The following is a 72,089-nucleotide window of genomic DNA, read 5'->3' on the forward strand; positions in this document are numbered from 1 at the left end:
TCCTTAGGAGGTTCTGCCACACTAACCACACTAACAGATAGATGGTATTTTTGCGATCCTAACAAACTTAGTTTCACTATTTTTGGACAACCATGCAATTTACTATGATTTATCAAAGTTGGATTCATAACAAAAAATAAATAAGCATTTCTATTTCCAGTAAATAAGGAAAACCGAATTCTCCTTCATCGGCCCACCACGTGCGGCTCGGCCCAACGCGCTCTCCCTGCCCACGTGCGACCGCAGGCCACCACGCGGCCCACGTGGAGGCACGGCCCAGACGGCCAACGGCCCACGACGGTGAAGGCCTGCGCGCATCGGCAAAAATGCACGGGCACCCCTGACGTACTCAGTATTTGCTACAAACCCTACGGTACTGTTTCGCTAGTCTATAGTTTTACATCTGCACCCTCCCACTTCTATGTCTTCACCACGACTACGTCCCTAGCCCCTAGGGCGTGCACCGACACGATGGCGCGGGCACTGGGCAACCACGTCGGCCTCACCCGAACCTCTACTGCCTACCTAAGGGGTCGATAGGTACCTTGACAACACGTGGAAGCTACTGGAGGTGACACGGCGAGTAGAGACACAGTCACGAACTCCCTCCCCGGCGGTGGCTCCTGACCTACAAAGGCGGGCGCGTTCCCGTGAGCAACAGCAAAGGCAAGGCTAGCGCAAGAGCTAGCGAGCACTAGGGAGTACTCACCGATACCTTCGCATTGACGGTTTGGTCGGAGGTGGTCTGAGTAGAGCCGACCACATGCGCACCGACGAGGTGACAGTGCCCGGCGATGGCACGACCGCGGCGGTGGTGGCTGGCTTGCTGCGAAGCTAAGGCTGAGGTGCGCGGGGTGCTCAGGGAGGCACGGCGAAGCTGTGGGTGCACTAAATTGCTACCAGGTGCTCAAAGTGGCTGGCTTGCTGTCTAGGAGCGTCTGGCCGGTCTTAAGGACCTGGTGGCACGGGAATTCAAAATTGAAGCATAGCAAGGTGAGAACGGCAGCGCAGTGGGGTAGGTTGGACGACCGGCTGCCTAACAGAGCTACAGGCCAAGCCAATCGAAACATGGTGTAGCCACTACGGCAAATTAGAATGATGGCCCCGCCGGTCATGGCTATAGTGAGGACAGGGCACTAGCGCAGCTTGGCTCGGCTGCGGACGTCAACGCAAGGCAACGGCGTGTCCAACTATGGGGAGCATTAGGACAGGCCGCAGGCAGCTAATTTTATGGCCAAAACCGCATGTCGATGAATCCAGGTATGGCGTCTCAACGTGCGGCGTCAGACAAGAAAACACAGGTGGACGCGACGCCGAGGTGACAGTGAATCAGACTGTCATCCTACGCGCGAGCAGCTGAGGCGGTCAATGGGAACAGTACGACGGACGACGTGTAGCGCAGACCCAATGCACTCCTAGCTAAGACCTGGCAGAGCAAGGCATGGCGCTGGTCGAGCTCGGCCGACGCCTAGGGCGCAGCGCGTCAGCTAGCGAGGCGACCAGTGCGGTAGTGCGGGCAGCGAGCAGTCAAGACCACAGTGCAAGACGTGCACGAGTCGCATCACGACGACAAGGAGACATGGCTTGCATAGGGCGAGCCAACCGCGGAGGTAGGCGAGCAGCAGCGGTGCCATGCCCAGCAGCAGTGGTGCCGTGGCCAGCAGCAGCGGGGCCATGGCCAGCAGCAGCGGGGCCGTGGCCCTAGCACGTAGGGCGTGCGTGCACCGGCATGGCCGTGGGCGAGCCATCGGCGTGGCAGCGGGTGTGGCCCATGCGGCAGGGCGCGTTGGCAAGCACGCAGGGGTGGTGACTGTGCCCAGTGTTTAGCCAGGTGTCGTGCATGATTATTAAAGTAGCTAGGAAACGTGTACGCCATGCCCCAAACACTAAACTAATTGCTCAACACGCAAGGGGTACGTCAAGCCATCAGCCACAGTCATGACATCGTGCTACTCCTTAGGCCAATCGTTCCATGAATACTGCCAAAAGTGGCTTTGTCGACCTTTTATAAAACTTACGCGAACGACGCCGATTCGAATGGTTTCACATCGAACCCCAAATCTAGCCTACTCGATATTCTAACCTGCTATCCTGGTCACATTTCACCGTCGTTAGCCAAACATTCTATAGCACTTTGATTTCGACAACCATTCTATCAGAATACTACATAGTATAATATGAAACGTAACCATGGACTCATGTTTCGTATGAACGTTTTACGACCGAACATCAATTTACAAATCATGTTATACACATATGCACATAATTATGATGCTCATGAAATGTTTTAGTAAAACATTACAAATGTAACACCGGGTGTTACACCGGTCCACCCCCACTGTGACTCTAGTATAGGCTAGTTATCGACTCTTGTCTAATTCAAGTATGGCCTGTGTGATTCTGCCTCACACCCCACTGCTTGAATTAGATCAAGGTCAAGTTATCTGCTCTACCTTAGCATGGCAGTCTCTGGTAGATTCATTAAGTTACCGATATTGCTTATTGCTTTCATTGTTTATCTAATTACAGCAATATCACTCTGCCTGATTGAGATTGATCTGGATCGGCCTTACATCTTGTTTAACTCATCATTTGCTAATCTAAAACTGATCTAATCTACATCTTAAACGATGAGTTATGTTTTTATCGGCTGTTTTGCATCAATCTTGATCATGCATAGCGTGCGGTTAAGGCATGTCTGATCTTGAGTAGTAATATTAGTTAATGAGAAATGTTCCATGGCCCGTCATCATGGCCTATGGGATTCTGCCTCTCACCCACTGTTGGCACCGTGGAGTGGGAATCGTTAGTTGGTAGATCTGTTCCTGAGAAGGCATGACCTTAACTATGCGCTATGCCTGAATCGGCTGTTTAGCCGATATCGAATGCTTTCACGAACAGTTCGTATTACGAGATCGTTGAAGTAGAGATAAGTTGAAACAAATGTTAGCCCCATGATCTTGTTATTGTATTATGGCCTACATGATTCTGCCTAATGCCCCACTGATATTAGTAATGAGTTAGGGTCGTCGAGTCTATTGTTGTTTCTACGGCCTGTATGATTATGCCTCATGCCCCACTAGTCATGGCGATAGATGAGATCTAACATGTTCATTAGATTTATCTTTATTAAATGGTTAAGTGATGTTGAATTATTTCTTTATATAAAAAGGAGTTCGGTTACTTATAATCATTGGCTCAGTACAAACTATTCATCGTTGATATCTTATTGCCATTGATTAATATCTACTTAAATAACATTTATCCTGAATGATAACCGATTCTTCTTATACAGCCCCATGAGCTTTAACCGATTCATTCTTGCGAATATGCTAGGATCGACTATTTAGTCGATCTCCTCTCATATCGGCTCTAAGAGCCGCACATTCGGGACTGTCTGGCAACACCGGCACGTTCTACCCTTAATTACTGATGAGCTTTCTCTCCTTGTCAATTGCAGGGTCAAATTGACTGACACGTCTCGATAGGATTGCGCAGGATCGACCACCCTTGCACTGAAGCTAGTCGGATCTGCTCCATCGAGCGGACCCTTCCGGCTTGCTGCGTGTGTTCTCGGCATAGAGACAAAAATTTTGTGTCGACACACGTTTCTGGCACGCCCAGTGGGACCCCATAATCATCATGGTGGTTCACAACAACGACAACATCCTTATGGTACATTATGAAGACCTACCTGATGAAGATAAGGATACCATCAATAAAGATACAGAAGAATTTTAGAAGAAGTGTTTGTTGTCCTACACCAAAACACGTGACAGCACAATTATTTGGAAATTTCCACTACCAAGAGTTCTACTACATGGACAGATAGATACAGTCAAAGCTGAAGAAAGGTGTTTCTTTACGGAAGCCATAGACAAGTCTATTCGTGATGCTCTATCAAGCCGCAATGAAGCTTTCGTTGACGTATTTCACAACGCCATGAAAGAGGCGATTTATGGAATTCCAGTTGGTCAGGTTGGATCGACTTGTTATAATATTCTAGATCCATCGACCCAAGGGACTAATCAAGTCGGTACTAGCCATCAAGAAGCAGCACCAGCTGGTAATGGTGATGTCCAGACACTTCAAGGTTCATCTGCACAAACTCCGGGTACTGCTACAAATCAAATACAGTACAATCCTAGACCGTCAGTACAGCATGTGCAGCAGCCAGCGGGGCAAAGTCAAAACCAGATGATCAATTTTGGCACATCAGGCCACATACCATCGTCAGCTCAGAAGATAGCACCATCCGTTCAGAGGATCCGTAGAGATATAGATCCTTATGTCTACAATCAGAGACTTCAAGCAGCAAGCCAGCAAAGGACCCAACAGATTGAGATTCCACAAGGCTATCATTATGGCACGGATTATAACACTCTCCACATGATACCAAATCTAGGATATCAAGGCACATGGGATTTCAATCCACAGATGGGTCAGCAAGCACCGAGAAATCCAAATCCGTAAGCTGACGAGTTGCTGCTCAAGGTGACCGAGATGATGAAGAATTAGTTTGGTCTGAAGCCAAAAGGAATGACTTTTTTATACAAATGCCCATATCCAGAATGGTATGATTTGGTCGCTCTTCCTACAAATTACAGGCTCCCAGAATTCGCCAAGTTCACTAGTCAAGATGGTACAAGCACAATAGAACATGTCAGTCGGTATCTTATACAATTGGGCGAAGCATCAGTTGAGGATGCCCATCGAGTTTATTTCTTCTCCTTGTCCCTATCAGGGCCAGCCTTCACTTGGTTCTCGTCACTACCAGTCAACTCCATTGCCAATTGGGCTGACCTGGAGAAGAAATTTCATACATATTTTTACACTAAGACTGGAGAGAAGAAAATAACCAATTTGACAACCATGAGACAGAGGACTAATGAATCGGGCACTGAGTTTCTTCAGAGATTCTGAGAGACTAAGAATCTATGTTTCTCATTGAGCTTGGCCGATGATCAGCTAGCTGCTTTAGCCATCCAAAGAATGCTGCCAATATGGAAAGAAAAGCTGCTAGGACAAGAGTTTGACAACTTGGGACAATTGGCTCAATGGGTAGCAGCGCTCAATAGCCAATTCCAGAGTATGCGCAGAGATACCTGATTCTAGAAGAGCACCACAGTAGCCGAAGCTTATGATCCATACTCAATTGAAGATGGCTATGAAGATGAAGAGGAGGAGGTTGTTGCAGCTGAATGGAATTGGGGCAAGAAGACAGTAATGGTGCCAAATCCTTGGGGAGGAGGAGTTAAGAAGATCTATGACTTTGATGTCACAAAATCGGACAAGCTCCTTGACTTCTTACTTGAGAAGGGCCATATCAAATTGTCAAATAATCATGTTATGTTGCCCCCTGAACAATTGAAGAATAAGAAGTTCTGCAAGTTCCATAATGCTACTTCTCATTCCACTAATGAGTGTAGAATTTTTCGACAGCATATACAAAGGGCTATTCAGCAAGGGAGGCTCAAGTTCGATACGGTGCCCTAGAGGATTGACAAGAAGCCAAAAAAGAAGGGTGCAGCGCCTAAGGAATAAAGAGATGGAACAGGCTTAGCCATCCGGTAAAACTCAAGTGTGGCGTACCAAGCAAACAGCCGATAGAAAGCAACCATCGGCTAATGTCCAAATGACTTTTCTGCTACCATCAGAGTTCAGAGCTCCGGCAGATCAGGAAGTTTATTTAGACTTCGATGAATCAGAGTATGAAGAGATAGTTGCCAAGTTAACGGTTGTGCAGCAGGCAATATTTAATAAGCCAGTCAAGCATCGGCACTCAAAGGCTTTATATATGAAAGGTTTTGTTGATAGGAAGCTGATGAACAAGATGTTGGTGGACGGAGGTGCTTCTATCAATCTTATGCCTTACGCTACTTTCTGTAAGCTTGGCAAGGGACCAGGAGATTTACTTGAAACCGATATGATGCTTAAAGACTTCAGAGGCAATACATCTAAGACTCGGGGGGCAATAAACGTCAAACTAATGATCGGGAGTAAGACTCTGCTCACCACGTTCTTCATCATTGATGGAAAAGGGTCATACAGTTTGCTCCTCGGTCATGACTGGATTCACGCAAACTGTTGTGTGCCATCGACCATGCATCAGTGTGTGATTCAATGGCATGGAGATGATGTCGAGGTGGTTCACGTTGATGAGTCTATGAGTATTGCGACAGCCGATCCAGTGTTTTGAGAGCTAGGAGACTTCGAATGCCTTTCTGGCAAAACATGGGAAGGAGGCTTCATCAGGATTAATAATAAAGGCCAACCGCCGGTTCAAGCAATCGGCTCTAAGAGTTTATTTTGATCAATAGTCGTGGCATTGCATCGGTCATTGAGTTAAGGAAAATAAGCATTGAGTCTTGGAGATGGGTTTAGACCGACGCACATGAATGCTGAGTTAAAGTGTAAGTGCGATTCAGAGTTAATGGATTTCTTAAGAGAAGTTCTGTTTCGCTTAATAGAATGCTTGACTTGGATTGATCGATTGTTTGATCTTTGGAATGAAAAATGCATGAAGAAATGTTATCCTAACATCTGGATCTGATAGCCGATTCGTTCTCGGCTCCAATGGCTGATACTAGGAATATCGCCTCTAGTTCAAAAAGTAAAAATCTTCAAAGACAGCAAAAGTCGATACGATATGTATCGCCTATAGAGCAAAAACAAAAAGAAACATTCATAGTCATACACTAGGACATTGCACTGAGGCACATTCATGAAGGAGAAGTCTTTGTTCATTAGTTCCTCTAAGTACAAACTAATCAAAGACCTTGTTCACCACATCCTGAGCGGATGTGATGTCCACTATGGCCTCTGCTGCCATGGTAAATTCTTCAAGGAGGTCTTCGTGCTCCTTAGGGCTGTCGCCTATTGGGAAACTGGTCTCCATGCCGTGGAGCTCATGCCTTGTCCGAACCTACGCCACGGTCAGCACCACTGATGCGCCATGGCGAACACCGTGGAGGGCGATTTCCTGAATATGGGCCAGGATGTCTTGAAGACGAGCATCGACAGAGGAATCCTGAGCATTGACAGCGTCCACGACCACGTTTGCCGCCAGTTGGAGAGACTCCAACTGCGTTGTTAGGGCTGGTAATCACAAAAGAGGAAGAGCTATCAAGATAAAAATAGCCGAGATCAGAATGAAGACGTTCCTGAGGCTCATCGTACCTACCACCGCGGCATCCAATTCAGTCAGTCGTGCTCGAGCAACATTAGCCTCTTCCTCGGTCGCATGAAGAGCGGCCTGAGAAACCCCGAGGCAGACCTCTAGTTGGCCGGTCTCCCAGGTCACCTCGGAGTAACAGTTCTAGGCCATCCTCCACTCATGAAGGTAGCGTCGGGCGTCGTCGCCGTTGTAGGAATCGAAGGAGTCCAACGACGAGGCCAGCATAGAAGATGCGGTGTCAGAAGGCCTACCGGCCCTAGGAAGGGGACGGAGACTGTCATTCACAACAAATCTGTAGGCGAGTCAGAACTCTTCATCATCATAAATAAGAAATGTCAATCTCACCTCATGCACCGGAGACGCTGGTTCATCGGCATATTCTCTTCCGGGATTTCCTCCGCCGCATGTTTGCCTTGTGGTCTTCGCCGGCCATGAAGAGTGATTGGATCTATGAAAGGGAGAAGAAAGAACCGCTACAGGGTTTTCAGCGGGCGGAGAAGAGTAAAGGAATAGTTGCGGATGGAGATGTGTTCGAGGTAGAAGCCATCGGCTGGTATTTGAAGACATGAAGCGAAGGGACGGATGCCTCGAAACACGCAAAAGGCAACCGCAATTAATAGGAGGCAAAGCGCCACTTCATCAATGTCGAAGAGAATACAGCATCAGATGACCGAGGATAGCAGATTGAAGGGCTCTCTTAAATGAAAGTCGTGTCTCCAGACTTAATTAAATTAAGATCAGGAGTCTAGGATCGGCTGTATCGAATCGGCTCTTTGGCCGAAACAAAAATCCAATTGAACAACAAGGAATACGATTGATTCTACACAAGCTAATGATCTCGAGACTGATTCAGATAGCTCAACCTGTTCTGACCTTAACCAGCAGTTCCCGTTTCTCTTGTTGGAAGACATTAGGTATCTTAGCCAGACTGGACTTGTGACAATCAATGGCAATAAGATTCTGGAAAAGACCTGGCATGGACTACTTTCGAGAGCCAAGAGTAGAGGAGCCGAACGATTTACCAACCGAAGACCACAAGAATTTTGTAATGGACAACTTAGAAGATTTGAGTTGCTTTTGGTTGTGTGCTCTCAAAAAACTTTGAAGACGATAAACTAAGGATTGAGGGTCAAAATTAAGCAATTTTCTGAAGGAAACTTAGTCTAGAAAATGAAATCGTCGATCGAGTTAGGGGGCAGCAGATTCGGTGAAAAGCCACCCAACTAGGAAGGACCTTATCAGATCAGATGTTATGTGCCTGGTAATACTTGTATTCTGAAGATACTGAGAAGGGAAAGAAAATTTGGCAGAGCGATCAAATGGGAAATATTTGAAGGAATATTACCCTAGCATTTGGATTGACACTTAACAACTGATTTGCTCGGCCGTCAGTTTTAATTGGCCGATACCGAAGGGGTATCGTAGCTAGCAAGAGAGTAAACCTGAAGGGGTGAACGCCGGTACGATGTGTATCGGTTATGTCAACAGAGTGATACGTACAGAATGAAGCACGAAATAAATGGAAATCACTCAAAGCAAGAAAGTTGTTTGCTAAGCGCCACCTATTACAAGCTACGAGCTGGAAAATACTTTGCCTACTATATCATCGGCCAGGGTATTAAAAGCTACAGAGTTGGCGGCGCTCATAAAATCCTTAACCAAGCGCTCGTGCTCCCCAGGGTACGTTGTGTCTAGAAAACCATGGGGAAGAAGCCAAAGATTATGACTTGAACAGGCTTGTGCAGCAGCCAACGCCATGGCGGCTCCATGGCGAACTCCATGAAGGGCGACCTCCCTAACATGATTCGAGATATCGTGCAAGCGAACCACCGGAACGGTGCCCCTAGCATTGACGAATCCCGCTGCATTATCCGTGGCTGATCGAAGACTCTCCAACTGAGCGGTTAAATCTAAAACATTCAAGAAAAGAGTGATCAGAAGTCTTGAGGACAAAATCAATAAAAAAGAACAGAGGAATAATGGCAGACATCTCACCCATGGTTCTAGCTTCAGCCCTGGCCAACCTTTCTCTCATAAGGCTGATCTTGGGGGGTGATCAGTCTTCAATCATGGCCAGAGCCGATTCCGCTAGGGAAAGGCAGTTGGCTAGATGCTGGTCGGTCCGATCAATGGAGGCCAGCAGATCGTCGTTACTGATTTGTCGCCTTGAATGATGAGGAAGCTGGCGGCGGATTGATGCTAAAGATGACCCCGAGGGCTAGGAGGCGCTCGCCCTTTGATCCGCAATGGGAGCGCCCCGAGATGCGTCCTCTTGACAACGAGGGCGTTGACGTGATGATGTAGATCTGTTGAGGGCTTCTTCAGCAGACCTCTTGTTGTTCTCCATGACCTCGAACCCAGGGAAAGGTAGGAAATGTGCTAAAGACGAAGAAGGTTTGAGACGAAGAGGGTTGTTTTTTGACTCACAGCCATAGCCCGTATATATAGCCCGGGGGAGCGAGAAGATAGATTTCAATGGAGATGTGAAATTGGAATCAGAAACAAAAACGGATCAACACTCTGGGAATTCAGGGGACGGATAACGAAGAGATAACAGACTCAAATTTATTACTTCTCCAGATTACAAAATATCATGGGGTGGATACACTAACCAGAGATTAACTCACCAGAACTTCTTTGGATTGAAGGGAGTCTGAATTTCCACAAGGCCAAAACTCATTGTGAACCAAGTCGCATCGACCCATCAATAAAGTTATATCCGAGAGAAAGAATTTTGTCCCTCGCCTGACATATGCTCAACAGATTTCTCAATAAATTGAGAAATTATGGGAAAGAAGCCTGAGGCTTTCTCGGTGAGTATTTGGAAGAGTAACAAGGGGAAGGTGATCACACATTTTAGCCCTCGCAAACACTAAGAACAGCTTTGCGAGCATGAAGAGAAGACTCAGGTGGTATCATAAGAATTCTTCTAACCACAATGACTGGTCTTCTTGCTCAACGAGGCGCTAGGATAAGTAACACAATCACCCTATGCACAAGAACTCTTCTAGCCACTCAAAGATCTTCGTAACGAAAGGGCAGACCATGGAGGGTCTGGCGGAGCTAGATGCACTCGAGAAAGTAGATGGAAATAAAGCAAGGCTGAATTGTTGAGTTGCTCTCGCTAGGGTCGGATTGACATTTTATAGCTAGCCCGAGAAGATGAATCCAAGTGCCCGTGAAATAGTGATTCTCTTGTAAGAAGTTTTGAGGCATGGGCTCGTGAATGGACGCAAGCGGCGACAAACAGTGGGCCCCGGATCAAGGTTCTCTACCCGTGACTGTGGACCAATCAGGGATGCAGACATGATAATTTTAGAATAAAATTACTTTTATCCCAAAATTAGGGGGCATGTGTTTACACCAGAATTTAGAAGAAGGATCTCAGAAGATCGGGAGCTCCCAAGATCACGACAGCAAGGGATCAGTTGCGTGCAGATCAAAACCAGCTGATTCAGATGCAACGCTAGAATCGGCTTTCTTCAGATAGCGCCAGCAGATAACGACAGATGCTATGATCGGCGTTGGGACGAGACATGCTGGACTCTACAAAAAGGGAAAGATTAGAGTCCAAATTATCTTAAATTAGAAATGTTTTCATTATGCCAAAGATTGTATTGAGTCGTACTCGAGTAGGGTTCGTTTTTAGACTCCGGGTATAAATACTAAACCCCGGCTATTGTAAAGATAATCAACCAATCAAATACAAAGTCAATTACTTTTTTCGGCTTCGGCCACCCCTTAGGAGTAGGAGTAGAGTAGATCTCGGCGAGTTCTTCAGCAAGTACGGCTGCATCGATCTGGTCGACCTCCACTGCTTATCTGTAAGTACCGTCATGGTTTATACCTCTGTTCGTATGGCTACATCGATCCGGTCGACCCCCACTGTGACTCTGGTATAGGCTAGTTATCGACTCTTGTCTAATTCAAGTATGGCCTATGTGATTCTGCCTCACACCCCACTGCTTGAATTAGATCAAGGTCAAGTTATCGGCTCTACCTTAGCTTGGCAGTCTCTGGTAGATTCATTAAGTTATCGATATTGCTTATTGCTTTTATTGTTTATCTAATCACAACAATATCACTCTGCCCAATTAAGATTGATCTGGATCGGTCTTATATCTTGTTGAACTCATCGTTTGCTAATCTAAAACTGATCTAATCTACATCTTAAGCGATGAGTTATGTTTTTATCGGCTGTTTTGCATCAATCTTGATCATACATAGCGTGCGGTTAAGGCATGTCCGATCTTGAGTAGATCTATTAGTTAATGAGAACCGTTCCATGGCCCATCATCATGGCCCGTGGGATTCTGCCTCTCACCCCACTGTTGGCACCGTGGAGTGGGGATCGTTAGTTGGTAGACATATTCCTGAGAAGGTATGACATTAACTGTGCGCTATGCCTGAATCGGCTGTTTAGCCGATATCGAGTGCTTTCACGAACAGATCGCATTATGAGATCGTTGAAGTAGAGATAAGTTGAAAGATATGTTATCCCCATGATCTTGTTATTATATTACGGTCTGCATGATTCTGCCTCATGCCCCACTGATATTAGTAATGAGTTAGGGTCGTCGAGTCTATTGTTGTTTCTACGGCCTGCATGATTCTGCCTCATGTCCCACTGGTCATGGCGATAGATAAGATCTAACATGTTCATTAGATTTATCTTTATTAAATGGTTAAGTGATGTTGAATTATTTCTTTATAAAAAAAGGAGTTCGGTTACTTATAATCCTTGGCTCAGTACAAAACGATCATCGTTGATATCTTATTGCCATTGATTAATATCTGCTTAAATAACATTTATCCTGAATGATAACCGATTTTTCTTATACAACCCCATGAGCTTTAACCGATTCATTCTTGTGAATATGCTGGGATCGACTATTTAGTCGATCTCCTCTCATATCGGCTCTCAGAGCCGCACATTCAGGACTGTCTGGCAACATCGGCATGTTTCGCCCTTAATTACTGATGAGTTTTCTCTCCTTGTCAATTGCAGGGTTAAATTGACTGGTATGTCTCGGGAGGATTGCGCAGGATCGACCACCCTTGCGCTGAAGCTAGGCGGATCTGCTCCATCGAGCGGACCCTTCCGACTCGATGCGTGTGTCCTCGGCACAGAGACGAAAATTTTGTGTCGACATTAGTTCAATATGTTTCATCAATTATCCAAAACCAAACTAGGGTTTTAAATCTCCTCTTTTTTTGTAATTGATGACAACCTTTCACAAAATATATGAATTAAAATTATTTTTGGATTCATGTTGCTTGCCTAAGCATTTTTCATTATGTGTAAAGGATTTGAACAAGTTTTATAAACTCAAATTGGTAGCATTAGTTCCCCTTATGTGCTAAGAGTTTGATTGAAAAGCTCGAGAAATAGAGTCATTACGAGTGATGGGAAGCGTTATCTATCTAGCCAAAGGGTACACCATAGTTGAAAGGAACAAGTACCAGTAGGGCGAGAGTGACGTCTTAATAAAATGCATCTGTTAAGAAGAGTGACTCATAGCTGTGATATCCATAAAATCAGGTGTAGCAGTCATTGTTTTATTATTTTTTTCCAATAAAAAGCGCTTTCGGTCGATGTTGTTGGCCCATCGCTCTCTCATAGGCATGAGTTGGAAAAGCTGTTGATTTTTTCTACTGCCTTCACAAACTGTTATAAATAAGTATCATTAGAGGAGAAGACATTGTGTGTTTTGTAAAAAAGACGTCCGCACAGTGACGGTGACGGTGACGGTGACGGGTATCCTTACCGTCAGCCGCTGGATTCCAAGCCAAGCGACTGCCGTAGCGGGAAGCAAAATCAAGGTAGCCTTACCGCCTACCGAAACCTTCGGCCCCCGCACAGCATTGCCCATCGCGAGGCTCGAGGCCCGCACGCGCTCCCCTCGTCCTCCCTCCGCTTCCTAACCCTAGAATCTTCGAGAAGCATCGTGCAAGTAGCGCGCCACCGCGGCGGCGCTTCCGGAAGCTTCTGGAAGGAAGGAGGAGAGAGAAAAGAGGGGACGGCCCCGCGGCGGCGGCTGAGCCGGAGATGGGGGCGTCAGATCTGGACCGGCAGATCGAGCAGCTGAAGCGGTGCGAGCCTCTCACGGAGGCGGAGGTCAAGGCGCTCTGCCTCAAGGCCATGGAGATCCTCGTCGAGGAGAGCAACGTGCAGCGCGTCGACGCCCCCGTCACCGTACGTGCCGCCACGCACCGCCCTCGCTCCCTGCCCCCTTATTGCATCTCCGTCTGGATTCGGTCGCCGTGTCGATTTGGTGCTGATGTTGTTTTGAGCTCGGCAGCTGGTTTGGAGCTGGTTTTGGGAAGCAATTGCTATGTTTCTCTGTTGTACAAGGAAAATGATATGATGTGTATGCTTGAACCCCTCATTTTATAGAGCTTGTTGCCCTGTTGATTTTTCTGTTGGTGCTGGTTTGTTTATTTCCATAAAAGAAAAGGATTATGTTTATATTGTTGCAACTATTATGTATCTCCATAAAAGAAAAGGATTGTGTGCATATTGCTGCAGGCAATGTCACAATGGCATGATTTTCGGCAGGTACTGAGAATGCATGTAAATCTGTTGAATCTGTTGGTTGTGCTTCAGTAAGTAATAGTGATAATTGTTGAAGGGTGTTAATTCATTTTACTGTTCATTTTTGCTTGCAGGGAGACCTGGGTCTAATTTTGGTGCTATAGTTTACTCCCAGTGTGCATGTATTCAAAGTTTTGGTTTATTCTAATTGATCCTAGCATCAATGACTAGCATAGTTGCTTGGATTATATTGACACTTGGCAAACACAGTGTTTTCTTCTACTTTGATTTGTTCTAGAGCAGCATTTACGTTCCCACAATAAAACTGTCTGACGGCCACTCCTTTCTTCCTCCGGGAGAAAAGAGGGGGGGGGGGGGGGGACCTAATAAATAAGTTTAACAATTTGGTGTTCTTTATTCCAGTGTGAAATTGTAGTTTTGTCTGATAAATATGTTGCTACCATACATCAAACCTTAACCACCATTTATGCACTTGCGGCGGTTAGTTGTATTGCATGGAGAATTTTTTTTCTGGAATGATAAAATGGTTCATGATCTTAAACAAACTTGGAAAGCCAGAACGACTTGATATTGTGGGAGGTTATGTGATGTTCCTAATATTAATGATGTTGCCCCGATTATACTAAATCTTGTTAGGGTGTCCTAATGTCATGTTAACAATTTAGCATTAGATTCATTGTGGGTGCTGCTCAATAACAAAATCTTGAAGCTTATTCCCAATTGGAGAAACCTCTATGATATATAGAGTACTTGCCATGGGGCTTCAAATTGTTGATTGCACTCCATATGTATTTTTTTTCATTGCATATTTTCATTGATTTCTAGAGAACCAGAAGTCACTAGGTCAAATCTGTGTTGTAAGATACCTATTTATTACTGTGTTGATATTCCTACATTTCTTCAATCTGATTGCAAACACTTTACTTTTACACCCAGATTTGTGGAGACATCCATGGACAGTTCTATGACATGAAGGAGCTGTTCAAAGTTGGAGGTGACTGCCCAAAGACAAACTATCTGTTCCTTGGGGATTTTGTTGACCGAGGATTCTATTCTGTTGAAACATTTTTGCTTCTTTTGGCTTTAAAGGTAAATTCCTTCTCTACCTTAAACTTTTGTTAGGTGTGTTGTTTGTTTGCCTTCTATAGTTATGCTTCATTTGGTACTGGGATTGGGGTGTCTTTTGGAAAGCATATATTCAGAGTTAGCTTGTTTTGGAATTTCTGTAGAAGCAGCTTTGGTCGTGCTGCCTGGAGAAGCCAAACTAGCCTGTTTGGCGATCAAGCACTTTTTTATGCTTAACTTCCAGCCATTGTGGGTACATGTGTGTCGATTTCATGAAACTATACGACATAGACTACAGAAACTGATTTGTTTGGATGGTATTTGTATAACATTGAAACTTTAAGTGATAAAATGTGAGTATATGTGATCTATGTTACCCAGATACATATATCGGTATCCAATATGATATGTATTCGACGTGTGGGCATGCCATTATCAAAGAAACACTGACACGGGGATACGGCTAGTATATTGTAATACTAATAATTATATATAAAATAACTAAGTAACTGCATGTTCAATGAGTTCGACAAATGGAAATTTAGGGTTTAACTTAAGTTACATAACAACCTAATTCAGAAATTAACTAAAAGATGCGAAATAAGGAACACATAAGCTTACAAGGAAATTATTCAAACTCAATCTTCATCAGCCTTGCTGCCTCGGCAAATTTCATTTTGAGGCTGCTGAAGAATTTGGTGCTGTACATTTGGGCATACTTTGACTCCAGCATTAGATATTCGAAGCAGATGTGCTTTAACTCGGATCGGTGGAATTCTGAGTCACAATATTTGCATCTGAACCACATGTTTCTTCCAACAACCACAATGTCTCATTTGTGTATTGATTAGCAAACTGTATCTGCCCATTACAGTCTACCGTGAATTCATGTCCATTAGCCATGCCACTGGCTATGGAAAAAGCTACCAGTTATTCTGCCGAATAGTAGTGGGATTGAAAAAACTATTGTTTTATAGTGAAGAACCTTATTACTTGGCGCACCTCAAATTGCACTCCTTGTTTATGCCTTTATGGCCATACAAAAATACTGAGTGTCATGCAAGAGGGTCTGTAACTACCAACCCCATTATGAACATAGATGGTTTTAAGCAATAGTATTGAGCTTCCCACAGTACTTATTCTCTACAATTTATCAGAACAATTGCACCACATTACCTTACAGCTTGCATTTGTTTAGATGGGGACTCTTAAGTTCTGCCATGTGATCACCCTCTTTTGTTATAGGCTAAAAAACGTTTGATTTTTCTAAGTAAGGTGTGTATGTGTGGATTTCTTATCCCAATGTACTTTCTTCTTAAAGAAATGATGCGCAGGTCTCCTGTTTGCTCGGGGAAAAAAACTTGCATTTGTCAGCTTAACACAACACCTTAGTGGATATGAGAAATAATTATCAATTCGATGTAGTAGAAGTGTAGAAAATCAGGTTAAGATACACTTGTTTTGTGTTGAGGAATTATGCTCCTATCAAATTATTTTTCCATTTGTTTCTGGCTCTGCTCGCTTCTGATTTTTGCGGCTGCGGCTGCGGCTGCAGCTTGTACTGTAGCTGTGAGATGCAGCTGCTGCAGCCGCAGCCGTAGGAATCACAGCCGAGCACACCCTCAATCTGTTGCTTGCATCCAAATTTCTGAAAACTAGCTTTAGTGCCAAGTATCTATTTTTTTCTTCTTTAAGACAAGAATAAAACTTTGCCCCAATTAATTTCTACTCGTGTTTGATCAAAATATCTTCAGGTTAGGTATCCAGACCGTATAACTCTAATACGAGGAAACCATGAGAGCAGGCAGATCACACAGGTATGGGTCACTTTTAGTGCTTGTTCTATGGTTCTGTCCTGTAAGAGGATCCCTTTTTGTGGTTCCTTCTGTTCTCATTCATTTGCTGCAGGTTTATGGATTTTATGATGAGTGCCTTCGCAAATATGGCTCCGTCAATGTCTGGAGATATTGCACGGATATATTCGACTATTTAAGGCAAGTATCTTTTGATACTTATTTTAATCCAAGCAAGTCCATCTTTCATGGAATCAGATATTTGAGATCTGATTGCAGCTCAATCCGTTCTTTTCAGTTTGTCTGCACTCATTGAGAACAAAATCTTTAGTGTCCATGGAGGCCTTTCTCCTGCTATCACGACACTGGATCAGGCAAACTATTATCTTAGTGTTGTTTTTAGTCTATATATATTTCATTTCTATTAATGTTTTAACCTATACTAACAGATACGAGTAATAGACCGCAAGCAAGAAGTGCCTCATGATGGTGCCATGTGTGACCTTCTATGGTCTGATCCAGAGGATGCTGTGGATGGTTGGGGATTAAGTCCTCGAGGTGCAGGATTCCTCTTTGGTGGAAATGTAGTTTCATCATTTAACCACTCAAACAACATAGATTATATTTGTCGTGCGCATCAACTTGTCATGGAAGGGTATAAATGGATGTTCAATAACAAGATTGTAACTGTATGGTCTGCTCCTAATTACTGCTACAGGTACTTTAAGTTCATGGTCAAATAATTTCCTTTTGAAGTTGACGATGGATCTTTAAATTTAGCTGTTAAGAATCTGATGGCCTGATGCTTTTTATTTTTTTTGAAAGTAATGGCAGGAGCTTTGCTTTTCAATTAAGAAGAATAGAATTGGCCTAGTTTATAAGGGAAACTAGGCCTGAAAACCTTACAGAGGCACAAATTAAAACACAAAAAATACCCACCACCAGAACATGATAGCCCTGACGACTAACACACAGAGGTAACACACCAAACCAAACGACGCCCACTACATGTCCTCATTGCCGAGCTGATGGCCTGATGCTTTATTCCTATACTTTATTATTTTTACTAGTTATTATGAAAGTTCTGTTAGAAAATAGATTGGCACTGGACTATGTAGGATCTGGTGGGACTTTGAGGAGATGTACTACTGTCTGTGCTGTTGGTGTCTTGTTTTACATTTAATGGAAGCTCATGGTCTCTGAACTTTATATCTTGAGGGAAGTAGTTGAAAATTGTATTTGATCTAGTTATGGAAGATGCTTTAGGTACCTGTAATACTCTGCAGAACTGTACTAGTTCTGTGTTTCTTTTAGTAGCCCAAATGGCCACTATTCAAAGGTAGAGTTAGGACTTTGGAGGCCGCTTGGTCCTGGACAACTGTTTGAACTGGGGGACTTGAATCCATTTACTTCAAACTTGAATCCATTTACTTTCTTTGTTCACAGCATGTAATGATTGTCAACCTCACAGATTTCTTATGTTTGCTGTTGGATATCTTCATGTCTTTCTTCTCAGCGTTAACTATTATTTTTATTGACCTCACAGATTTCTTACCCTAGAAAAAACTGTGTACATGTAGGTGTGGCAATGTTGCTGCAATCCTGGAGCTGGATGAGAACCTAAATAAGCAGTTCCGCGTATTTGAAGCTGCTCCACATGTTAGTGTTCTCCACCTTTGTAATATGTCAGGCTTATGTTAAATATCTGGTCCTTAAGCATATAATTTGTCCATTTATGCCTTTAGGAATCAAGGGGTGTTCCTGCTAAAAGGCCAGCACCAGATTACTTTCTATGAGGCTGCACATTGAGTACTAGAGCTTGCTACCTAATCTCTGCTTTGGAGCATTGGCAGTGGAAAGCAAGTTATGCGGATGATGCCCCATGTTGTAAGAAGAGCTCAGGCCATACAAGAGTACTGCCAGGAGGTGCTTTCAGGATGCCTAAATTAAGTGTTTATCTTCTCCTTTCAGGTCTATGATTTGTAAGAGAGTTGATGTTGGCACCCATTTTTTCACAGAACAGCTCCCATTTGAGCTCTAGAAATACGCAATTATGAAGGGATTTCATGGGGTGTGCTATCAGTACATGATGTAAAAGTTTGTTGCGGTCGTGTCAAGTGATTTGCTAATGTTGTGCCTGAATATGTGGCGCTGCTCTGGAAAGTGCAGGAAATTTTGTAGCTGATAAATTTTTCGTACTATTAGGTGTAAATTAAATCATGTGGTCAGGGCTGACTTGCCTCGAGTTCTGCATGTAATGGTTGTAATGTAACTTTGTTCTGCCAGCTTCTCTGATTCAAACGTGCTAGCTTTAAGTTTGCTAACAATCATGTTGACCTTTTCTGCTGTTCGTGGGCAATTTTTCAGTTTATTGCATTTTCTGAGTTGCACATATAAATTGGATGAATGATGCTCATGCTAGTACCTAGTAGAGACCACGGAATCTGGTGATTTGTTTGGACTTCCATAAGAAATGTTGTAGTTCCATAGGAACCAGTTCACGGAAGTCTTTTGTCTGAAAGATGAAACAGCCCTTTACTTGGGTTGCAGAGCATCTAGTTTTTGACGAGGAGACCCAAAGCGTGCACTCAGTAGGCATGGTAGATCTTTGAGATTATTTGATGTAAGCGGTGGCCTCGGCCGTGCGCGACACCCGACGGCTCCTCCTCCATGACCGGTAGCCGCGGCTGCGCGCAAGTGACCCCTGACGACTCCTCCGTGACCGGTAGCCTCGGCCATGCGTGGCCTTGATGGCTCTTCCACGACTAGTAGCCACAGCTACGCCTATGTCCATCTTCCCAGCAGCGACTCCTCCGTGCGACCCCAACCGCGACCGCATCTACATGGTGTGACGTGCGCACGCGTATGGATCACGCGTGAGCAAACTTGTAGCCCGATCTTCTCCAAGGATCTAACTTGATAACTATCGCTACGTGACCTGGTGAAGAGGCAGTGCACCGTGAGTCTGCACATGTGACGAACTACCGAGACAATCACCATTCCACGTACCGACGAAGCTAGCCCACACAATCACGCCGTGTAGACGTGAAGGCAACAACTAGGTGAACCGCAGTTCGATGTTCTACAACTCCCTCAGGAATCGAAGGAACAAGTTTGCAAGCCTCTCAAGACCCACGTGCGAACAAGAACTCAAGAGTTGGTATTTCTGAATTGGCAGCCAAAAAGTCCCTCTCGTCATCTATTACATGGATATATATAACACTAGTGGAGTCTTCAGTTCAGATTAAAAAATAAATGAGAACATGCAGTAGTAAGTCGAAGCACTCTTTGTATTAATAGCCTGGCCTAATGGAGATCTTTGGATGGTTGGTATTCATATGCATGCTTGTACGTGTGTGACAGCAACCTGGCTGCTAACTGCCTTGCTAACTCACGAATTTATTTGCTTTGCACATCCACAACTGATCTGCTTGGTAGCTGAATGGTCCATCTTCTCTATGCACGTCCAGGCTCCATATTCCAAAGATTTGGAGGGCAGAAACCATCATCATCCCATACACGTTCATGCACTCCATTATTCCTAAGAACATTAAAACAAGTACTCAAATGCATAGGATGATCCAAAATAATCTAATTATTTAAAACAAGGTTAGCGTTCACCTGTGAATGCATTTCCTTCTCCAGTTGTTTGGCTTTGCTCCTTGTAATTGGTCCCACTGTATCAGATGCACTTTTATTAGGAGGTGAAGAGTGGATGCTAGGGATGTCCTCATTACGGTGGCAGTCTTCTTTGCGCGCGCACGCCTACACGGTGGCAAATCCGCCATGGGCTCACAGATTTGAGGAAGGAGCGAATGGAAGCTAAAATTTTCAGCTCCGTCTTCCACCCTTACCTTCTCTGAGCGGGTTTCGCTGGACTTCTCTCACGGAGCTGTTTCTGATGTGCCGTTTGGTTGACGAGACTGAAACACCTCTTGTAGCGGCCAGGGAGCGGTACCAAAACGCCCCTTAGTCCTTATTTAGATGTATGTGTATTCACTTCAATCCACATGTGATAGAGTGGAATTGAATGAAATTTAGTTTAATTCTACTCCAATTCACTTCAACACATATGGATTGAGATGAATTCATGCGCATCCGAACAAGACCTTAATGATCGGTGGCACCTGTTTAGTTTTGAACGAAAAAAATGACCATAAGCAAGTTCAGGCCCACCTGTCGGTAACAATTTTTTTTTATATAAACCTGTCAGGAACAAGTTATATTCCGTATGTCTCCATTAAAAAAGAGCTTATATTCGTTTGCGTTGTTCCCCTTCCCTCGCCCCCTCTCCCCTCTCCTCGCCACTCTCACTCCGCCACGCCGGAGCACGCCGCCGCGGCGCGCCTGCGCCCGCCACACACGAGGGGCCTATGGACACGGTGGCTCCCCGTCTGAGCCGCTCCTCGACGCGATACGGGCCCATCAGCAGCAGCGCTGCCTCCTTCAGCGGGCCCGTCCGGAAGTGGCGCAAGGCCTGGGTGCCCCTCACCGGCGCCGGCACCGCCGGGTCCGGGGGAGGGAGCTCACGAGGTGACAACAAGGTGGTTCTGTTTAGGTGGACACCTGTGAATGGCGGCTCAGGAGGAGGGGTAGGGGCCGACGGGGGCATGGAGCCCGCTGCAGCGGGGGCCTCCACCTCCAGGCGGCGCTACGTCCCGGTGAGGCTTCCGGGCTTCGGAAAATTTAGTTGATTTGGGTTGTATGATTGATTTTTTGTGCTCGGTGGGTTGAATTTGGTGCAGAGATTGGAGAACTTGGATGTTGTTGGTTGGATTCGGGATGCGATTGTGCGCACAAACTCGTAGGATTATGGATAATGTGAATTCTTCTGGGATGGGTTCGAGGTTTAATCTATAAAGTACCATTTGGTGGATGGTGATTTGTACATTATGGTTGGACCAATTAGAGTTTGGACCTTATTAAGTTAAAAGGGTTGGGTTAAGGGGTTAGGGTTTAACGAGTTCATTTGTGGTGTGGGCTAGATTAGGGGTCCATGCAGTTCTACGGTACACGAGTTGTGCAGTTGAAAATGTCTCTACAGAAATGTAGTCAAATGGGTTCAAATCTGGTCAGGGTGGTTCATGGATATGTGCTTATATCAGTCTCACCATCTTAGACTCATAGCTTTTGTTGATTTCTAGTGGGGATTGTACCTATTGCTTGGGGGCAACTTGATTTCACACATTGAGTTGAAGCCAGGTTGTGTCAAGGGGTTAGGGTTTAATGAATTCATTTGTGGTGTGTGCTAGCTTTAGCCTCCGGTTAGGCCATGTAATTGTAGGATTGGAAGTGTCTGTACAGAAATTTAGTTAAATGGGCTCAACTCGAGTCAGGGTGGTTCATTGTACTTATATTAGTCTCACCATTCTACTGTGGGTGTGTAGTTTCTCCTGCATAGTTTTCGTTGATTTCTACTATTTTTAATCAGTTGTTAGTAATGTTAACAATCAAGTTTGTTCCAGATCAAACTGGTATCAACGATGCTGAAAAATAGGAATAAGGCATTTCAGTTGCTTATGTATCTTTTTGTGGATTCTGCAGGATGAGTGCCCTGATAAGAGTTTTAAATGGATATTAACTGATTCAGTTGCAAAAATCAATTAGCAAATGGCAACTTGAAGCCTTGTTTAGGGAACAAAAACTTGATTGACAATCAAATAGGGGGCAAAAAGGAATAAACAAAACAGAGATATGTCTTAATCAGTTTTGCCATTTATATACATTATAGGCATGCTCCACTGGTCTCCATATTGTCATTTTTCTCGCTTAATTGGGATGTGAAGCCAAACACTTTGTCTTCAGCATATGACTGAACAATTGTAACATTTAGTTGGTTGGCTGATGAGGCCATGAATTATTTTTCCTGTTTGAGATGTGAATGTTTGTTCACTAAAAGTCTCCAATTGATTTTATCCGTAAAGCTCTGCATTGTGCCATACTGTTTGGATCTCTCCTAATAACCTCTTTTCCACCTTGGCAAAGTAAATAGTAGGGTGGTAAAAGGATGCAACTGATTCTTGTTTCAATAAGTTTTTACAGTCTTATTGATAAGTTTCATCTTATATAAACAACTTTTTTCTTGAACTGCCACAAAACTCATATGTTCCTATCGTATTTCAGGCGGCAGGGGAGGCACAAAGCACTAGCAAAAAGGGCACCAGCAGCGAGCTCAACTTGAACCTCGAGCTGGAAGAGCCTGATGACGACACTGACGCCGATATGAGCACGGACGAGCCACGCGACGTAGAAGATAACAACGCCCGTCCAGAAAGCCGGTTGAAGCGGAAAGCATTTTAGCCGCTGGTCACCTAGAGATGTGGATCGGAGCATCAGCGTCATTTCCCACTTGAATCGTCCGCCTCGGAGGCGGACTTTGTGTACCATAATGTAGCATTTAACTTGTATCAGCCAGCCCGTCGTCCTTTGTCTACTCCATTCCAGTCTAGAACAGTGGTCGTCGTCAATGATTGTCCAAGGCCAAGTGCTCATGTTATAATTCATAGATGAGGTGAGCTGTTGGTTATGACTCGTCACTCTGTCGTGTAAGAAAGAAAGATTGTCGCAAACTTTGTGCTAGTGTGTAATGGTACGTGGCAACATGTTAATGTATGCGGTCGATGTTACACGCTCTTGGCTCCCTCCATTTTCTGAGAGATTTTGATTCCGTGTTTCTGAAGAATGCGACCCCTATTGCGCCGATTGATACACAGCAGCCAGAGCCTAGAGGCAGAGCAGGATGGGAGCCCTACCGGTCCATCTGTGGGGGGGTCAGCTCCTCCGCCCTGGCGCCGCTGGCCAGCGCGACGTGCCGCGGGGCCCACGGATGCGGCAGCTCCATCTCCTTCGCGTGTCCCACTTTTGGCAAACAGGCAAAGCTGCCTGCCGTGAGCGCGGTTCCCAGGCCAGCTGCTAGTAGAGACCCTACCGCGTCACGGCGGGACAGTGAGCGGCGACGCGGGCTCAGCCGATAGCGCGAACTTCCCCGACGATTTGATAACCATAAAAACGTTCACGAAAGCGATGCCGAACCCCAAGATTTAAGCCATAAAAAGCGCTCGTGACGCACATGGCACGTAGGGGTCAAAGGAGGGCCCATCATCCAGCGACTAAGACTACCCACAGTGTGCTCGATGCCAAAAAGATTAATGCGCCATGCCGTCAACACCGATGCTCAAAGCTCTTCCTACTGCACAACGTTCAGCATCGAGGACATGCAGGTGCATGAGCATGTGGGCCAAACCTGTTAGAGGAGCATCAATGTACGTGAGCCGGCTGAGAAATTGATTTTTATTTGGCAAGCGTCGGGTCACCTTCTTGCCTCAGGCCTTGAATTTCGAACTCAGCATGGTCGCTGCAACGTGATGATTCGACAATTTCATACGTTGTGGCCAGTCTAAGCCGATCGACCGGCTCTTGCTACCACTGTCCCGTCCCCTTTCTCCCTAGGCTCTGACATTCACACCGTCCATGACCACCACCCGTGCGGCCGTGCCCCCCATAGACCATGGCCTCAGCCCTCATGGTCAACGGTCGTGCTAGCAGGCAAAACGTGTTCTAAGGGTTTGCTCCAAATCCCAGAAATGGATTTCACTCCAAGTTCAAATGATGAAAAAGCACCAGCCTGCTTGTTCTACTGTCTACCAGCGTCAACTCAGGTCAAAAGTTCTCTGTATTCATTCATGTTTCTCAAACTCTAAACAAAAACGAGATTCAGAAAGGGCATTCGATCCCTTCTACTCCTTGACTAAAGTACGGCTAACTTTAGTCCCTCGCTGTTTTCTCCTCCGGCTGTTCTGCCTCTTCAGTTGCATCTGCACCTCCCTCTGTGACACCGACTTCGGCAGGGCGGAGGACGCGGTCGTGTAACATGTAGCCCACCTGAAACCACAAATGTGTGTTACTCTACTGGTTGAACGGCAGTACAACACAGGTTGGCGATTAAACTTTGGGGAATATTTCAATTTTCAAAATACAGCCAATATTAAACTATTCAATGGCATTACGATGTAAGATCGATCAGATGGCATGCAATGACTGAACCATCTTCTAAACTTCGACATTGTTAGCATGCCATACAGGTTAACTAGTTTGGCCCAGCTAAAATAGAAATACACTGTTGACGACAGGGATCGATTAGCAGCAGCAAAATGCCAAGTGTTGGAAGCATCCTCACTTGCTTTTATTCTTTTGTAATATGGGAAAAAATTAAACTTCTGTATCAATATAATCACTCATTGTCACCACTGGAGCAACCAACTGCTGTCTCTACTACAACAGAACTAAGGGAAGCTATTGGAACATTTGGAACAGAAGCACGCAGAATGAACTGCCAAGCTACTACAACATGACATAAGAACCATGCGTGTATCAAAACAAACTTCAAGTGAATCAACAAATGAACAGCTGAAACAAAAAGCACCATGCAGCAAGCCAATAACTCCAATCTAAACATGCTTGGATTTCCTATAACATGCTGAAAAAAAGTGTTTTAAAGTTAACATACCTTTACAACAGAAGCAACAGTTCCTGGTGGTTTTGAAGGATCAGGAATTTGAAAAACTGCACAATGCCTGTTAGGATCAAATTTCTCATTTAGCGGGTCAAACTTTTCAACTCCAAACTTCTTGAAGACCTGTTTAGATTCGAGGGAAGGTTTTCAAGTTATATGGAATACTCTAGAACAAAATCCAAGTGAAAGGGAGGAAATGGCTGAGAAATATTTCTCAAGGAGAGAACTTTTTTTTAAGATAAAGGAACCTCAAAACAAATAAAGTACCTCTGCTAGTTGCTTCTCAGTCATGTCCACACCCTCCAGCAGGGTTTTCAGTAGTGGGATAGCTCCAGCAGAATCTTTTGAGGCATCAATTTTCGAGAAGCTTTCCTTGACAACAGATGATGCTCTAGCCAAATTGTCAGCAACATCTAGCAGGCTCTTAGAGAAGTTCTGCATGAACAATCATGACAGATACCATAGGTAAAGCTAATTCACAACATTTTATGGAAATGCATGTCAACATCCTCTCTGCAATAGAATTTCAATAATTGGAATGGTAACAGCAGACCTGTACTGCATATTTTTTGGAGTTTTCTGATTCACGTTTTGTGCGAGCAATGATATTTTCCATTTCTGCATAGCTGCGCAAAACCTTATCCTTCATATCTTTGATTTCATCATCTTTCGACTTCAACAATCCATCCTTCTCACGAACTAGCTTCACCAAATCATCTTTTGACAGATCAAGGCCTTCAATACCTGAATCAGAAAATGAAGTCCATTAGTACCTCTACCTCCTACTAAAAGATTGGGACATTAGTATCGCAAGCCTGGTTCTAATGTGTTCTCACTTCCAGATGAACGGTCTTCACTTGATCCATCTAAGGCCCTTTCCTGGTCTTTCAGTTCATTATCACTTTGTTGGGATGATACAGAGGAGAAACCAAACTTCTGAAAAATGCTGGTTGAGTATCTGAAATGATGATTCAAAATACGCGGAACCTGGACGAAAGCAAGTAAGCATCTATAAGAACAGAACAAACTAGAAGAGATGGACAAAATAATTTACCAAATAGAATGAATACGTAGCACTGTTTTTTTTATCTAGGTATTCCCTAAGCTGTCCCCAGTAAATAGTAGTCAACGAATTTTAACATAACAGCAAGAATGGTGTTTCAGCAGTAGTTGTTATAACTAAACACATCAGATTACTACCAGAAGTCCAATACCAATAGATGGCACTGGTTTCCTAGAAGAATGTGAGTAACAATACATGCATCGTCAGTATTCGCAGAAATAACCAGAAAACAAAAGGAAGGAAAAAACATACACTTCCTGTCTGCCAAGATTATATCCTCCCTCAACAGTCAACATGTAATTCTTACAGTTGAAATGGATACATTAAAGTAAGAAGCTCCATAGACAGTTCCAACTACCCACCACTCCATGTATTTTCCCACCATGTACCTAATAAGTCCTACTTAAGTACCATGCCATCTCAAGTAGGTGTAGTAAAGAGAGCAAGGGTTTATCACAGAAGCCCAACTTGTCATTATTGAAATACAACCAACTTTATTTTATAGAGAACATCCTAGGGAGCAACTTTATGTTTAATAAACTTTAACTCTTTTAAATAAAACAAATATAAAAAATTAATTTCTGATAAGAGAGAACATAAAAATATGTTCCTAAGTTTGCTATAACATATTTAATGTCTATGTGGTACAGTTCTGTCTCCCACCTGACACGAAGACTAAAAGGTGAGAGTGAATAAGACATAAATTCAATTATTCAAAAGGACAATGTGGTGACCATGTGATTCCAGTTTTCATGATATGTATTTTCAAATCAAAATTTCTACTTAAAACAGCAGAGTATCCATCAGTCCTTCTGAAGTTTTTTGCTTCAACATGGATGGCTGTGATAGAAATAAAAAAAAATGGAAAATAATACTAAACTTACATTAACCTTTATAGTAGACAAAACTTAAAAGACAAATGCTATGTGACCATGGGTTGGAAAAGTTCTGACCAACACATGGTTACCTATTTTCTGTGTGACAGATAGGAGCTACAGCTCAATCAAATAACTTATTTAACACTATTGTAACAAAGGCTCAGGGTTAATAAAAGAATAGATAGGATCACTTTATTATTCAAGAACCAAAATGTCATCAAAATTAAGATGTGAAGTCATCAAAGGCTGCCGCTTATCTAAAAAAATTACATAGCTAAACTGCCTAAACCAATACATTGCTAAACTGCCTGAACCCCTAAGAAGCAGCTACCTAACAATTTGAATTAACTCAAAAAACCTCACTTCACTCAAAGCTTGCTTCGCTCTCATGTTTGATGCTACCAAATAATTCCAATTGCAAAATAAGTTTTGTCAAAATCAACATTAGTTAATCTCATTTACTTCCATAATAATAGTTGTCCTCTAAAACACTGAACTACAAATGTGAGGAACAAAGAACAATCATGAACCAACACATCCTCAATTAGAACACACATAAAACATCCCTAAGGCTGTGTGTAGGTTCCCATTTAGTTCTCACGAATCAAAATATGTCAACTAGATGAAGATCAAAAGCTATAGCCTAAAACCCTCCCAGCAACAACAATTTTGATTGAACAACATCCCACGGAATTTTTATTATCCCATCCACATTCCGATACATCATCTTAAGCTACTAATAATAGCAATAAGAAAGTACAAATTCCAGCTCCGCAAACAAACGCATAACGTTAAATCCCTAGGTGTGAATCGCATCTCATCAACCGCTGCTAAAAGATTAAACCTAAGGACTGGCGCCACAGCAATCACCAACAGACCCTGGACTCACAAACCATGGGCCACAAGAGATGGTCCAGAAATCTCACCCTAACAGACAAACAGGATCCGGCGAACTGCTCCACGGAAGCCGCCGCCGGGCTCCCCCGGTGCCGCCCCGCGGCTGATGACGCAGCCACTGCGCCGGCGCATTGCCTGGAGACTCGCGCGAGGAGGCGCGCGGTCGCCATCCTAACGCTGCCTTGATTTCTGCCGGAAGGAGAGACAGAAGAACGGAAGAGTCTGGAAGGGAGCTGAAACTGCAAGACTGAAAGCGAGCGTTTGCGGGCAATTTAATTTATTGCCACTCTTACGGTTGCCACTCCTCCAGTTGCCAGCGTTAAAAGTGCTCCTACATATTTGCCACTGCATGCAATTCGTCTCCTACGGATTTGCCATTTTCGCCGACGTGTCGTGCCAGATGGACTCGCCAGCGTGGAAGGCAGCCTGGGAGGCCTGTTTGGGCCTGGCAAATGACCTTCCTGCCCCTTTTGCGTGAGTATGCATGCTGCTGTGTGTTAGCTTTACTGTTGCAACGAACTGAACTCATGGGAGCTTTGGGCTGTGTCTGAAGTCAGAAAAATCCATGCATGGCATGGTAGTACAAGAAGAGAGCAGGCAAGCAGCAGAGGAGTGCGGGTACTCACTGTCGGGTCCGCCGAGCTTGGTGACGGCCTCGACGAAGCGCTCGTGCAGGTCGGGCGTCCACCGCAGTCGCGGCTTGGGGTCCCGCGACAGCACCACCCCGCCCATCGGCCCAGCGCCGCCGTACCCGGCCCTCTCCATCCCCTCGAACATGCTCATCGCGTGGCCTGCGGCTTGTGCTTCTCGGCCTCCTAGCTAGCTCCCCGCGGCCGGGGCCGGCTTGTCGACGACCACGGCGCAGCTGGTGGTTCGCCGTCGAGCTGCAACTAGCTAGCAGAGGCAGCTTGCGCAGGCGCACACACACGCACGCACGTCCGCCAGGCCAAGCTGCAGCTTGCGGGCGGCTAGCTAGAGGCAGCTGCTTGCCGCACCGCGGGCGCGCGGTGTGAATCTGGTGCGCTCGGGGCCGGGGGGGAGGAGAGGTAGCGTACGATTTCGGCGAAGCCCGAGGCGGATACCGGCCTGACGGGAATGTGCGATGAGTGTCGCGTTCGAAAGCTGGGCGGAGAGACAGAGATAGAGAGAGGAAGAATATGTAGCGGCTAGAGAGAGAGAGAGAGGAGCGCCGAGCGCATCGGCATCGGCATCGCCATGCCATCATAATCATCATGTAGTCACCTCACCTCACTCATGTGTGCGCGGAATCTCGGGGAGCCTTGTGCTGGGGGGAGCACGGGATCACGAACGGCTCGTCATGTCAACTGCATATACCGGTGCCAACCGAGGTGAACGCGACGGAATTATTAACAGCTCGCGAGAACGACCAGTACTATGCACGTCAGTGGATATGCCATGCCGATCGATCGATTGACGATGATAGCGAGCTGCGCACGGCCTTTGCCGACGCCTCCTGCTTGTCTGCCGCCGCCGCCACGAGGTTCAAGGAGAGGGCGCTGCGTGAGTTGGAGTAGAGTCGGTGGCTTCTCGGTCCGGGATCGGTCCTTTGCCTGGCCCAGAAAAGAACGTGAGGTGGAGGAGCGGCAGTATGGTCATTTGCCACGCCCAAATAGGGTTCCCAGGCTGCCTTCCACGCTGGCGAGTCCATCCGGCACGACACGTCGGCGAAAATGGCAAATTCGTAGGAGGCGAATTGCATGCAGTGGTAAATATGTAGGAGCACTTTTAACGCTGGCAACTGGAGGAGTGGCAACCGTAAAAGTGGCAATAAATTAAATTGCCCAGCGTTTGCGGAAGGGAAGGAGCCCTTTTTTTTCCTAGCAAATTACGGTAATGCCCATTATACTTTAGAGTAAAACGCACCGAACGTCCATTAACTTTTGTTGGAGTGCCATCAATTTTAAAACTGTATTTTTGGTCCATGAACTTTTAAATTGATTCACTGTAGGTCCATGTCATTTATTTAACCTTAAATTCAAAGTACATTTGCAGAAAACCTCCTAGCTTTCTTTGCGCTGCTCGTTTCGGCATGCCTACCTCGTCGTGGGAGAGTAGCCCTTCGCGGGTGATTGTAGCCAAGCAGGAGCGGTAGCACGACGTGCCGATGCATTCGCCGAAGTCGTCGCGGGAGAGCAGCCCTTCGCGGACGAGGTCGTTGGATCGCTCCTCGACGCGGCGCCATAGCTCGACGACCTCGACGGAGCCCGTGGTGCGGCTGATGAAGCGGAGGCCCTTGAGTGCGCGCCTAGCGCCCGCGCGGGAGCGGTTGAGTTGCGCCTGCTCTCTCGATTTTTTTTAATTTTAACACTTTTTGGAAACTAATTTTAAATCTAACACGGTCGGTTTTTTTTAAACTAACACTTTTGGCCACGCCTATTGCCCTAGCGCGGCCAAATGCCTGTGCCGTGCCATGTATGGTGGCGCGGCAGAAGGCTAACGTGGCGGCGACTAGAATCGCAGACCGCTGACGGGGCAGGGCCTGCCGCGCCACCGATCTTGGCGCGGTACTGCGCGCCCTGATCCGTGGCGCGGCAGAGCCGAATAAAACCGACGCCGCCAGTCCCGCTGCCGGAGCAGCAAGGCCGCCGCGCCCGCGTCCGCCCGTGCCAGCCCTCCACCGAGCACGTCGGCCGCCACGCCACGAATGCTGGCAGCCCGGCTCTCCATTGCCGCATCTCTCCCTTCCCTTCCATTCCCTGGCCACCTCCTTCCCTCCTCGTCCTCGTGCAAGGTAATGACATACATTTTATTTTCGTTTGAATGGTGGATAGTATATTATGAATGGAAGCTAAGTTTAGGAGAAAAATTATGTTTGGGAACTATGGTCTACGGTTTGAAGGAAGATATTAGTTTGATTTTATCAATGTTAAGGTTAATTATTTAGTTAGAAGTATGTTTACCATGTATATTTTTGTTGCTATAATTGTTGGTTATATTATTTTAGTTGCATTGCAAATTATTATATTTTACATTAATTTGTGTTGTTTTGATTGATGTTTAATTTGAACCGTTTTATTAGATGAAAGACATGTTTCGGGAGCAGTTATGGTAAAAACAGGGTCGTCCTAGAGAATTGTACCCCGACGAGTCTAGCAAAGATGCCCTGTCCCTCCTGAACTTCCTGTCCCTAACTGTGACTGTGGTTGTCCGGCCGACATGTTTCAATCGAGACATCCGGACACAGTGGCTCGTTGCTTCTACACGTGCAGTCATTTTAATGTAAGTAATTGTTTCCGTATATTTTTCTAATTTATTTGTTTTACTAGGTTACTAATATTTTGTTGAATTTTTATTGTGTAGGACCATGAGAGCTACTTTTTCTTTCAGTGGATCGACGGTGCAGACAAGTTTGACCCCAGGTACCTCCTTTTCGACGATTGGTGGAGATGGCGATATCCACGAGAGCACTTCGAGCGGTGGCTTCCACCTCCCCCTAACCCCCTCCAATGACTGCTAAGGAGAAGCACTTAGCCACAGTTCGACGACTCGAGGAACCTCCTCTGTACCATTGCGGAGACCGAGCCGTGATAAACCCTGACAATACGTTGGAGTTTGTGTGTCCAAACAAGCATGAAGTAAGTGCAAAGTGTATATGTTGAAATGTTGAGCTATATGTGTTATGTACTAATGTCACGTTATTTAGGTGTATTCAATGGCAAAGTGTCGTTTCAAGGAGTGGTCATATGGTCCTAAGAACAAATGGCCCGAAGAACTCTAAAAGCAAAGTAAAAGAAAAAAGAAAGGTTAATTTACAAAGCACTGCCAGCCAAGTGCAAATATGGTGTTAAATCCAACTACGGTCTAGTCCTTTCGGAGCTTGGAATAGACCATTATTGCGGCCATATAATTGACTATGGTGAGGTTGGTTATTTTTGTGGTAACCATAAAATCGTATTTTGTTTCTTTTATTAAGATATATATAATATAATTTATCGTTTGAACAGAGCACTAGGAAATGCAGGTGGGAATGTTATAATGGTCAAGCTAAGTTCTTGGATGAACTAAAGGGGAAACAAGTAATTGCATGAAAGAGGGGATATGGACCTGACTACGTCAACCTTTTCGTTAAACATCACAAAGACAAGATGCGTGAGCTTGCTAGACAGCGTGGTATTTATAACCCGATCAACGTTGGGCTTGTCAAATGGGGATTGAAGAGACGGATGACATTAGAGGAGGAGAGGGCAAGGAAGAAGGCAAGGGAGGAGACAAGAGTATAGATGCAGGTCTTGAACGAGCATGTTGTTTTATTATATGCCAGTGAGTACTTTGAAGCCTTTTTTTCATTACCTGATTTTAAATGTAATATAGTCACGTTGCTAACTGATTGCATTTAATACATGAAGGAATTAGATGCAGCGAGGACCATGTTGCAGAGGTGGCTCATGCAAGGTACGAAGAAAAGAAGTTAGATGAGCACTGTGTCGGGTCAAGGTATGGCTCGAAGCTCATCTCCCAAATACTAAAGGTGTTCGAGCGGAGATACAAGGGTGACATATATGGCAGATCCTCATAGTTGTACCCGCGAACCCTACAGGCCGTGATCATATGAGAGCAAGGGGCATGCATGATCTGATGGACGTTACAACTGCACTGTACCTTTTCAAGATCAACTCGGTAGTTTCGTCCACCATAACGTTCGCCGCCCAAGCTTGTGCCACCCTTGCCCCGTACACTAAAGATATGGTGGTGGGGTCCATACAGCTCGACGGTGTGCTGCTTGGCCAATTCCTCGACCTCCTTCAAATGTCCAGCTCCGGCCTTTCCAAAATGCCCCTGCTCAGCTATATTCCTCTGCGCAAGTTTCTACCTCTTCACAAAATATTCATTGCACTTATGAAACGAGAACTCAACAATTCTAGACACAGGCAACGATCGAACTCCAGTGAATACATGGTTGAAGGACTCCGAGGAGTTAGTGGTTATGATGCCATATCTGAAACCCCCTCGTCATATGCTAATGCCCACTGAGCCTTCTGTTCCATCTGCACCTCTAACCAGGCCTTTTCCGCTGCATTTACCATCTTGTTTAGTTCTTTCTTTGTCTCCTTGAATTGGTGCTCTGTACATACACAACATAGAGCCTTTACCTTTGTCACATACCTCCTGCTTCTGCTTATGCCGTCAGAAATTAGCAGCAAAGTGTCTCATGCACCATCTATGTACTAGAGGCGGGAACCTATCTATATGCTCAGCTATAGCATTAAGAAGCCCTGTGTGACGGTCCGAGATCAAACATATAGTGCGAATTGAGCCAAGCACTTGCACACGTAGAAGCCGCATGAACCATGACCATGATTCATTGTTCTCTCCCTCTGCCAAAGCAAAAGCCATGGGTACTATCTGGTCCTCAGGATCAACAACAGCAGCCATCATCAAGGTGCCCCTGTACTTTCCTATCAGGAAAGTGCCATCAACAAGTACGACTGGCCAACAAAACTGGAATGCATGTTCTATTTGCGCGAACGACCAGAACACACAATAGAGGACATGCCTCAATGGGTCCCGAAAAAACATCCCTCCAGTGTCCATAAACCATTTCAAGCCAGGGTTGTAGTAATGCATTGCACATAAGATGCAGGGCACCCTGTTGTACGCTTCCTCCTAAGTACCCCATCGAATCGCCAGAGCAATTTGCTTAGCATGCCAAGCCTTTCCGTATGCCACATCGTACCTAACAAATCCAGATATGGACTGTTGTAAAGAAGACACCGAGATGTCATTATTATCATCAACGAGCCCCAATATACGACGGGCAAGGTAACATGCAGTGAGCTACTGATGATTTTTATTCCCCCTATTGTGTAGGCAAGTGTGGGGTTCGACAACTTTAGTTATCCTCCACTTGCCATTACTCTGTCTCTTTCGTGCATTTAACCTCCACATACAACCATTTTTACATATCATGTGGTACCTCAACTCCTGGTCTGAATGAGTGACGGTGTACGGCCTATGGTGGTACATAGCATAGTCCTGAAGGAAGAGTTTCATCTCTAACATTATGTTGAATATCATCCCCTTTCTAAGGGTTTCTTTCTCATGGTTATACAATGAATTCCTATACAACTAAAGACCGGTGTCACAAACTACCATATCCGTCATGCTGACATCCCTATAGTTTAGAACGCCCATGAAAGGTACGTTCTTGGACCTTAGTTGCTCAAGCTCAATCGCTGTGTAAGGTGGTGGTGGAACATACTGCTACGCTTCGCTAATTCTGGCCCATAAATCATAGGGGGTATCATCTACAGCCAAATATGTGATTAGTCTACCCTGAGCCTGGACACCATGCAAAACCTCAGTTGGTACTGGTAATGGCATAGTATGAACCGGTACTGGCATGGAATCAGATTGTGTTGGCATAGCATCTGTACCTCCTTGGTCATCATCAGAATCATCTGAATCACTGCTAACTACATCACCGATCCTGTCCTCCTCCTACTCCTCCTCTTCCCATTTGAAATCATTCACATCAAAGTCATTGCTTATACAACCTACTGTAGTTGAATGAAACTACTCCTACGTCAACTGACCATCCAAATCTATATTACCCTGAGTTGCTTCCCCTTCGACCCCTAATTCTTGCTCATTGCCTCCAACACCATCAATGGACGGACCGTCCTGAACACCCTACATTCTGTACCCATTCTCCACCACCACCTCAGCCATGGGCACATTGAAACCTTAGAGAACCCTAGTGTAGCGAGACCAGTGAGCAAAGTCACAAGGGCATGAGGACATAGTGTGCCCTAGTATTTCTAGTATCAAACCTCCCCTTCAGTGTGAAATCACCATCAAACTTTGCATTCAAACAGACACAAAGGTCATTGAAGCTAGGAGGTTCATCAAACCATTCCAATTCTTCTTCCATATCCTCAAACATACCATCTTCTCTCCTAACACTTCCTCCATACAAAACTCTAACACAACAATCTATCTGCAAAAGCATTTCAAGAAACTTCATCAAGTTGTCGAAATCATCGTACGTAATGTCCATAGTAATATTAATACATATTCTAACTGTAACTATACTAACTAATCTAATATTAACATCTATATAAGGCTAACTACAACAACTAATTAGACTAAATCTAATGTATAACTAGACTCAATAACTGTATTAACTAAACTACCTATACTAACTTACTATATTACCTATACTAACTAAACTAAATAACTTTACTAACTCTACTAACTATACTTTAATCATTTTACTAACTTTATTAGGGGAGTACCTCGCTGCAGCGCATTAGACCGGGCTAGAAGGCACAGGCATAGTCCTCGATGGGCAGCCGCCGTGCGTGACTGGAGGGGGTGGCGCGTCGGCGTGCGGGCTCGACGGCCGCACTGGGCGGCCAATGCCCGTGCCATGCTCGGCGGCGAGCTGGCTGGCACGGGCGTACTCGGCGGTGGGCTAGCATGGGCGGATGTGGCCACGGCGGGTAGGCGGCCTTGCTGTGCTGCTCGGGCAACGGTGGCTGCTCGGCCACTGGCGGATGTGGGCCACGACGGTCGGTTTTATTCGGCTCTGTCGCGCCACAGATCAGGGTGCGGTAGTGCCGCGCCAAGATCAGTGACGCGGTAGGCCCTGCCCCGTCAGCGGTCAGCGATTCCGGTCGCCGCCATGTCAGCCCTCTACCGCGCCACCATGCATGGCGCGGCACAGGCATTTGGCCACGCCAAGGCAATAGGCGCGGCCAAAAGTGTTAGTTTTTTTTTAAAAAACCGACCGTGTTAGATTTGAAATTAGTTTCCAAAAAGTGTTAATATTAAAAAAATTCGCTCCCTCCACCACTCGTGTGCCGCCATAGCCGCCTCCCGCTGTAGCTCGATGGGCATGGGGCAGTACGGGGATGGGGACGGGGTCGGCACCGGCGAGAGTGGCCAAAAGCTAAGCTCGCCCAACGCTATGGCAGAACCGTAGGACGCAACAGCTAGCCGAGCACCGCACCGCGAAGCAAACAAGAGAAAAAATAGTGCGAGGAGACCGTGCCCGCTAAGGAATCACCGGCCCGGGGCACGGGCTGCCCACCGCCCAGCCGTTGCTGCCTGGTGCCTACCCATGGGAACGGGGATAGCTGGCTGACGGACGAACGCATTGCGGTGTAGACTAGAACTATGGGTAAGATAATAAAAGGGCCGGGCCTGGCGGGGCGCGCAACCACCGCTGTGCCGCCTCAGAGAGGAGGATGATAGCTCTCGCGCCACGACAGCCGCCATGTGGACGCCGTCACATGGGAGCAACGCCCAGCGTAGTGGCCACCTCCACATCATGGACTACCTGGCGGACGACCAGACCACCGTCGCCTCCACCGATGCGTCCGACAACGAGTCCTACACTATGGGTGTTGAAATTGCGGTGGTCGCCGGTCTTGACATGGAACGTCAGCGACTCACCGGTGAGGTCGACCTCCGTCGTCCAGAGCTGGCCCCAGCAGCACTTCATCGGCGTCCACTTGACGCGCTTGTTGCCCTTCACCGACAGCCCCACCACGTCCCCGGCACCACCGACGTTCGTCACCATCACCATGTTGTAGTGCGGGTTCCCCGTGATCGTGTACTGGATGCCGCCTTGCCTCACGCACACCACCCTGCATATGTGTGTGTCAATTGTTTGTATGTAGATCGGTAGATGATGCGCATGCATACGGAAGTGCTGCACTACTACTACGTACTTGCGGTAGGTGATGGGCATGATGCCATCCTTCTCCTCGGTGATCTTGAGGAACGCCAGCATGGTGAGCTCGAAGTGCTCGCCCTTCTGCCCGCTCACCGGCGGCGGGGCCTGGTTGGTGGCCATCACCACCACGGTGCCCTTGAGCTCGTAGCACACGCCGCACCCAGCCCCGTTGCTATATAGTGATGGGCCCACGGCCACCGTCAGCGCGCTGTAGTCTTTTCCCAGCTCACCCTTGTACCCACACGCGCCGCCGTCCGTGGTGCCAGACCCATCGCGCCCGCCGTAGAACGTCGCGTGCCCGTCCGTCCACGGGTCCACCTTGAACTTGCCGTGGTTAATGTGGGGCTTCTTCTTACTGGCTCCACCATCGTCCTCCTCCTCCTCCACCACCTTGGCTCCCACGGCCGACGACAACGCAAGCTCGACGAGCAGCAGTGACGCTAGGAGAGGCGCCCATATTGTCCACGAATGATGACGACCAGACATGATTGGTTATGCTTTAATTTGCTTGGTAGTCAGCGTATGTGTAAACCTAGCAAGCTTACATGATAATATATATATATATATATATATATATATATATATATATATATATATACATAGCCTTGCAGTGGTCCCCGTCCCCGTCCCCGTACCACCCCACGCCCGTCGAGCTACAGCGGGAGGCGGCCATGGCAGTGCGCGAGCGGCGGAGGGAGCAGGCGCAGCTCAACCACTCCCGCACGAGAGCCTGGCGTGTGCTCAAGCTAGGGCCTCCGCTTCATCAGTCGCACCACGGGCTCCATCGAGGCCACCGAGCTGTGGCGCCATGTCGAGGAGCGATTCAATGACCTCGCCCACGAAGGGCTGCTCTCCCATGATGACTTCGGCGAATGCATCGGTACGTCATGCTACCGCTGCTGCTTGGCTACAATCGCTCATGAAGGGTTGCTCTCCCGCGATGAGGCAGGCTGTGCCGAAACGAGCAGTGCGAAGAAAGGTAGGGGGTTTTCTGCAAATGTACTTTGAATTTAAGGTTAAATAAGTGGCATGGACCTACAGTGAACCATTTTAAAAGTTCATGGACCAAAAAATATAGTTTCAAAGTTGATGGGCCTAGATGACACCCCAACAAAAGTTAATGGACATCCGATGCATTTTACTCTTATACTTTTCTTTTCGGCTCCGGGGTTGGGACTATGGTGCCGAGGTAGCGCTAGGGTGTTTATGTCTTTTGCCTCTAGAGGTTCTAGGAGGTTGGCTTGTCATGCAAGAAGATATTTTTTCAAAACGGGAAGATAGGTTTAAAGCCCGCTAGTTAAATCCAGCATGTCCATCGTGTAAAGTTTAGTCACTAAGCTTTATATTACTATAAACTTTATATTACTTTAGCTCCTTAGACTTAAGCAGGAAATATAAAGTGTTATATAAAGTTTAACCAACCTTATAAAAAATTTAGATCACACGAGTGATCTAAAATTTTAGTCCTCAACTTTAACCAACTAGTTTAGACAAGAGAATCTAAACAGACTCTTAATTAGTGTCCATTGTGCTAGTTATTTGTTAGATCTAAAAATAATCTAAATTAGCCGGAGTTCATAGCTAGCTAATAACTGTTATAAAACATGTTGTCAGCGGTTGACATATTTTCTCTCTCCATCTCTCATGATCAATGTAGTTGATAAAAGTAGAACACATAGACATAAGAGATAGAGAGACTATTCTTTATTTCTCTGAATATTAGTGATTACAATATAAAGCTCCCACGTATATGTAGCCCTGTCAAGGTCTAAGAGTTTGGTAAGAGCCCACATACAAACAGACTAGGATTAGGATTTCTTGTTCTTCTTTCCTTCTAGGATAGAGTCCGTATGTTTTACAACACTCTCCCTTAGGCGATTACCAAAAAACTCCATCCAAAAATCCAGTGGGAAAAACGGTTCTTGAAGAAAAGAGTACATCGCATTCGTTAATTGCCTTGCACATGTTGTCTCATTAAAAATCTTGTGTGAGAAATCTTCAAGTAAAAACTTACATAGAGAAAAAGAGTACAACATTTAACCTTCTTGGTCATTTATTCTTCAGGATATTCTATTCTTCATAAATAGATATTGATCTTCATGATCTATGCATAAACTTTAGTATTTTAGCAAATATGATCTACTTGATCTTTGTAATTCTAGTGGTTTATCTTTAAGGTAGATTCAATAAATATATGGTCCCCCTCATAAAGCCAAAATTTGAACTTCATTGTTCAAACCACACTTTTCATAAATGTGTGCTTAATTAATGGAATACAACACCCAATACTATATCTTTCAAAAAATTGGCTCATAATTCTTCTATGAATTATATATAGGTATAAACAAGGGCAATATGCTTCATGCATAATAACCACTTATTAGTTGTGCAAAACAAATAAATTTTGTCCTTCAGGATAATAAATCCTTTCAGAGGATTATGGGGATAAATAAGTTAATATTCAATATCTTCTAGATAGTGTATCAAATTTATACTAGAGTCTAAATACTAATAATTCTTCCTTGGTGAATTTTAAATTATATGTTCTACAAATCTTCGAGATTTTGATTCTACCACTAAATAATAAATCCAAATCTAGTCTTGTATTTGGCATTTAGGGGATAATTCAATTCCCAAAGTCACCATTATTCTTATACCTTCTATGGTATTTAGAGGCTATCAAAACTTCATTGCTAGTTTTATAATATACACTTTCTAAGTGTTTGTATGACACCTTCATGGTATTTAGGATTTCTCATTTTCTTTCTCTCGGGTCTACATTCACTTTAGGTATTAATGGTGTTTTTCAAGAACCGACCGGTAAATCCTTCATGGATTAAATCCTTTAAGGATGTTTTCATTCTTAGAGAATAACATTTCTCTTCTATGAGATATATTCTCTACTATAAGAGAGATTATTATGTGATATACACAATGAGATAGTGTTATTCACTACACAGTCATTCGATGACTATTCCTTCTAGGACATGCTCTTCTTGAGACTTTAATATTCATTCAGAAATATATTATACCTTAGATTTCTTAATACTTGGTATATGAGATTTAATTTTCATATGTTGCGATTTATATTCTTCAGGAACTATATGGATCTTCATAATCCACTTATTAACTGCATATTTCATATTTATTCATTTCATTTGCCAGAGATATAGCAAAACATTTATTTCTTCTTAGTAGGAGATTCAGCCTCAATTGCTTTCTTCATTGACCCGATATAATCGCTGCAAGCGACTTTGCCATGGACTTTATTTTCTGGATCCGGGTTCTCTCATAGGAGAAACATTTGCAATTATAGAGATAGTGTTGTCGACAAATATTATTTTCTCCCAATATTCTCGCATTGTGAGATTATTCTATCTCTTTGTCATTTTCCAAACAAGAGATAATTTGTTGTTATGCATATCCAACACTAATGATGTGCGCACATAGTGTGTTGGTTTTCATCTTCATGACAACCCTCTTCATGAGGCGCTTAACCTTATTCATGAGGTGTACTCTTCATGAGAATGGAGGAGTTTAGTCTTATTTTATTTAACATGTATACACTAAACTAGAACCCACAGGCGTCCCCGTAGATTTTAGTATGATAGTATACAACATTTAGTTTACTACTAGTAAACACAACTTCTGGTTTGTAACTTCAAGTTACTCCTCTCGTTTTTCAAAAATATCTGGCATATGCTCCGCTTCATGCTTCACAAGAGCATTAGTCAAACTATTGTTTGATTTAGTGTGTGATACTATTCCTGCTTCAAGCTTCAAGGAATATTTTTTTCTTAAGATCATTTTTCTTCCGTGGAAATAATATTTGGCATTCAAAATAGGCTTTGTCTCCCCGTAATGCCAATATTATTAGATCTTTAATAGCATACTTCAAAAGATATCCCCTATCACGGGCTAAAAAAAATCAAATTCATGTATCTCCAACTACAAGTGGAGGCCCATCCATGTATGCTATGATAGAGATTTATGAGAAATATTAACGCACATATTTAAACACCGGGGTTATTATCTATTGATGCAGCGAGCTATAATACATAAAGTGAACTTAAGAATGTTTAGCATTCCTATAAACTCAGGGATGTTCTCCCCTGATTTGCACATATCATAGTTTAGAAAACTATTTCATTGTCTAGCTTCTTTATTGTTTAACCAACATAATTGATCCAAGTACTCATACATAAAAATGGACCATATACTTCAAAAACATAGAATACGCAACATTCAAACTCACATGAAATTTCTTTTAGACTTTCTAATTGTCATTAATGCAAAATTTTCCAAATGTCTTTTCTTCTTAAATCCCAAATCATTATAGGTGTGTTATATACCATCTTAATTCCACAATTATCCATCCCATCAATTGGGTTAGTCTCCATTGAGCTAATTTCATATTAACTCACTCTCCCTGATCTTAGGCTATGGCCCTAGATCAATCCATTGCTTATGCATGCAATGCATTGAAAGCAAAATATTCTTTAGTTCAATGAGAACTATATAGACATAGCATGCTAGCTAGCCAATTTAATTATGAGGGAAGTGCAAAGGTAGCTACTAGCTACAAATATAACTTCTTATGCTAATATTCATACAGGAGTAGAGGTAGTTGCAGCTCATTGAGAGCACAACATAGTAATACACATTTGTATGTAACATGGAATGTTGGTATTCAATCCAACAGAATAGATAACAATAAAAATGCAAACCTACAAGCTCGCATGCAATTAGTGCAATGTAGAGAACGGCCGGAAGGGACGCGGTTGAACCTTCAAGTCCTGATACATGCACTTAAAAATAGATTTAGGAAGGCTATGCCTATTAAATATATATTACCCATATTTTCTTATGCCTTTACCTAAAATTCCTCCCCCTTTTCATGCTATAATTACTTCAAGTAGTAATATGCTACATGCATCATCTATGAATAATCATTTCTAATGTTCCATAGATTTCAATCATACTTCTAGTATTCATTGGTGCTGGCATAAAATTCACATATCCAATGTACTATTTAGTATAGGGTAGGACATAAACTTCTAGTTTTTTGGGCTAAAGTATTCAATACATAGTTTTAAGATTATACTATTTCTTAGCTAAATTAATCCTTCTAAGATTATTTAATATGCTAGTATAGTCCCACTATTCATGTGCTTCTAGAAATTCAGTTTCCCTTCTACCTACATGGTAGTAGTGCACAAAGAACTATAATCTTCATGGTTAATTGAGGCCTTTTTGTGGATAAAATTAATGCAAAATTTATTTAGATAGATAATAGGCAATTGTTTATATGTAAAACATAATTAATTCCATGCAAGATTAACATATATTACTGCAAGTAAAAATTGCAACTAGGAATATTCAATGCTTCATATTAGTCTTCAAGCTAATAAAGTAACCATTAACTCTTCTATGAGTTTACATAATCCACTTAATTCAACGGGAATTAAAACTTAAAGCACTACCACCACTATATCAATACTTCAGGATATGAATTTCAAAAGAAACAAATCTATAAGCACATGATTTAAGTTCTTCTTCAAGAGAAACTTTAAATGTTCTAATCTCTATCCATTCTTACATGTTTAGCTTCAATGCTTGACATTTAGCAGCTTCATACTTACTCGATCCTTCTAGGAGTATAATATGCAAGTCATATATCCTGATTCATAGAGCTATCTAAAAATTCTGACTCAATTTCTACTTGATATTGAGTAATTCTGGATGATATTGGATACTTCTAGTACTTCAATGCTCTTGATCTTCTATTTCAAGAAACATTTCTTCTGGAATTAGACAAAGTCATCTTTATCATCTCGTCTTCTATGACTTTTAACATAAAGCTTCAAACTAATTGTATTATATAGAGTAGCATTTATATCCCATATGGTCATATAAGCTTGAAAATTTAATTTTCAATATTTCTAACATTATGCAATCATAATATAGGATATCTTCTAGAATTTCTCATTCAGTGAGTCTCATAAGACCTTCGAATTTTATTATGGCCACATACTCATTCTTGAGAGTAATACCAAGAACTATAGTGCCTAAGTCTACTCCACTTCAGTGGTAGTAGAATATCCTACTAGGATTCAACAATGACCATGCTATATAATTCCATCATTCATATATATCATTATAACTGGAATCATCATGTGCGTATATGTTTACTGCGTGTAAACAAGTAGCAAGGTGCAAAAAGATAGTGGATGGTTATACAAAATATTCTTAGAAGCATCCTAGCATTTTTTAGGATTATGGTATGTGCAAATTTTCAGAATGAATACCAAACATTCGTTCATCCCAAAAATTCATTATGCTAGGAAAAACAAATATGAGCCTCTCAAAGGTGATAAGTCTAAGGTCTACAGAATTTAGAGAACCCATATACCTTATACCATGTTTCTAGTGTAATCATTCAAAAAATTTACTCTTGCAAATACATGGTATACATGACGAGGTTGCACTAGCATTTTTCAGAATTAAATTCAAAGCATAGAAATATTTTCAGAATTAATCTACTATCAATTCAGAAAAATAAAGCTTGGCAAAACAACAATTAAACTACAGATTTAATGTTGTATACAACCTCTTATATATTCAATTCAAAATATAAGATGGTATAGTAAATATGCATCAACAGAGGATATAGGTTAATTATTCAGACAAATAGTTATAAAAACTAAAAGTTGGGGTTTTCAATTCATAAACACCCTAAAACTAGAAAATATATGAACTATTCTGCTAGAATATATTTAGTACATATACTTAGATTCTGCTAGAATCATGGTCTTATATATAAATTTCAGATTTAAAGAGCCCTTTCTTATTTTCTGGTTTGTTTTTTATATCTCAGATTTTAATGCGACAAACACAGGAGTAGTAGTGGCATGCAAGTTGTGGGTGAGAGCAACTTTGGTTCATGGTGTAGCATCCAGTTTTAAGAGCAAAACTAGATACACACCATATGTGAGCCTAGGAAGTCAAATCTCACATATAGCTACAAATAAGGGTAATATCAAAAGACAATGCTCAATATATAACATACTTAGTATAAAGAATATAACCTTAGATAGCAAATAGCGGAAAGACAACTCCGATCTTCGGGTGAAGACTCTAATTCCACAGGGACAATGGACTGGTTGATCACAAGCCTAATTCTTTCAAACTCTAGCAATCTGGTACCCATCTAGGGTTTTTCCAAAGATTTAAAAAGTAAAACAAGCGTAAGTACATGTCGTACTCAACAAATATATTATGGGGTTTATGAGGCTCAAAAGGCTGACACTGGTTTAACTATAATTAGCTTTTAATTATCACAATTTTAGCATAGGAGTATCAACAAGTTTATCACAAGCCCATATAAACACATGATCAGGTTAACATGAATAATGAATAGCATAAACACTAATCATTAGTGAGCATCTTCATCATCTGTATCATTAGTGTTCATCATCTATTTTGTAAGGGTTCCAAGGCCGCTCATGACCGTGAGCATGGCTGATATACCAGTTTTACACTCTGTAGAGGTTGTACACTTTCACTATGAGTCGTGATTTACCCTTTCACCCGAGGTGATCAGCCTCTTGACCCACTACCAAGGAAGGTCGACAGGGTTCACTATGAGGCCTTTCAAAGGTTCATCTAACAAGTTAGGGCCATTAGATTCACTCCGCAAACAGATGTAGAGCCCCCCTCCCCGATGGTACAATGACGCGCAGCCTATACACAAGGGGATAGAGGTCGCACTCTACCCGATTCGTCAAGCCATTCTTACGCCAATAAAGGTAACCTCTAATAAGTTAGAAAAGGTCCTCATACTAAGCTAAAGTTAGAGCCATGTAGGCTTCACAGCTATACTATAAGTCCTAGATGTTCACTTATAGATAAGTCCTTAGGGAGAGGAATCTAGAGCACCATAAAAATAGCCCAATGCTCTAGGCCCCTTGTTCTATGTTGCTAAAAAGCATCTTTTAGTGTTTATTGCATATAACATTAGTCAAGTTACAAGATCATGGTTATTCATCTCGAGCACTAGCATAATACTACCTAATGCATAATCACCCATAGGTGACAAGGAATCCAGGATATCAAATAGCTAGGAAAATTACTATGGTTGCCAAGGTAGACATATGCATATGATTAAAATGATATTAAGGTGAATAGGACAACAAGGAAGATCCCATGCTATACTTGCCTTGAAACTCTAATCCTTCTTCTAGTCCAAAGCTTCAAAGATCTGCTTCTTGATTCACCACGTTTAGCTCACCGACTGGACATGATCATAAAGCACCACACAAGCATCCATACAATCATACATGAAGCAAACAATAGATCTAAATCAAAATAGTACAACAAACATATGAAACAACAAACAAAAAGGGTTTTAAAGATGTTCTACACGTTACTACGAACACACAGACGCGCACGAAAAGCACGCTAATCGGAGCTACGATGAAAAAGATACACCTACCAATATATTTCTTTTAAAAAGAAAACTATAGGCTTTATTTATTTTAATTATAAAACATATATAGGATACTTCAGAGAATTATCTAAATAGTATTAAGTCCAAATTTAGATTTGAATTATAAAACTAAAGTAAAACAAATCATATTTTATTTGTAAAATCTAGTTGCATAATTATTATTCAAATTAGAGTTTAAGCCATGATATTCTAGATCTCTTGACATGGAATTGACACTAATGCTATTTACACCAAAATTTGGAAGGAGAGTCATAGGGACCCAGAAGCTCCTAGGATCGTATCATCAAGGGATCAGTTATGGACGGATCAGAAACAGCTGATTCAGATGCAAAATCTAGGAATCGGCTTTCTTCGGATAGCGCCAGCAGATAACGATGGAGGCTACGCTCGACGCTAGGACAAAAACGTGTTGGACTCTACAAAAAGGGAAAGATTAGAATCCAAGTTATCTTAAATTAGGAATGTTTTCATTATGCCAAAGATTGTATTAAGTCGTACTCGAGTAGGGTTCGTTTTAGGCTCCGGGTATAAATACCAAACCCTGGCTATTGTAGAAGACAACCAATCAACCAAATATAAGTCAATTACTTTTTTTGGCTCCGGCCACCCCTTAGGAGTAGGAGTAGAGTAGATCTCGGTGAGTTCTTCGACAAGTATGGCTGCATTGATGCAGTTGCCCCCACTACGGCTCTGGTATAAGCTAGTTATCGACTCTTGTCTAATTCAAGTATGGTCTATGTGATTCTGCCTCACACCCCACTGCTTGAATTGGATCAAGGTCAAGTTATCAGCTCTATCTTAGAGTGACAGTCTTTGATAGATTCATTAAGTTACCGATATTGCTTATTGCTTTCATTGTTTATCTAATTATAGCAATATCACTCTGCCCAATTGAGATTGATCTAGATCGGCCTTATATCTTGTTTAACTCATCGTTTACTAATCTAGAACTAATATAATCTGCATCTTAAGCGATGAGTTATGTTTTTATCGGCTGTTTTACGTCAATCTTAATCGTGCATAGCGTGCGATTAAGGCATATTCGATCTTGAGTAGATCTATCGGTTAGCGAGAACCATTTCATGGCCCATCATCATGGCCTGTGGGATTCTACCTCTCACCCCATTGTTGGCACCGTGGAGTGGGGATCGTTGGTTGATAGACCCGTCCCTGAGAAGACATGACCTTAACTGTGCGCTATGCCTGAATCGGCTGTTTAGCCGATATTGAGTGCTTTCACGAACAGTTCACATCACGAGATCATTGAAGTAGGGATAAGTTGAAAGATGTGTTAGCCCCATAATCTTGTTATTGTATTATGGCCTGCATGATTCTACCTCATGCCCCACTGATATTAGTAATGAGTTAGGGTCATCGAGTCTATTGTTGTTTCTATGGCCTGCATGATTCTGCCTCATGCCCCACTGGTCATGGTGATAGATGAGATCTAACATGTTTATTAGATTTATCTTTATTAAACGATTAAGTGATGTTGAATTGTTTCTTTATAAGAAGGAGTTCGGTTACTCGTAATCATTGGCTTAGTATGGACCGATCATCATTGATATCTTATTACCATTGATTAATATTTGTTTAAATGATGTTTATCCTGAATGATAACCGATTCTCTTCACACGACCCCATGAGCTCTAACTGACTTATTCTCATGAATATACTAGAATCGGCTATTTAGCCAATTTCCTCTCATATCGGCTCTCATAGCCATACATTCGGAACTGTCTGGCAATACCGGCAAGTTCTGCCCTTAATTACTGATGAACTTTCTCTCCTTGTCAATTATAGGGTCAAATTGATTGGCACGCCTTGACAGGATTGCACAGGATCGACCACCCCTGTGCTAAAGCTAGGCGGATCTACTCCATCGAGCGGACCCTTCCGGCTTGCTACGTGTGTCCTCAGCATGGGATGAAATTCTGTGTCGACATACGTTTCTAGCACGCCCGGTGGGACCCCACAATCGTCGTGGCGGTTCACAACAACGATAGCATCCTTATGGTACATTATGAAGACCTGCCTGATGAAGATAATGATACCATCAACAAAGCTACGGAAGAATTTCAAAAGAAGTGTTTGTTGTCCTACACCAAAACATGTGACAGCACAATTATTCAGAAATTTCCACTACCAAGAGTTCTACTACATGGGCAGATAGATACAGTCGAAGCTGAAGAAAGGCATTTCTTCATGGAAGCCATAAACAAGTCTGTTCGTGATGCTCTATCAAGCCATAATGAAGCTTTCGCTGACGCGTTTCACAATGCCATGAAAGAGGTGATTCATGGAATTCCGGTTGGTCAGGTTGGATCAACTTGTTATAATATTCTAGATCCATTAACCCAAGGGACTAATCAAGTCAGTACCAATCATTAAGAAGCAGCACCAACTGGTAATGGTGGCGTCTAGACACTTCAAGGTTCATCTGAACAAACTTTGGGTACTACTACAAATCAGATACAATACAATCTTGGACTGTCAGTACAGCATGTGTAGCAGCCGGTGTGGCAAAGTTAAAACCAGATGATCAATTTTGGCACATCAGGCCACATACCATCGCCGGCTCAGAAGATAGCACCATCCATTCAGAGGGTCCGTAGAGATATAGATCCTGATGTCTATAATCAGAGACTTCAGGCAGCAAGCTCGCAAAGGACCCAACAGATTGAGATTCCACAAGGATATCATTATGGCATGGATTATAACACCCTCCACATGATACCAAATCCAGGATATCAAGGCACGTGGGATTTCAATCCACAGATGGGTCAACAAGTACCAAGAAATCCAAATCCGCAAGCTGATGAGTTGCTGCTCAAGGTGACCGAGATGGTGAAGAATCAATTCAGTCTGAAGCCAAAATGAATGACTTTTCCGTACAAACGCCCATATCTGGAATGGTATGATTTGGTTGCTCTTCCTGCAAGTTACAGGCTCCCAGAGTTCGCCAAGTTCACTAGTCAAGACCGTACAAGCACAATAGAACATGTCAGTCGGTATCTTACACAATTGGGCGAAGCATCAGTTGAGGATGCCCATCGAGTTCGTTTCTTCTCCTTGTCCCTATCAGGGCCGGCCTTCACTTGGTTCTCATCATTATCAGTCAACTCCATTGCCAATTGGGCCGACCTAGAGAAGAAGTTTCATACATATTTTTACACTAGGACTAGAGAGAAGAAAATAACCGATTTGATAACCATGAGACAAAGGACTAATGAATCAGGCACTGAGTTTCTTTAGAGATTCTGAGAGACTAAGAATCTGTGTTTCTCATTGAGCTTGGCTGATGATCAACTGGCTGCTTTAGCCATCTAAGGAATGCTGCCAATGTGGAAAGAAAAGGTGCTAGGACAAGAGTTTGACAACTTGGGACAATTGGCTCAACAGGTAGCAGTGCTCAATAGCCAATTCCAGAGTATGCATAGAGATACCCGATTCCAGAAGAACACCACAGTAGCCGAAGCTTACAATCCATATTCAGTCGATGACGGCTATGAAGACGAAGAAGAAGAGGTTGCTGCAGCTGAATGGAATTGAGGCAAGAAGACAGTGATGGTGCCAAATCCTTGGGGAAGAGGAGTTAAGGAGAGTTATGACTTTGATGCTACCAAATCGGACAAACTCTTTGATTTCTTGCTTGAGAAGGGGCAGATCAAGTTGCCCGATGGTCATGTCATGTTGCCTCCTGATCAGTTGAGGAACAAGAAGTTCTGCAAATTCCATAACGCTACTTCTCATTCCACTAATGAATGCAGAATCTTCAGGCAGCATATATAGAGAGCTATTCAGCAAGGGAGGCTCAAATTTGATACACCTTGGAACATGAAAGTCGATGATAATCCTTTCCTAGGAGATTAGAACATGGTTGATGCTGGGCTGTTCAAAGGAAAAACCAAGGTCCTAACATCGACCAAATCGAGAGAAGCTAGGACAGTCGATCCTGAAATGCAAATATTGACTGATGAGTATAGAGAAATTAGAAGACGTCGTGCTGAACAAAAGAGCCAATATGAGTAGAGGAAGACATCGAAAGCAGAGACATCAAAACCGTGGGTCACATCTCGGATTCTATTGAATAAATGGCAACGATAGAAGGAAAAGGATTATCAACATTGGTTAAAAGATCAAGCATACCGGCATCAATTAGAAGAAGAGAGGTATGAAAGGGAACAAGCTGAAATACATTAGAATTGTCCCTTCTTTAGACATTGCTGGAATAAAGGTTTGAAGTTGCCTACCAGACACGACTATCTAGAATGTAGCAATCAGTATCGGGAGTATAGGCAATCTCGAACCAACCGTCGGTCTATCCATGCCCAAGATGCATATCATCATAACAACATGGACCGACACTTAAAAAACAAAAGTGTTCATGATCGGTTGGGAAAAAGAGTCATTGGACATGACTGGGCTGATCATGAAGAGGAAGGCACTGAAAGAAGATACATGTGGCAGGAAGGCCAGTGGTGCCCAGGAGATTTGATGAGAAGCCAAAAGAGGAGGGTGCAGCGCCTAAGGAACAGAGAGATGGAACAGGCTCAGGCACCTGGTAAAACTCAAGTATGGCGTACCAAGCAGATAGCTGATAAGAGGCAACCATCGGCTAATATCCAAATGTCTTTTCTGTTACCATCAAAATTTAGAGCTCCGACAGATTAGGAAGTTTATTCAGACTACGACGAGTCAGAGTATGAAGAGATGGTTGCCAAGTTAATAGTTGTGCAGCAAGCAATATTTGATAAGCCAGTCAAGCATCGGCACTTAAAGGCTTTATATAAGAAAGGTTTTGTTGATGGGAAGCCGATGAACAAGATGTTGGTGGACGGAGGTGCTTCTATCAATCTTATGTCATACACCACTTTCCATAAGCTTGGCAAAGGACCAGGAGATTTGCTTGAGACCGACATGATGCTTAGAGACTTCGGAGGAAATACATCCAAGACCCGGGGGGCAATAAACGTCGAACTGACAATCGGGAGTAAAACTCTGCTCACCATGTTCTTTGTCATTGATGGGAAAGGATCATATAGTTTACTGCTTGATCATGATTGGATTCATGTGAATTGCTGCATACCATCAACCATGCATTAGTGTTTGATTCAATGGCATGGAGATGATGTCGAACTAGTTCGTGCTGATGAGTCCGTAAGCATCACAACAGCAGATGCAGTCTTTTGGGAACTAGGAGATTTCGAATGTTTCTCTAGCAAGACATGGGAATGAGGCTTTATTAAAATCAGCAATAAAAGCCAACAGCTGATGCAGGCGATCGGCTCTAAGAGTTTGTTTTAGTGGAAGAGTCATAGCTTCACATCGGCCGTTGGATCAAAAGAAAAATGAGTATTAAGTCTTGGAGATGGGTTTAGGCCGACGTATGTGAATGCTGAGTTAAAGTGTAAGTGCGATTCAGAGTTAATGAATTTCTTAAGAGAAGTTCTATTTTGCTTAATAGGATGCTTGACCTAGGTTAATTACCCATCTGACCTTTGATATTGAAAGTTCTATGGGACGTTGTCCTGGCGTCTGATCAACATCTGATAGCCAATTCGTTCTCAGCTCTAATAGCCGGTACCAGGAGGGTATCGTCTCTAGTTCAAAAAATAAACATCTTCAAAGACAGTAATAGCCGATACGATATGTATCACCTATAGAGCAAAAACAAAAAGAGCGAGAAACATTCACGGTCGTACATGAAGGCATTGCATTGAAACACAGTCATAAAAGAACAGGAGTCTTCATTCATTGATTTATCTTAAATACAAACTAATCGAAGACCTTGTTCACCTCATCCTGAGCGGATGTGATGTCTACTATGGCTTCCGCTGCCACGGTGAATTCTTCAAGCAGGTCCTCATGCTCCTTAGGGCCATCGCCCATTGGGAAACCTATTTCCATGGCGTGAAGCTCGTACCCAGTTCAGACTTGTGCTGCGGTCAACGCCACCACCGCACCATGATGAACGCCATGGAGGGCGATCTCCCGAATGCGGACCGGGACGTCTTGGAGACGAGCGTCGATGGAGGAACCCTAGGCATTGACAACGTCTGTGGCTGCGTTCGCCACAAGTTGGAGAGATTCCAACTGTGTCGTCAGGGCTGATAATCACAAGAACAAGAAGACGGTCAAGATGAAGATAATAGAAGTAAGAGTAAGAAGCCTTCATGGGATTCATCTTACCCGCCACCATGGCGTCGGATTTGGCTAGCTGCGCTTGGATGGCGCTGGCCTCCTTAGCTGCATGAAAGGCGGCCTAGGAAACCCCGAGGCAAATCTCTAGTTGGCCATTCTCCCAAGTCACCTCGGAGTAATGGTTTTGAGCCATCCTCCACTCGTGAAGATAGCGCCGGGCATCGTCGCCGTTGTAGGAATCGGAAGAATCCAACGACGAGGCCGGCATAGAAGATGCGGCGTCAGAGGGCCTACCGGCCCTGGGAAGAGGACGGAGACTATCATTCACAACAAACCTATAGGCGGATCAGAACTGTTCATCGTCATGAACAAGAAATGTCAATCTCACCTCATGCGCCAGAGGCGCTGATTCATCGACATATTCTTTTCTAGGATTTCCTCCGCCACGCGCTTGCCTCAGTTATCTTCACCGGCCATGAAGAATGATTGGATCGAACCGCTATAGGGTTTTGGCAGGCGGAGAAGAGCAAAGGAACAGTTGCGGATGGAGATGTGTTTGAGGCGAAAGACATCAACTAGTATTTGAAGACATGAAGCGAAGGGACGGATGCCTCGGGACACGCAAAAGACAACCGCAATTAATAGGAGGCAAAGCGCCACTTCACTAATGCTAATGGAAATACAACACTGAGCAACTAAAAGGTAGGAAATCAAAGGGTTCTCTTAATTAAAGCCGTGTTTTCAGACTTGGTTAAACCAAGGGCCTGTATCGGCTATATCAAATCGGCTCTTTAGCCGAAGAAGGAGGCATGAGTAAACAACGGAGAATATGATTAGTTCTACACAAGATCCACGATGACATGCAGATCTTGAGTCTGGGGCACCATGGGTCACTCTCAGCATTTCTAGTCAAATGACATCAGCTCCCATAGGCTATTGACTTCTCTAGCTGATCTAGAAATGCTCTCAAAGACACACTTATGACAACCAAAAAGCAAGACAACTGGCATGGTCGCCTAATCAGGGGAAACCTTATCGGCTCAAGCATTACGCGCCTGGTACATTTTGGAGACGCTAGGAGGAGGAGAAGGATTCAGCAGATCAATAGGGAATATTTGAAGGAATATTACCCTAATGTTTGGATTAATACTCAATGACCAATTCGCTCGACTGACAGCTCTAATGGCTGATACCAGAAAGGTATCGCTACTGGTGCAAAAATAGATTCAGAAGAGTAAAAGCCGATACAATGTGTATCATCTGTGGGGGAAAAGCAAACATAAACAAAAGTAATGCGCATGGTGCCAAGACAGGAAAATTATCTGCTAAATATCACCTATTACAGACTATGGGCCGAGGAAAACCTTGCCTACTATGTCATCGGCCAAGGTATTAAAAGCTATAGAATTGGTGGCACTCATGAAATCCTCAACCTCTCCTGCTCCCCAGGGTATGCTGCGTCTGGAAAACCATGGGGAAGAAGCTAAAGATTTTGACCGAACGGGCTTGGGCAGCAGCCAATGCTGTGGCAGCGCCATGATGAACGCCATGGAGAGCAACCTCCTAACACGATTCAGGATGTCATGCAAACGAACCACCGGAACGGCACCCCTGGCATTGACAAATCCTGCCACATGATCCGTAGCTGATCGAAGGCTCTCTAGTTGGGCAGATAGATCTAAAAGATTCAAAGGGGAGGTGATCAGAGTCTCAGAGACAAAATTGAAAAGAAAGTAGAGGTCACAACAAGTATCTCACCCACAATTTTGGCCTCGGCCTTGGCCAACCTATCCTCCACCGAATCGACCGCAGGAGGTGATCGGCATCGAACCATGACCAGGGCCGATTCTACAAGGGATAAACACTCAGCGAGACTCTAGCCCTGTTGATCAATGGAGGTAAGCAAATCATCATTATCAATCCGCCTCATCTGATGGCAAGGGGGCTGGCAGCAAGCCATTGATGTAGAAGGCCCTGGAGGCCGAACGGAGTCAGCCCTGTTCCCCGAGGCAGCGGAGGCATCACGGGATATACCCTCCTAATAACGAAGGCACTGATGTGATGATGCAGACTCGATGAAGACCTTCTCAGGAAACCTCTTGCTATTCTCCATGATCTCTGACCTACGAAAAAATAGGAACTATGCTAAGGGTGCAAAAGGTTTGAGGCAAAGTGAGTTATCCTTAGATTAACTGTCGAGGCCCGTTTATATAGCCTAGGAATGCGAGGGGATAGATTTCACCTGGGGTGTGAGGTTGGAATCAGAAACAGAAGCGGAATGACACTTCGAAAGTTCAGGAGACGGATAACGAGGAGATAATGGGTTTGGACTTATTGCTTCCTCAAATTACAGAAGATCTAAAAAAGATTCAGAGATTTTACTAGAGAACAGCCGATCTAGTTTATTTTGGATTGAAGGGAGTCTAGGCCCCAACAAGGCCAAAGTCCATCGTGAGGTGTTGACGTTGGCCCATTGCTAACATTATGCCTAAGGAGAAAGGAAATCGCCCGCCTAAACATAAATTCAACCGATTTTTTGATAAATCGGAAAACTATGGGGAAGAAGCCTGTGGCTTTCCCAGTGGGCATTTAGTGGAGCAAACAAGGGGAACATGTCCACACATTTTAGCCCTTGCAAACACTAGGACAGCTTTGTGAGCATGGAGAGAAGACTCAGGTGATATCATAAGAATTCTCCTAACTGTAATAGCTGATCCTCTTGCTCGACAGGACGCTAGAATGAGCGACATAATCACCCTATGCACAAGAATTCTCGTAACCGCTCAAGATCTACATAGGAAAAGGATAAACCACAGAGGATCCAACAGGATTGGAAACACCCGAGGAGGCAGATAAAGGTAGAACATGGCTGAATCATTGAGTTTGCTCTCACCAAGGTTAGATAGCCATTTTTATAGTCAGCTTGGAAGGATGAATCCAAAACGCCCATGAAGCAATAATGCTGTAAAAAAGTTTTGAAGCATGGGCTCATGAGTTGATATGGATGGCGATGAATAGTAGACCCCAGATCAAGATTCCTTACCCATGACTACGGGCCTATCGGTAGCACGGACATGGTAATTTTGGAACAAAATTCCTTTTGTTCCAAAATTGGGGGGGCATGTGTTTACACCAAAATTTGGAAGGAGAGTCACAGGGACCCAGAAGCTCCCAGGATCGTTTCATCAAGGGATCAGTTGTGGGCGGATCAGAAATAGCTGATTCAGATGCAAAATCTAGGAATCGACTTTCTTCGGACAGCGCCAGCAGATAACGATGGAGGCTACGCTCGATGCCAGGACAAAAATGTGTTGGACTCTACAAAAAGGGAATGATTAGAATCCAAGTTATCTTAAATTAGGAATGTTTTCATTATGCCAAAGATTGTATTAAGTCGTACTCAAGTAGGGTTCGTTTTAGGCTCCGGGTATAAATACCAAACCCCGGCTATTGTAGAAGACAACCAATCAATCAAATACAAGTCAATTACTTTTTTTGGCTCTGGCCACCCCTTAGGAGTAGGAGTAGAGTAGATCTCAGCGAGTTCTTTGGCAAGTACGTCTGCATCGATCCGGTCGACCTCCACTGCTTGTTGTAAGTACCGTCATGGTTTATACCTCTGTTCGTATGGCTGCATCGATCCGGTTGACCCCCACTGCGGCTCTAGTATAAGCTAGTTATCGACTCTTGTCTAATTCAAGTATGGTCTATGTGATTCTGCCTCACACCCCACTGCTTGAATTGGATCAAGGTCAAGTTATCGACTCTATCTTAGAGTGGCAGTCTTTGATAGATTCATTAAGTTACCGATATTGCTTATTGCTTTCATTATTTGTCTAATTACAGCAATATCACTCTGCCCGATTGAGATTGATCTAGATCGACCTTATATCTTGTTTAACCTATCGTTTACTAATCTAGAACTGATCTAATCTGCATCTTAAGCGATGAGTTATGTTTTTATCGGCTATTTTGTGTCAATCTTAATCGTGCATAGCATGCGGTTAAGGCATGTTCGATCTTGAGTAGATCTATCGGTTAGTGAGAACTGTGTCATGGCCCGTCATCATGGCCTATGGGATTCTGCCTCTCACCCCACTGTTGGCACCATGGAGTAGGGATCATTGGTTGATAGACCCGTTCTTGAGAAGACATGACCTTAACTATCCGCTATGCCTGAATCGGCTGTTTAGCTGATATCAAATGCTTTCACGAACAATTCACATCATGAGATCGTTGAAGTAGGGATAAGTTGAAAGATGTGTTAGCCCCATGATCTTGTTATTGTATTACGGCCTACATGATTCTGCCTCATGCCCCACTGATATTAGTAATGAGTTAGGGTCATCGAGTCTATTGTTGTTTCTACGACCTGCATGATTCTGCCTCATGCCCCACTAGTCATGGTGATAGATGAGATCTAACATGTTTATTAGATTTATCTTTATTAAACGATTAAGTGATGTTGAATTGTTTCTTTATAAGAAGGAGTTCGGTTACTCGTAATCATTGGCTCAGTATGGACCGATCATCATTGATATCTTATTGCCATTGATTAATATTTGTTTAAATGATGTTTATACTAAATGATAACCGATTCTCTTCACACGACCCCATGAGCTCTAACTGACTTATTCTCATGAATATACTAGAATCGGCTATTTAGCCGATTTCCTCTCATATCGGCTCTCACAGCCGTACATTAGGAACTGTCTGGCAACACCGGCAAGTTCCGCCCTTAATTACTGATGAACTTTCTCTCCTTGTCAATTACAGGGTTAAATTGACTGGCACACCTCGAGAGTATTATGCAGGATCGACAACCCCTGCGCTAAAGCTAGGCGGATCTGCTCCATCGAGCGGACCCTTCCGGCTTGCTGCGTGTGTCCTTAGGACGGGATGAAATTCTGTGTCGACATACGTTTCTGGCACGCCCGGTGGGACCCCACAATCATCATGGCGGTTCACAACAATGATAGCATCCTTATGGTACATTATGAAGACCTGCCTGATGAAGATAAGGATACCATCAACAAAGCTACGGAAGAATTTCAAAAGAAGTGTTTGTTGTCCTACACCAAAACACGTGACAGCATAATTATTCAGAAATTTCCACTGCTAAGAGTTCTACCACATGGGCAGATAGATACAGTCGAAGCTGAAGAAAGGCATTTCTTCACGGAAGCCATAGACAAGTCTGTTCGTGATGCTCTATCAAGCCGCAATGAAGCTTTCGTTGACGCGTTTCACAACGCCATGAAAGAGGCGATTCATGGAATTCCGGTTGGTCAGGTTGGATCAACTTGTTATAATATTCTAGATCCATTAACCCAAGGGACTAATCAAGTCGGTACTAGTCATTAAGAAGTAGCACCAACTGATGAACTTTCTCTCCTTGTCAATTGCAGGGTCAAATTGACTCGCACGCCTTAGGAGGATTGCGTAGGATCAACCACCCCATCGCTGAAGCTAGGTGGATCTGCCCCATCGAGCGGACCCTTCTGGCTTGTTGTGTGTGTCCTTAGCATGGGATGAAATTCTATGTCAACAAATGCATAGTTTACGTCATCATGAATCCAACATATTTTGAATGGACCGAATCGGAGCTAAAATGAATAAGTTACGATTTAAACAAGATTTCCTTTAGTAAAATAATATATTAAATCTATTCATGAATTTTAAAAGTTGAAAACATACTTAACTGTAGTATGAACACGTAGACAACATAAATACAAACCTATAGCAATTTGAATCGGTCAAATCAGAGATAAAACAAAGAAGGTATGGCCTAATGAAGATAGTGGCAATTTTGTAAATAGATGGAACTTGATTTTTGAATTAAAATAAATAAAATCCAATTTTAAATCTGGCCGAGGACTATGGGCACTATTTAAAGAAAAGGCAGGGGTCCTTTTGAAAGAAACCAGGGATGATAGGTTAAGATCCAAATAATTATAAGGGCATTTTCGCAAAAACGATAGGCGAAGGGGTACGAGCTAATCTGAGCTGTTGGATCCAAGATGGATGGCTCGGATTAGATCAGAGAGGGAGGAAGAGATGAGAGCCAGCCAGAACAGTCACCGGCAGGGAGCAATCCCCATGGCCGGCAGTGAGCACCTCACCGACACGCACAACAAGGGCTCTAGAGACCATGAAACAACTCAGAAAGAGCATCGGGAGAAGGAGGGAGTGATTGTGAGCTCACCACGAGCGGTCTCGGTAATGGGGGGATGGATGAGGACGGCGTGGAACTTGGTTCAGTGGACGACCACATCCTACAAGGCAACAACAATGGTGAGCGTTCGATAGAGGGCAAGGAAAACCAAGGAAAGAGCTTCTTTAGCTTCGTCACCCTTGTACCAAACGCAGAGGAGGGATGGGAACGGAGGGGAAGCACCAGACGGCGTTCGCGACGGCGATGGGTGTCGTCGAGCTCGGCGAGATCCCGATCGGTGAAAGGCGTGGAGCTAGGGCTAGGAGTGGCCTAGAGGCGAAATCGGGATGCGGCAGGGCTGTCAGGCTATATAGGGGCATAGGCATGAGCGGCATGCCAAAACTCCAACGATTCAGGCGGCAGCGGGGTTCTCCTTCCCTTGCTCAAGTCTGGCTCGAGCACGGTGGGGAAGACGATGCTGACAAGTGGCCCAGCATGTCAGCATAAGCAGGAGAGAGGGTGACTATTAGAGAGAGAGAGAGCGCCCCCATGGCCTGCATGCTGAGCAGTGAATCAGAGTTGGGCCACCTATGGAAGAAGAGGAAAAGGAGCAGATGGGCCGCCGGGAGCGGGAGCGGGCGACGCGACGCTACTGGGCTTTGCAAGAGAAGAGAAGGAGATGGGCCACGTGGGGAAGCAAGGTCAGCTTGGCTGCTGTGCTTCTAGGCCAGAAGGGAGAGGAGATGAAGAAAAAAAATGAGAAGCGGGCCGAGGGGAAATGAGGAAGAGAGTGAGTGGGCCTTCGGGCAAAATTGAGAGGAGAGGATTTTCCATTTTCCAAATCATTTTCTATTTTGTTTTCAAAACCAAATTCAATTATGAACCAAATGCAAATTCACATAGAGTTTCAAATATACCTTTCAACTCAAATAAAATGGGCAAATTTTGGTAAGTTTCCAAGAATAAATTTTACAACTTTTTAAATCCTTTTATTTTCAAAATTTTCTTTTCTTTTATTTCAAGGCCAATTTCAAAAGCATTTTGAATTTTGGATTCAACCACTCATTGCAACAAATCAAATGCACCAGTATGTATGCACATCCATGTTGCTACTCCTTACGATGAATTTTAATTTAATGAAACTTTATATTTTCCTATGTTTTCATGAGCACAAAATTCATAAATAAATCATTTTAATTCTATTTTCAAAGAGGCAAATTTTAGGATGTTACAATTCTACCCCCCTTAAAATAGATCTCGTCCTTGAGATTCGGACGATGGTGACCAAAGAGATGCAGATTCTCTGCCTTTGGATTCTTCTTTACTTCATCGAGTAGTTCCATTGTCTTGATAAGGATTTCACTTTACTTTGCATACCTATTAATCTTACTCCAAGTATCTTGCCAAATAGAGTTCTAGATTCTGACAGATACTCAAAACAATACTTAGGTAAGTCCAATCACTAGGCCAGCTTTCCTTTTTACTCCATACTATCAATTCTCTTTCTTAAAATATTCACCTTCCAATGGAGCCTGACGAATCTCTTGGTCAAAAAGGGATTCTACTACCAATCTTCAAAACATTAAGGATTTTGGTTAAGTTGCTCGAACTTGGAGTACAATTCTTAGTCCTTGGTGTCACCTGAACCTTCTTAGCACAATTCTCCATTGCTAAGGGCATCGACCATTACTTTGCTCCTCGAAGTGATAGCACTTTTCCAAGTCATAATCAATTTCATTCCAACAAGGATAACACAAGCTCAAGACCAACCTAGTGAAGATGTCCAATAGATTCTTGTGATCCTCCTATATGTCACTTTTACTTCCAAAAAGATAATACTTCCATGCTTCACAATGAATAACTTCGGATCATATTTCAGATGTTTCATCTCATGCTTTCTTGCATAAACCTCTACTTTTCTTCTTGCATAAGGACACATCCCACATCTTGACAGGGTGCATCCTAGTGGATATAAAGCTATTGTCCTAATCTAACAAAGCTAATACATAGGTTTTACTTCAACCTCTTTTTAGACTCCTTCAAACACCTAGCTAAGGTCTCTTGATCCAAGCAAACTTAAAAGCTTCTTCAATATCTTGGTTGTCTTTGGATAAACCTCCTTTGAACCTCTAACCAAACCTCATTATTAACAACTCTGAATACTGCTCACTTCTTCAAGTGGATTCCAATCACATCATTAACTTTTTTCAATCCAAACCTTCTTGTCATGCTTAATATTTCGTTGGGATTTTCTCAGACTCTGTAGAACCAACTGTAGGGGTTATATATCTCATTCCTATGTCATCAATGCCTACGTGTCTTAGGTATGTTGAAGATTAGCTCCCAATTGTTAATAACTTGAAGTGATAACCAATATGGGCAAATACCTGAGCTCCTTGATCCAACAAGTAACATATCTTTAGCAAAGATACCTGCAGTTGATAGTGACTTCCCATCCAGAGACATAACCTATACTTTCAAGTGAAGCACCAGAATGTATGAAGCCTTCATCTTGCAACTTCTTTAACTTGGCTACCCCCCTTAAGATTAGCTAGGGGACACAAAAAGGTAACTTACATCTTCTTCTTGGTATGATGACTATCATAATGGCCTTCTGACATCCCAAGGAACACATGTGCATATCTAAGAACAAACGACTTGATTTTCCTCGTAGGACAGGAAAATAGCATCACAGTAAAAGAGCCATAACTCTCATTCTGTTAATCCAATGAAGTTGTAGCTTATACTGTTGGAAAGCTTATCAAATTATCCACAACTTCCTTATAGAACACTTTTCCAAATTTGGTAGTTCAAGTGTCGAATATAGGGCACAACAGAAACTGTTCTAGGCTTCAGACAACATCGATGTATCGTCTTGTGATTTTCATAACTCCATAACCAACATAGCTATCTAGGTGATTCTTCTGGTCAGAGGAAGATATTGAAGTCTAATGTTGCCTAAAATTTTCTATGAGTTTTGGTCTTCCAAATACAAAGATAAAAGCTAAAGAGGGCAGGCTGCTCTGAAAAGACGGGATAGAGGAAATAGGAGAAACCAAAACCCAACTATTTATTTCATTAATCCGTATACCTTAGGCCTATAAACTAAATGAAATTGCGGGAACACCCAACAAGATCATTGCAGTCATTACAAAGATGCAAAACAATCATAAGCATAATGACAATTCAACAAAACAATAAAGGTGCACAACTCAATCATTGACTCAACTTGCGATACTATCATTTTATTACATAAAGGGCACAAACTCCTATTCCTTAACTAAGGATCTTGGGTAGTCTAGCATGACTTTTTCATTCATCACTCTCACCAAATACTTCTTTTGGGTTTGGTATCACTGACACTTTCTGGTAGCAACCTTGTAGTGATCCAACTTTGGCCACTTCCATGGTACAATTATTGATTCTTCTGTGGGCAAAGTTTAACATAATGTCCTTCCTACTGGCAATGATAACACCTTCTCTTAGCTAGATCTTTTATGATGTCATACTCCACAGAATTGTTTCTTAGTGTGTTGTCAGCTTGCTGACTCTGAACGTTCATCTTTGTTAGACTGGACCACTTTCTAGCTCACTTGATTCTTCAGGATTGAAACTCCTTATAGGTGATCATCCACCCATCTATGCATACCTCATGTGGAAAGAGTGGAATAATCTTAGCTTGAGAAACTTCTAACTCTTTAGAGTCTGAGTTTATCTGACCAGGGATTAGAGCTAGATGTGACAATGTAGTAGAACTCCAATATTGATTGCTTCCCAATTCTGGCTCTGGTGAGACCACCTTCCTCTTCTTATCCACATTAGTTTCACAACTCGGGTTCACCCTGACTTCCCTCTTATTAGACTTGTTCTGAAGATAGGGAAAACCATAATGCTTGTAGAATTGACATTGATCCTGACTTCCAAGTGTCTTACTACGAACACCTTCATTGGACTTCATCTTCTTCCAAGCTTCTGCCACTTGTCTCTTCACTGGTCCCTCTAGTATGTTGGTTTGACCTTGTGGCAAGCACTGTGAGAACTCCCATGTTGAGTCATTCCTTCAAGTACTTGTTGTTGCAAGCTAAAAGCTTCTCCTTGTCGAATGCAGTCAAGGACAACATAGCTGGGTCCTCCTAACCTCTGATGTCGGTGGTCTCCTCATTATGACCCATCTATATAGACAAAGAGAGAGGATTCAGATAGAGACAAGGTTTTCATAACAGAATAGAGGCTGAAGTGAGCATAACTTTTAGCAAATAACAAGGTTGGAGAGAAAGCAAGAACTAAGTAGAGATGAAAGCATGCTAAAACGTCCAGTTCTATCTAGGCTTGCGTCCTATAGTCAGTATTGCTCTGATACCACTTTGTAGCACCCGGTTTTAAGAACAAAACCAGATACACACCATATGTGAGCCTAGGAAGTCAAATCTCACATATAGCTATAAATAAGGGTAATATTGAAAGATAATGCTCAATATATAATATACTTAGTATAAACAATATAACCTTAGATAGCAAACAACAGAAAGACAACTCCGATCTTCGAGTGAAGACTCTAATTCCATAGGGACAACAGACTGGTTGATTACAAGCCTAATTCCTCCAAACTCTAGCAATCTGGTACTCATCTAGGATTTTTCCAAATATTTAAAAAGTAAAGCAAGCGTAAGTACATGTCGTACTCAACAAATATATCATGGGGTTCATGAGGCTCAAAAGGTTAACACTAGTTTAATTGCAATTAGCTTTTAATTGTCACAATTTTAGCATAGGAGTATCAACAAGTTTATCACAAGCCCATATAAACACATGATCAGGTAAACATGAATAATGAATAGCAAAAACAGTAATCATTAGTGAGCATCTTCATCATTCATATCATCAGTGTTTATCATCTATTCCGTAAGGGTTCTAAGGCCGCTCGTGACCATGAGCACGACTGATATACCAGTTTTACACTCTATAGAGGTTGTATACTTTTGAAAGGATCAAGATGCCCAAGAGGGGGGTGAATTGGGCTAATTCTAAAATTCTTTGCAATAATTAAACCCTACACTTATCCCGCTTCACCCCTTGTGCTTAGAATGTGTTTCTAATGTTCTACCGCACAAAAGTTTTGCAACCTAAGTTCCAATCCTACTCTAGCATGGTAATTCTATGAATGTAAAGACAAGAATTGAATTGCTCAAAGTAAATGCTTAAAGTAAAGAGAGGAGGAGGAACGCGGTGATGTTTTGCTGAGGTATCGGAGAGTCACCACCCCACTAGTCCTCATTGGAGCACCCGCGCAAGCGTGTAGCTCCCCCTTGATCCACACAAGGATCCAATGCTCTCTATGGGTTGATTCTTAGACACTCTGTCACGGTGAATCACCCACAACCGCTCACAACTTGAGTTGGGTCATCCACAAGCTCCACCAGATTATCACCAAACTCCCAATCACCACCAAGCCGTCTAGGTGATGGCGATCACCAAGAGTAACAAGCAAGAACTCTGACTTGACCACAACAAGCCTAATGAGAAGGGTGGATGCACACTTGCTACTCTCTTTTCACTAATGAGGCCTCTCTCTTAGATTCTCAAATCTCAATCACCTCTCTAGGACCTTGCTCTCTTTGGCACTCTCAAGAGTGTTTCTCAGCTGTTGAAATGAGCAAAAGTGATCCCTTGAGTGAATAGAGGAAATATTTATAACCCCTCATTCAAAACAAACCATTATGTGCCTCTGTGGGGTGACCGGATGCTTCGATCAAGGTAGATGCTCCGGTCAAGGTGACCGGACGCTCCGGTCAGTTCTTCCCGCCATCAAGCAGTTAAATTGTGACCAGGACATGGACCAACGTTCGGTCAGCACTAACTGGACGCGTCCGGTCACAAAAACTGCTCTCTAGAACCTTACTGATGTTGACCAGACTCTGACACCCAGCGTTCGGTCACTTTGCTGCTCAGCATCCGGTCAGTAGCCAGAACCTGACCAGCGTCTAGACAGTACTGACCAGATGAGTCCGATCAGGATTCTCCCTCTCTAGAACCATACTAGAGTTGACCAGACTCTGTCACCCAGCATCTGGTCACATTTCACTTAGCATCCGGTCATAACCAGATGACTTCACCTTGATCAAATGAACTGACCGGACTCTGCGCCAGTGTCTGATCACACCAGAACTTGCATCCAGTCAACATTTGACCCTCCATTCACTTCCAACTTGAAATCATATGTGAATGAAGTTTGCTCCAATTGATCTAAGGGCTACTTAGGAGCTACCTATTGCTAGATTTGACAAGTGTGCACCACACCTAATCCACTAGACTTGTCTAGGTCAAGGTACCCATCCATACCCCCTTTAATAGTACGGCCAAAGGAAAAACAAAGTCCTAAACTACTCTAAGTCTCTCTTCAACACCAAACGACACTTAGAACTAGTCCATCCTTAACCTTGTCATCCATCCTTTGAAAACTGAAATGATTTCCATCATAAGGGCATGACAACCATGATTGCCCAATCAATTTCCATTACCATGACCTAACTTAATTGCCTTTGCAAAACACACGTTAGTCATAGTAATCATGCATTGTCATTAATCACCGAAACCCAACTAGGGGCCTAGATGCTTTTAATCTCCCCCTTTTTGGTGATTGATGACAATACAACCTCGAGTATGTAAAAGAGATGAGATTTTCATCATGCTTGGTTCATATAAGCTTTTGACGATAAGAACAAAAGAGTTAGGCAAGCTTATATGACCCAAGCCAACATGATGTACTCAATAGATCTGAAATAAGCATGAGTACAAGAAATAAAGCTCATTTGCATTGGAGTAAAACATGGAAGCAAAGCAAATGAGCATAACCAAGTGACATGACATATATAAAGATCAAAGTAGAGAGCACACATGTCACATATCACATAAATATCACGATCACATAAATATCACGATTACGATCACACATATGTAGTTCAATGCATAAAAGTAAACATGAATGCATAATAAGTATCACACATAAAAAGCCAAATATAATAGATAAGCTCCCCCTAGATATAACGCTCCTCCTAAGTCTATCATACTCGATCCCTCTCCCCTTTTGGCGTCAAACACCAAAACCTAAGGGTCAGTTGGTGGGGCTGTAGAGGATGAGTCAAGCGCTAAGGTGTGATGAGCGATCTAGAACTAGGCATCATCATCATCTAATCCTGAGCTCTAAGTTGTATGACCCCCTATCACTGGAAGTGACGCTGAAGCAGTCTAGGTCAGATCTAGAACTGGTGCGGCCTATGACTCTACTGGTATCACTGAAGCAGGCGGCTCTGATGATGCAACTAATGAAGGGAGCGTCTCTGTAGTCCTAGTAATAGGGACATGTAGATCTAGCGATGTTGGCTGCCCTATCAACTCACTAAAGGTAGCACCAAGGCTCCTAGAAACTGGGGTATCTGTCATAAGCATCGATGAGGTTTGAGCTGGTGTGAAGCCCGTATGTAGCGGTGTGAACTGCGGACCCTGGGCTATCACTGGCGAGGCAAACCACTAGGACATCTGCTCTATAGGTGAAGCAAACTGAGTAGCTGTCTGTCCCTAACTCTAAAGCCCACTAGGCTATACAACTAGAGTCTATGAAGTGGTGGTAGGCTGGCCGAGCTAAGGTGTAAGCTATGGCAGTGGAGCCTCAATAGTAGTAACAACATGCTGCATGAAACCAAGTAACTGCTACTACATGAGGAGCTGCTGCTATCGCTGGAACTTGTCTTGTCTAGCCCAACCCTACGCTAGAGCAGCTGCTGTCTCCTAGGCCTGGCGAGTCTGATCCTGCCTCATCTGCTCAAGAATAGCAAGTAGAGCAGGGTTTGTCTATGGTGCCGGTGGAGCTAAGCTAGAGCCACTGGCCTCACCATCATGTCGTCGAGGAGGCATCCGAGGGATATCCTGGTAGTCATCATATGTGTTTTCACTAGGGTCGCTCTCGACCATACCCTCCTGTTGAGCATCTAGCTGCTCCTCCTCTATCGCTGCAATGCCCCTAATAGTCTCATCTTGCTAGGCTACAGACTCTGGCACCTTGGGGTGACAGCATGGCTGGCTAGGTGTCCTTGCTGCACTATGGCAGAGCATCTGAGTCATGTTATATGCTAGAAACTCTGTAGTGGCACTAGAATACTCTACCAACATCTCAAAAGGCCTCACTGTGACTGCCCTGTGAATCAGAAAAGTAATCCAGTGAGCATACGATAGCTGCCTATGACCTCTGAATCCCACTACAAGTGTATCCTCCATCTCAGAAAGAATGACATCCCATACATCAAAGATTGTCTGCTGCATCAGAGCGTTCAGTAGCCACAATTGAATGCGAGTCAATCCCTTGTGATATCCCATCCTCAGTAGTAGGGTCCTCCTCATGATAGTATCTAGCAGTCTCATTATAGGAGTAAGATCCATGGGTGTCCTGCTCAAACCCTCACCGAATAGCTCTATGAAGCAAGGTCATATGAGATCTATGGGAGGCACAAGACCACCATGAGGGCATCTAGGAGGCTCTGTGTGTCCATAACAAACCTCATGAATGCGGATGGGTGACTCCTGCAACCTGAGGATCTCCCTGACCCTAAAGCTCATCTGCCTGTAGTCACGGCCTCTGAAAGCAAAGTGAATGAACCTGTGGCCTAGGTCAATATAAAGTGAAGCATAGAATTCATGGACCCATGATGGAACATATCTGCCTGTCCATCCAAGTAGATCTGTCATCCCTAGCAAGTAAGAGAGATGAGGGCGGATCTACTCTCTAGCTGCTGCTACAATGGCCTCAATAGAACAAACTCACTGAGATCTGAAGTCCACCCCACTGTTAAGATATGCATTATAGAAATCCTCCTACAGTGGTGTATAGAAACCCTCTAAAGCATGCTCATCCCTCCTCGGTGGGATCCAGTCCTCGAACTGAACAAATCTGAGCTATTGCACCTGCTCGGCCATGGTGGCCCTCAAATCCAGATGAGTCCCTAGAGGCAGACCCTATGGTCTGGGAGGCAGACGAGTACCCCTCTACTATGTCTCTACCCTTGGTGTCACCTGGGTATGAGTATGACTAGAGCGGTGAAGCTATGGCTGAGATGCCTGATCTGTCTCCTTGGTCTGCTCTGCCTCCTGTGTCTGCTATTGTGGCTCCCCCTAAGGCTGAGTCTCCTGAATAGCAACATGCCATACCTCAAGCATGACAGTCCTAGTTAGACTACCATGACAACGCTCAACCTACTCAATGGTTGTCCTCTGTGATGGTAAAACCTAATCTGCAATCTGGACTCCACTCTAAGCACCTCCTCTCTCTGCATGCTCTACGGTGGCCGATCGATGCAATGAGAGCATGGTGATGTAGGTACTGGTGATGGTAGCAGGGACTCCAGAAAGGATGTAGTGTGGGCATGTGGCTGAGTTGGGGCATGGCGGTGCTAGGGCATGGGCTCGTAGCTCAGGCAAGCAGCACGGGTAGGTGGCATTGGAGGCGGCACGGTAGACGGCGTGGAGAAGGCACGGGCGGCTCGAGCGTGGCGGTGTGACAGGCGGCGAGGCATGGCTGTGCGGCGGCAGAGGCGAGTGCGGCAGCACGAGGGTTAGGGCACGACACATGGGAATGGGAGCTCGACGGTAGGGGCTGCGGCAGCGCAAGTGCGGGCATAGTGAAGTCAGTGCAATGGTAGATGGGATGCGGCCTTAGGTCAAGCCCGACGTAGTGTTATATGGTGGCCCCCAGATGTTAGAGATAAGGAAAGAAGAAAGAGTTCGAAACCCGCACATTTTCTACTGACCGGACGCTCCGGTGGCAACGACCGGACGCTGCCACCCAGAGTTCGGTCGACTCCAAAGAGGTCCAAATCCTATCGAGTTGTGACCGGACGCGTCCGATCGCCACTGAACAGACGTAGCCAGTGCCCGATCGATCCTTAGATCTTCTTCTTTGCTTGATCGGACGCAGGGATGTCATCTGACCGGACACAGGGAAAGAACTATTTTAGCATCCGGTCACTCCTTCGCATCAATGGTTCATCTCCTATGAACTAACCGGATGCTAGACATCAGAGTATGGTGCTACGTCTGGTCACTCTTTTTCAGCAAATCTTTAAAGTTCCTTCGTGATGCATGTTCTCAATCAAGTGTCAACTTTAGTAAGACCCAAATAAACACCAATTGGGACTGATATGAGTGACCTCTCTCAAACCCTTAAAATTTTCAAAGTATTTTGCCTTAGGCTATAATTCTTTTTAAGAAAATAGGCAATAAAAGGGTGATTGAAGAGAAACGACAAAACAACATTCATGCATATGCAATGCAATACTTGAAAGTAATTCTAGTTGCTTATCAAGTTTGATCCCAAGGTTAAGCTTCTTCACACGCTTTTCGGTGGTTATCTTAACCATGTTAGACAAGCCCTAAATGCATTACCAAAAATCAAACATGTTGTATATTACAATGCAATGCAAGGGACAACACAAGCTCATTTTCTAGTGAAGTTGCTAAAATCAAGCACATTGAGCTCATTCCTCAACTGACAAAATATAGCCACATCTAGCGGTTTAGTGAAGATATCCGCCAATTGATCCTTGGTCCTTACACCTTCTAATGATATATCATTCTTAGCAACATGATCTCTAAGAAAGTGATGGCAGATATCTATGTGCTTGGTGCGAGAGTGTTGAACCAGATTATTAGCAAGCTTTACCACACTCTCATTGTCACACAAAAGTGGTACCTTTTCTAGAACTACACCATAGTCTAGCAAAGTTTGCTTCTTGTAAAGTATTTGTGCACAACAAGCACCCGCGGCAATGTATTCCGCTTTGGCGGTGGACAAAGCCACACTATTTTGCTTCTTGGAGGACCAAGACACAAGTGATCTACCAAGCAAATGGCACCCTCTGGATGTGCTTTTCCTACCAACTTTGCAACCGGCATAATCTGAATCAGAATAGCCAACTAATTCAAATCTAGCTCCTTTGGGATACCAAAGGCCAATGCTTGGTGTGTGCTTAAGGTACCAAATGATTCTTTTAATGGCAATCAAATTAGCTTCCTTAGGATTAGCTTGGAATCTAGCACACATACACACACTAAACATGATGTCGGGCCTAGATGCGATTAAATATAATAAGCTACCAATCATAGAGTAGTAGAGAGTTTGATCAACTATTTTACCTCCCTCATCTAGGTCGAGATGTCCATTAGATGGCATTGGTGTCTTCATTGGCTTACATTCATCCATGTTGAACCTCTTGAGAAGATCCTTGGTATATTTTTCTTGAGAGATGAAAATCCCTTCTCTCATTTGCTTGACTTGAAAACCAAGAAAGAATGTAAGCTCTCCAATCATTGACATCTCGAACTCTTTCGACATCAATTCACCAAACTCTTTGCAAGAATCTTCATTTGATGATCCTAAAGATGATATCATGAACATATACTTGACAAATGAAGATCTCCCCATCAAGCTTCTTGGTGAATAGTGTGGTGTCGACCTTCCCAATGGTGAAGCCCTTCTCTATGAGGAAATCCCGAAGGCGCTCATACCAAGCTCTTAGGGCTTGATTAAGCCCATATAGCGCCTTGGACTACCTATAAACATGATTAGGATATCTAGGGTCTTCAAACCAGGGAGATTGATCAACATAGACTAGTTTATTAATAAAGCCATTTAAAAATGCACTTTTAACATCCATTTGATATAGTTTCATTTCATGATGCGATGCATATGCAAGGAGGATATGAATGGCTTCAAGTCTTGCAATGGGTTCAAAGGTCTCTCCAAAATCCAACCCTTCAACTTGAGAGAACCCCTTTGCAACTAGTCTTGCCTTGTTCCTTACAACAACACCTTGATCATCTTGCTTGTTGTGGAACACTCACTTTGTTCCAATGACTCTTGCACCTTATGGTCACTCTTCAAGAGTTCAACCTTCATTGCGGGCGAAGTTGTTCAACTCTTCATGCATGACATTTATCCAATCAGGAATCTTGAAGAGCTTCTTCTACATTCTTAGGTTCAACACAAGAGACAAAAGAGTGATGTTCAATAAAAGAAGCAAGCTTTTAAGATTGAGTCATTACACCCTTTGATGGACTCCCTATGATGAGATCTTGTGGATGAGCTTGTAGTAGAGGTGAATTTCTTCTATCAACCACTTGAGGGGGAGGTTGTGGAGCATCAACATCTTGTGCTTGTACCACCATTTGATCATGAGGGACATGAATATCTTCATTTTCTACTCTTTCATCTTTATCACCATCTTGTGGAACATTTGATGAAGAAGGTGGATCAATCACTTGTACATCATCTTCATCATCTTTAGGCTTGATGTCTCCAACTGGAATATTCTTCATGGCCTCCCTCAATGGTTCATCACCTACATCATCAAGATTCTCATGTGCTCCTTGGGAGCCGTTAGATTCATCAAATTCCACATTATTTGTTTCTTCAACCAAGCCGGTGGCATGATTAAATACTCTATATGCTTTGGACTTTGATGAGTAACCAACAAGAAAACCAATATCACAACGTCTTTGAAACTTCCCTAGGTGTTGCCGCTTCTTGTAGATGTAGCATTTGCAACCAAACACCCTAAAGAAAGAGATGTTCAGCTTCTTCCCATTGAGCAACTCATAAGGTGTCTTGCCAAGAAACTTTTGAAGGAATAGGCGGTTGGAGGCATAGCATGCGGTATTGATAGCTTCCGGCCATAGAGCTTTGGGTGTGTTGTACTCATCAAGCATTGTTCTTGCAAGTGTGATTAGTGTCCGGTTCTTTCTCTCAACTACACCATTTTGTTGAGGAGTGTAGGTTGCGGAGACTTCATGCTTGATTCCAACTTTATCACAATAGGCTTCAATGTTTGTGTTGTCGAACTCTTTACCATTGTCACTTCTAATCTTCTTGAGCTTCACTTCAAACTCATTTTATGCTCTCTTGGCAAACTTCTTGAAGCATGATGCAACCTTGGTCTTGTCATGAAGGAAGAACATCCATGTATATCTTGAGTAGTCATCAACAATCACAAGACAATAAAGATTTCCTCCCAAACTCTTGTATGTTGTTCGTCCAAATAAGTCCATGTGAAGGAGCTCTAGCACTCTTGTGGTTGACATGAAAGCTTTTGTAGGATGAGTATTTGCAACTTGTTTGCCGGCTTGACATGCACTACAAAGCTTGTCCTTCTCAAATTTCACATCCTTCAACCCTCTCACCAATTCATTCTTCATAAGCTTCTTGAGTGAACTCATCCCAACATGAGCAAGTCTTCTATGCCATAGCCACCCAAGTGATGTTTTGGTGAATAGGCATGTCTTCAAGTTAGCATCTTCGGAGGTGAAATCCACTAGATGTAGGTTGTTGTATCTAAATCCTTTGAATATAACTTGATCATCATCTTTCTTAGATACAACCACTTCCTTCTCAGTAAACAAGCATTGGAAGCCAAGATCACACAATTGTCCAAGGGATAGCAAGTTGAAACTCAAAGAAGCAACATATAGTACATTTGAAATAGAGTGATCATTTGATATTGCCACTTTACCCAATCCCTTGACTTTGCCCTTTGAATTATCTCCAAATGTAATTCTTTCTTGTCCATCTACTTCTTCATCAAGTGAGGTGAACATATGAGGATCACCGGTCATATGTTGTGTGCAACCACTATCAATTACCCAATGACTTCCACCAGTCTTGTAGTTCACCTATACACAAGAGATCAAGCTTTAGGGACCCAAACTTGTTGAGGGCCCATGACTTTCTCAACAAGTGACTTTGCAACCCAAATTTTCTTAGGCCTATTCTTGTTGGAAGGTCCTAAGAACATGACTTTCATTTTACCACTAGAATCCTTTCTAAGCATGTAATGAGCAGTGAAGGCAAAAGGTCTAGCATGCTTGGGCAAGGGTTGTGGTGGTGGAGTTTAACACTCATGGGCAAAGTGACCTTGTCCACACTCAAAACACATCTTTGGCTTTGGCTTTGACTTGTGTTATTGGTGTTGAGCTTGAGCCTTCTTCTCTTGATTTGCCAAATATCCAATTCCACTTCTATCCATCTTCATGACGGTGTTCATGAGTAACTCACTTTGAAGATGCTTGCCTCTTGTGAACTTGCTCAAGCCAATCTTAAGATGTTCTTTCTCTAATTTTAGCTTCTTGTTCTCTTCTTTTAGTTCCTCATGATTTTTCTCCATCTTTAGCTTCTTGTTCTCTTCTTTGAGTTTCTCATTCTCTTCCTTGAGCTCTACATCATAATCATGATCAAGGTTCTCTAACATAATGGTGTTGGTGGTTGATAGCTTCTCAAGATCTTTCTTTAGCTTCTCATTCTCATTCTTGATCTTGACATACTCATCATAGTCATCGGACTCAACCACTTACTTGCCTTTGCTACTAGAACCTTGCTCAATGCTCTCAATGATTAAATCATCACATGATGTAGCTATATCAATCTTAACAACATCGTTAGTAGCATCATGTGGCTCATTGGATAAAAACTCATGAGAGATAACAAAATTAGCATGATTAACCTTTAGGTTTGTATATTCTTCTTTTAGCTGGTTGTAGCTAGTGATGAGCTCTTTATGCATCCCCTCAAGTTTATCATGTTTATCTTTAAGCTCTTTCTTA

General features: G+C 43.5%; 4 protein-coding genes across 5 annotated transcripts; 2 read left to right on the forward strand and 2 right to left on the reverse strand.

Moving 5' to 3' along the window:
* Window positions 1-12,993: 12,993 nt before the first annotated feature.
* LOC136541810 (serine/threonine-protein phosphatase PP-X isozyme 2) lies at window positions 12,994-18,932 on the forward strand. 2 transcript variants are annotated; one of them, XR_010780488.1, is made up of 9 exons: window positions 12,994-13,373; window positions 14,670-14,822; window positions 16,553-16,615; window positions 16,707-16,792; window positions 16,890-16,965; window positions 17,041-17,309; window positions 18,172-18,250; window positions 18,337-18,478; window positions 18,563-18,932. XR_010780488.1 is itself a non-coding variant. In XM_066533913.1 (8 exons), the coding sequence occupies exons 1-8, from the start codon at window positions 13,227-13,229 to the stop codon at window positions 18,385-18,387; spliced, it is 924 nt and encodes a 307-aa protein (XP_066390010.1). In that variant the 5' UTR covers window positions 12,995-13,226; the 3' UTR covers window positions 18,388-18,932. The 2 variants fall into 2 exon arrangements, 1 of the variants encoding a protein (XP_066390010.1); XM_066533913.1 differs by having other exon boundaries at window positions 12,995-13,373; window positions 18,337-18,932.
* Window positions 18,933-20,838: 1,906 nt separating this feature from the next.
* LOC136541812 (uncharacterized) lies at window positions 20,839-23,231 on the forward strand. The gene is made up of 2 exons (XM_066533916.1): window positions 20,839-21,252; window positions 22,715-23,231. The coding sequence occupies exons 1-2, from the start codon at window positions 20,965-20,967 to the stop codon at window positions 22,889-22,891; spliced, it is 465 nt and encodes a 154-aa protein (XP_066390013.1). The 5' UTR covers window positions 20,839-20,964; the 3' UTR covers window positions 22,892-23,231.
* Window positions 23,232-24,189: 958 nt separating this feature from the next.
* Window positions 24,190-28,203, reverse strand: LOC136541811 (grpE protein homolog 2, mitochondrial-like). Its single transcript, XM_066533914.1, has 6 exons — window positions 27,971-28,203; window positions 25,940-26,090; window positions 25,657-25,847; window positions 25,371-25,538; window positions 25,098-25,226; window positions 24,190-24,472 (listed from the first exon to the last, which is right to left on the reverse strand). Exons 1-6 carry the CDS (start codon window positions 28,109-28,111, stop codon window positions 24,356-24,358), a joined length of 897 nt encoding a protein of 298 aa, XP_066390011.1. The 5' UTR covers window positions 28,112-28,203; the 3' UTR covers window positions 24,190-24,355.
* A 7,989-nt stretch (window positions 28,204-36,192) lies between these two features.
* Window positions 36,193-37,128, reverse strand: LOC136543925 (expansin-A26-like). Its single transcript, XM_066536241.1, has 2 exons — window positions 36,638-37,128; window positions 36,193-36,553 (listed from the first exon to the last, which is right to left on the reverse strand). Exons 1-2 carry the CDS (start codon window positions 37,126-37,128, stop codon window positions 36,193-36,195), a joined length of 852 nt encoding a protein of 283 aa, XP_066392338.1.
* Window positions 37,129-72,089: the final 34,961 nt, after the last annotated feature.

This window comes from Miscanthus floridulus, chromosome 3 (genome assembly GCF_019320115.1).
Source record: "Miscanthus floridulus cultivar M001 chromosome 3, ASM1932011v1, whole genome shotgun sequence".
Lineage (NCBI taxonomy): Eukaryota > Viridiplantae > Streptophyta > Magnoliopsida > Poales > Poaceae > Miscanthus > Miscanthus floridulus.

What these genes read in the sequence shown, in the direction of transcription:
- LOC136541810 (XM_066533913.1), top strand. Translation starts at nt 13,227, where the DNA reads ATGGGGGCGTCAGATCTGGACCGGCAGATCGAGCAGCTGAAGCGGTGC. An exon ending in CTATCACGACACTGGATCAG is followed by an intron (nt 16,966 to 17,040) that starts GCAAACTATTAT and finishes CTATACTAACAG; the next exon opens with ATACGAGTAATAGACCGCAA. An exon ending in TATTTGAAGCTGCTCCACAT is followed by an intron (nt 18,251 to 18,336) that starts GTTAGTGTTCTC and finishes TTATGCCTTTAG; the next exon opens with GAATCAAGGGGTGTTCCTGC.
- LOC136541812 (XM_066533916.1), top strand. Translation starts at nt 20,965, where the DNA reads ATGGACACGGTGGCTCCCCGTCTGAGCCGCTCCTCGACGCGATACGGG. An exon ending in CCAGGCGGCGCTACGTCCCG is followed by an intron (nt 21,253 to 22,714) that starts GTGAGGCTTCCG and finishes ATCGTATTTCAG; the next exon opens with GCGGCAGGGGAGGCACAAAG.
- LOC136541811 (XM_066533914.1), bottom strand. Translation starts at nt 28,111, where the DNA reads ATGGCGACCGCGCGCCTCCTCGCGCGAGTCTCCAGGCAATGCGCCGGC. An exon ending in CTGAGAAGCAACTAGCAGAG is followed by an intron (nt 25,227 to 25,370) that starts GTACTTTATTTG and finishes GAATCTAAACAG; the next exon opens with GTCTTCAAGAAGTTTGGAGT. An exon ending in CTGTTGCTTCTGTTGTAAAG is followed by an intron (nt 24,473 to 25,097) that starts GTATGTTAACTT and finishes TTGTGGTTTCAG; the next exon opens with GTGGGCTACATGTTACACGA.
- LOC136543925 (XM_066536241.1), bottom strand. Translation starts at nt 37,128, where the DNA reads ATGTCTGGTCGTCATCATTCGTGGACAATATGGGCGCCTCTCCTAGCG. An exon ending in ATGCCCATCACCTACCGCAA is followed by an intron (nt 36,554 to 36,637) that starts GTACGTAGTAGT and finishes ACACATATGCAG; the next exon opens with GGTGGTGTGCGTGAGGCAAG.